The sequence below is a fragment of the Pecten maximus genome, chromosome 6 (assembly GCF_902652985.1).
Source record: "Pecten maximus chromosome 6, xPecMax1.1, whole genome shotgun sequence".
NCBI lineage: Eukaryota > Metazoa > Mollusca > Bivalvia > Pectinida > Pectinidae > Pecten > Pecten maximus.
Window position 1 is genome coordinate 12,629,182 of NC_047020.1, and position 72,089 is coordinate 12,701,270.

Consider the following 72,089-nt stretch of genomic DNA (forward strand, 5'->3'; position numbering starts at 1 on the left):
GAAGAACCTATTTCAAAATTACAACAATTCACCACAAATACAGAGTTGACATGGATGCATATTCTAACTGTATGAACAGCAAATATTTGGCCTCCTCTAGGTTTTTAGAAAATCGGGTAAACCGAAAATCGCCGCATAGAATGGCTGGGTCATAAAATGTTGCAAAACATCATAATATCAAAGCTTTTTCGGTAGGATCTTAATTGTGCGAATTTCTATATGTTTACTTTCGACTGAAATACAAAAACCGGTAATTACTACGACACTTACAACTCGGTTCTTCCCGATTTTTCCCATGCTTTGCAGTGTTGAGCTACCGCCATTTTTCTTTAGGCACACTTGCTTCAATGACGTCACATACAAATAGTCTCTAATAAAAATATACTTTATTGTTATGTAAGCTATTTTATTTCTTTTGTTGATATTTGTCCTTTCTAATATTTGTTTTTCTTTTTATTATATAAAAAGAAATAATACATGAATACGTCTACAGAAATTTTAATAAGAATCTCTTAGAGATTATTAAACATGGCAGCCTCCATGGTGGAAGTCCAAAACATGACGAAATTATCAAAATCGGAGAGAAAGTTACGGAAAAAGCAATCAAAGTCTCAGCATACGTTGTTAAAGCATGACGGAATACAGGCTTCCGATACTCCTACAAAAGTAAGCAGTATGGGTCGCTGTCATTGGATTATCAACATTTTTAGTAAGAACTAAGTACAGGGGACGAGTAGCCTCAGTAGGCCTAATTAAAAATAGATCTACCTTGTCCGTGTAGGGGCTCTAATTAGAGACCTCTCGCTGTCAAGGCAAACATCCTAACACAAGGCTAAAGAGAAATTCTTGCTAGTCTGATCCAGTAAGTTGACCTTATACTCTCTACTTTTACACTAGCTACCTCCTTCAGAAAACCTAAGACAACTATAACCAAGGTTCTTTAGCTCTAAGGAAGCCTCTCAATCTCCCACAGCTTTCACTTGAAGTGGTTAACGGCACCAAATCTGTAATGGGAAGGAGTAATGAAAAATACCATGCCAGGCTTTGAACTAGCGACCTTTCGCTCTCAAGGCAAACATCCTACCACTAGGCTAAAGGGAGATTCCCGCTAGTCTGAGCTAGTAAGGTGACCGTATACTCTTTTCTTCTACACTACTTCCCTTCACAAAGTCTTTAGTTTAAATCAATTTTATTGCATAATGGCAAATGGATTGGACAAAATTTATGCAACTTACCAACGTCCTTTCCGTAACAAATGTGTATATACAATGTTTCACGTGACATAATTATTAAACTTTTTTTAAACAAAAGGTTGGAAAATGTAAAGCAGCGAAATAGATTGTGAACACCAAGTATGATATAATGTTTATCGTTTATACATGCAAGAGGTTTCAGTGGCCCTGACGGCGCAAGTAAAACACTACTGTTCATACACTCCGGTCCTTCTACTTTCAAAGTCTTTGCCCCTGAAGACAACCACAACCCAGGTTCTATAGCTCCAGGGATGCCTCTCAGTCTCCTATAGCTTTCACTTGGAGTGGTCTGTCAATGCTACCAAATCTGTAATAGGAAGGAGTAATGAAATATAAAGTAAAATGCCTGAGTATGTCAGTATTACCCAAAGGTATTGATCCCAACAGGACCCAGTGTATGTAGTTGGTGTATCCAGTGGTATTCCCTGTCTTGTCTAATTTTAGTGGATGAAGGAGAACCAATATCAAATTTTACAACCTCGATAATTTGACACTGGACACATTTGATGTCATGGTTTGGTAGGTAGAAGTGGTTTGCAACCGGTGTGTCTCTTATGCTTATCATTGTCTTTAGTATGTTCTTTGATTCGGATTTGGAATTGGCCTTTGTTTTCGCCAATATTATTTACATATTGCTTGTTGCATGTTTGGCAGGTAATGAGGTATATTACATTCCAAGTAGTACAGTGTCCTCAGAGCTCGAGGCAAGCACGGTATCATCAGCCCATGTAGGTACCCCAAGACCTTAGATTTGGTCATCCGGTTACAGATTTTGCAGTTAGGTTGTGTGCAGTCTGTAACTGGGTTGATGTATTGCTGTCATGGCACTCTCAATGGTCGAGTCGGAAATAGGCTCTGATTAAAAAGTTGGCAAGTTTTTTGCTGTATCTGATTGCAAAAATAGGCGAGTCATCATGAGGGGCAATTTGGAGAACAGGTCACATTTGAGTGTGAGTACCATTGGTATTCTAGGTTGGTCCTTTTGCGGACAGTTGGGGGGGTTTAAGGAGGTCTTTGCGACTTTTACTGTTTGCTTTTAAGAGTTTTTTAAGCAGTAAGTTGAGTGGCTAACCACATCTGGTGTAGTATTTTACTACATTGTCGGCATGTTTCTCGAAGTCCTCGGTTCTAGAGCAGATTTGTTTGATCCTGATTCTGGGTAAAAGGACCAGATTGCTTGCAATGCCTCAGGTGGTGAGATGTGTAGTGGAGGTACCCATGTTTATTTGTGGGCTTGGTGTATAGATCGAAAAGGATTTGATTGCCACTACGGAATGTGATGGATTCCATTGAGTATTCCATTGTAAACTTGATACTCTAGTAGAAGGCATTACAGTATTCATAGAATAGAGTGAGTTCTCTTTATGTTCCTGTCCAGATAATGTAGATATTACAATGAATCTGTAGTAGGTATAGGGTTGGAATGGCACAGATGCTAGCCATTTTGCTCTCAAGTTCGCCATGAAGATGTTAGGAGGGAGCTGCTTTCGTTCCCCTGCTGGTGCCCCCTATTTAAACTGTAGGTAATTTTCCCTGTCAAATGTAAAGTTGTTGGAATGTAGTATATGTTTTAACAGGAGTAATATACTTTGGTTGGAGAGTTTGTATTTACAGACCTGCCAACTACTACTATTTTATAGTAATCTTTACTATTTTGTGGTGGTCGTTACTCTTTTTTCTCTCGAAATAGTAGCAAATTACTCTTTTTGATGCAATAGATTTGGCAAGAATTGTTAAGAATTACTCTTTTTTTGCTCAAAAATGGGCCAAATTACTATTTTTGAATTTGAAAGGTTGGCAGGTCTGTATTTAGCGGTGTGTCTAGAGAGAGTGCAGCTACCAATCCCTTTTAATCTTTACATTTGGCACTGCAGTCTCCCATTACTCTAATGTAATTTGGGCTGCATCTATGATCACATATATCCAGTCTAGGTCACGTGATATGATTGTTACATCATTTTGATCAATATCATGTAAATGCTTTGCAATGCACTATCGATAAATCAAACACGGCAAGGATTCTAATTCATAACAATTGCATTACTATGACACCAATTTGACGCTATATTGATCATCGTCACGGCAAGGCTTTGTACTGTCTGGGACTAGTAATCTTTACATATAACTAATCCTTTGGATTGATATACAGTACTTCCTTTGTTACTAATTAACCTGTAACAGGAGCTGTACTGTCATCTTTAACTGTTCTTTCATGAAGCCTGTCACCCCGATCACAAGAACCCTGGTTCCTACTATATATCCAATAAAGCCTTTCAATGTTCAATAGCTTACATTTGGAAAGGTCATTGGTACCATACAACCTACCAATAGCTAAAGGGAAAAAGTCACCAGGCCAAGGCCGCACCAAATCTGTAGTCGATAAAAGTTTATCCTGCCCTGAAATAGTGACTTCTCACTTTGTAAGAGCATACAACCTACAAATAGCTTATTCCAGACCAATGTTCAAATGTCTGTTTTGGGTTATATGTATTATAAAATAAATGGGTTATGCCTTGTGAATTTAAGGAGGGACCCTATATGCCCTCTTTATTTATGCTATGAATGTGCCATACATCAAGTCATGTTTATGGAATTTTACATGTTGTATCATTACTATCATTGGTAACATCACTGTTACAATCAGATCATTAGAATAAACAGTTGTTTTAATATGATGTTTCAGTTAGACATATTGACATTGATCAGGTCATCACATTAGGTGGTGGCCTAAATTGTCGCTCTTGAAAAGGATCATATTCTCAATTTCTGGTATTGCACTAGCTCTCTGCATGGGTCTATACTCGGTAAAATATGGTATAGTATTCTGATTTAAGTCTCTTGCATGTCACAGCTGAATCCTTGACATAGGTGCTGTTCCTTTTACTTACCTGGCTGGAATAGAAGCCATATTGAATCTTTGTCCACTTGAATATTCATATTCAGTTTATTCTCAGTATAACACATAAGGCCAAGTTTGAAACAAACAAATTAGCGCATAATAATAGAAGTTTTACCAAACATTTTTCTGATACAGACATGTTACTGGAATTCACTGTATTAATAATTTTTTTCTATTTTCAGATACTTTGTGTTAACAATGCAGGGCTTGGTAGCGGTGTGTCTAGGGATGAAGTGAATGAATTATTTTCAGCTGTTGGCAGAGTAGAGGATGTGATTATGATGCCTCAGAAACCTTATGCTTTTGTGTGTTATGACAATGAGAAGGAAGCTGAGGCTGCATATGGAAACCTAAACGGCCATACATTGCTGGAAAACAAGGATAGGAAGTGGTCTGTGACATTATACATATCTTATGTCAGTCAAGGTAACAGGATGACTTAGAGTTTTATGTAGAATTATAATCGAATTATTTCCTCCAAATTATACTCATTGTAAGTAAGACAGGCCAAATATGATAATTATATGGTATAGATACAGATATAGATATTGTGTTATACCGGTACTCACCCAATTTATTTCACATATGACCATTAAATACCAATGGGGCTGAGTAATTAGATAATCAGTTTGCCTAACGATTGTCAATGTATTTTTCCCAAAGTTCCTCCAAGCCTTTCACCCTCTGATGAGCTCCCTCCTGGCCTCATCCTTCTCAAGGACTTTATCTCACAAGACTATGCAGACAAAATGCTGGAATCCATTAAATGGCATGAAGAGGAATCACCCGGTAACTATATATTTTGTAACAAATTCAACAGATGTACTCCAAATACACATGAAGTTGTAAATTGTAAACTGTTTTCTGTCATACCTGTTGTGTTTTTAAAGCCTTAGTTAGATTGATAGATAGTGGTTGTACCAATTATAGTTGACAGAATATAAAAAGAAGAAACAGAATTTTTTTTTAAATAGGCTGGTTTAGGTTTAGGTTTATTTTGTTGAATGTCCAATTAACAGCTAGGGTCAAGATAGGCTGTGTGTATGGACTGTATTAGTCAACACAGCATTAAGATGTTATAACTTGGGGCACCATTTCCCTGTAAATCTCTAAAGCATGCTACATTACACTTGATCTAAACACCGACTCCGTGTGTTAGGGATATCAATGACAACACTTTGTTGAATATCCTGGGTACTGTACAAGTCTGAATATCAGAATATTATTTCCTCAGGTCTGCAGAAAGAACTCAAGCACAGAGAAGTCAAGCATTATGGGTATGAATTTAAATATGGAATCAATGATGTAGATGTTGATGATCCTCTGCCTCAAGGAGTTCCAGCCATCTGTCAGGAGTTTCTGGACAGGGTGTTAAAAACAGGCCATGTGAAACACTTTCCTGACCAAGTCACAGTTAACAAATATCAGCCAGGACAAGGTACAAACTAGTCATTAATGGGTGAACTTTTCTGTGAAGAAAAGAGGAAATTTGTTTCTTTAACGAGAAAGAGATGATTTTCCTAATCCTTGCTGCGCCAGACTTATGATAATCAGGGATTTTGTTTTACAGTATTTTTGTCACGGTGATATCAGGTTAACTTGATGAAGTAGATGTAAACAACAATTTTATCATATTTTGATATAAAGTGTATACACGTATCTGTTGGTGAAGTTTTTCATATTCAGATGTCTTGCCTACATTGTTTCAAACACCTTGCTTTTGAAAGTCAAAAACAAAATAACAAAGTCCTGGGAAGCTATTGCTGTATTTGTTCCTTGTGTCACAAGACCTTTCTCTTGGTACTACATTTGCGGACCTGCTGACATTGGCCATGACCTTTAACCTACCTTTAAAAAGCTAAAGACACGTAAATTTTATGAATTTTAACCGACTCAGCGGACTATGTTGTCTTCTGACAACACTTGTTTATATATGTTGCAGGTATACCTCCCCATGTAGATACCCCTTCTGCGTTTGAGGATGGAATCATGTCACTTAGTCTTGGTTCACAGGTACATGATATTATATTATTGTAACCCTGGTAAATACTAGCCGCAATATACCGCTCGGCTAGAGAGATCTTCTCTTTAGCTTGATCGGTTGAGCGTAAGACTAGTAAGCCAGAGGTCCCGGGTTCGATCCCTAGCGGAGGCAGTGATTTAAATATAATTAATCCTGCACTCTGTTACATTATATTCATCGATTCAATTTAACATAAATAAGACACAAAACTGATCTTTTCCTGTACATATGCACCATTGCCTTTCCTCCCCACTTCCACTTATTTTAAATAGAAATTCAGTTTTACAGACTGTTTATATTGGCAGAATTTAAGATACTGTTCTGATCCCGTCACATTTGATTTGTAGGTATATTTTGACTCTGTGACTAAATAATGCAACCATTGTTTGGTGATCTGTCAAAATGGCACCTTCTGGGGGTGCTTCTGATTGGTCAAAATTTAGATATTGTTTGATTCCTTTGAAGATTTATGCTTGGTTTTATCATACTACAAATATATTTTCATTAATTAAGTATCAAATATATGTATGGAAGTAGTATAGGGAACATGAAGTGGTCCACATTAAAATTTGTAGCACATCGTGTATGTACACTACTGTACTTGATTTACAAATGGTTATTCTGATAAACACAACAAAATATCCATATTGTACTGTAGCCCAATTATATTTTATCATAGCTCATGTCTACCACTAATTACCACTACGGATTGACAACCTTTAAATAAGTCCATGGGGAGATAGCACATGTTTACAGTGATTTTTTTAGGGTCGATTTGGGGCCGAATTTCGGCCCCTTCCCCTAGAGAAATTTTGTTGTATTTTCCCAATTTCTTGCTCATATTTTCCCATTCAGAAAATATCCCTTCATATTAATTGGTATAAAGAAATGCCGACCAAAATGTATTTCACAAGAAATTTTCAACGCCGGTGTTCTCGTTCTATGTTGGTCGCGTTCGATAACGCAAATTCCCGTGCTTTCTGTTTCCGTGTCTGAAATGATGTCGTTTTCCTCAATGTTTCAAATCGAGTGCACCGCCAAAGATTGGTGGTAGAGAATTTGTGTATCCCGAGCCGAGCCCGAGCCGAAGACCCGAGCCCGAGCTTTGGATATTTTCGTTTTTCTCCTTCATTACTGAATGGATTAAAGTGATTTTTTCTACAAAGATTTGATTTCAGGTTTTAAATCAATCCGTGTAAGTGGATTTTCTTAAAATGTATTTTAACGTCCTAAATCGACGATTTTCATTTTCTAGGGGGAGAATTTGTGTAGCCCGCAATCAAGCGTGACTATTCATGTTTTTTGCTAATTATTTCCGATACATGCTATTATTGAGAAACATTACTAGATACAAACAACAAGTAAATATAGCTGATTCTAAAAATATAAATTTCAACATATATCTAATGTGACTTGGTGTCAAATTTTGACATTTTTGTAACCGCGCCGACGATCAATGAACTCGCCGTGTTTACCGAGCTTTCACCGAGCCCGTGCTAAGGGCAGATAACTCTACCGATCTCGAGCTTTGTGACTGTACATTAGTAAAGCCTTTAGTGATATATGTGAATTGATTGTGATTAAAACATAAAAAATTGGCTTGAGATTAAACTTAATTCCAATTGAGTGTTATTGTTAAGACAAAAAAATTAAATATGTATATTTATCGCACATTTAAAGTTATTAACTGAAATATCAAATTACACAAATCATCAAAAGAAAAACAATATTCAAAGTAGAGTGATGAAAACAAAGTATAATGTGATTTGACCATTAATTAGCCATTACAAATTCTTTAGAGGAAGTTTTTCCAAATATCAAGTTGGTTTTTTGTTGGAATCATATTCGGAGAGATATCAGGTTTTGGATGAATCAACATAAGGGGAGTAGCGATATATCTATTTACATGGAAGATATTCTTCAACTTTTGAGATGTGATAGTGAAAGTGATTTTTTGACTATGCTAGATAAGGTCTCTGAGAAATGGAGCGAACCTTTTGTAGACTATTTCAATTCTAGTGTTAAGGGAGATATAGAGAAATATTCAGGTTGGTGGGTACTATCGGAGCTAGGTGTAGGTAACAAGTATATGGGTATTACAAATAACATTGTGGAGGGGACTAATAGCTTAATTAAATCTTTAAATAATTGGAAAGAATTACCGTTAGATAGTACAGTTTTGTCTTTTTATTATCTCCAGAATTACTATTGTAACGAAATCAAGAGGGGGTTAATAGGAGTAGGTCCATACAAACTTAAAGCTATACATAAGAGCGCACAGTTAGATCCAGATGATGTAGTATTTTCAAAGAAGGTTTGTAATCCCGATGGTATATTAGATTTAATTCAGAGTAATATCAATGATATAGAGCCATATGTACACGACGAGATAACCGACGAAGAGGTAAGTGATGACAATGTTAACGCCACAACAGACTCTAATATTCCGCAAGCAGGTAATTATATATATAAGTATAATTCACAAAAGTCGTTGGCAGTAGCCATTTTAAAGAAACAATTTCCTAATATAAACGGTATGCAAGATACAGGCTACGCTCCAGTTTTGAGAAACGGTAAGTGGGATTATGCTTTACGAATGAAACCGACGACAGCATCAGCAGCACAAATCCATCATACAGGTGAGGACCATTGGGTAGTATCAGTACAGGAGGTTAGTGGTAACGAAGTTTATGTTCTTGATAGTTTGATAGGTATAACTAAGCAGAAAGATCATTTGTCAGCGTCCTTAGAAATGCAGGTAAGTTCATCATACGGGGAAAATAGGAAAATCTTAAAAACAATTTTACCTTGCATACAACAGCAAACAAATGGGGTTGACTGTGGGGTTTTTGCCATCGCTAATTTAGTAGAGTTTTGTTTTAATGGGTTTAAAGGTAGTGAAGAAATAGAATTCGACATAGATTATATGAGACAGCATCTAGTAAATTGTATTTCAAATGGTAGGTTTTCTAAATTTCCAAAGAAAAAACTTAGTAAATACAGAAAAAAGAAAGTTTCTCAAGCCTTAACTTATGATATTTTTATCGATTGTGAGTCAGATGGATGTCATATTTCTAATGTTTTTGATGATATGGTAAGTTGTGACGCTGCTTGCGATAGGTGGTTTCACAATAGATGTGTTTGTGATCAGTCAGAGTTTCATTTTTCAAGAGACAGTTTCGTTTGGCATTGTACTAAATGTTCGAAAATTCAAACTAGAATACAATAAGAAAATAGTACTGTAGTTGTATTAAAATCATGCATTGATGAAAATATTTTTTTTACTAAAAGAAATAGCTTTAGTAACAGAAAAAAAGTAAACCAGTGAATTGGTTTATACCACAAATGAAAACTTTATTTTCTACGTAAAAAAATACAAAAGTACATATGTTGATAAAAATAATTTAATGTGATAAACAATAATGAAAAGATGGGTAAATATATTTAAAATCATTAAAATGATATGGGCTCTTTGTAGAACTGCGTCCTCGTCGCAGAGCCCGGAAACATTCTTATACCAGAATGGCTAAAAGTTCTACAAAGCTCGGGATCGGTAGAGTTATCTGCCCTTAGCACGGGCTCGATGAAAGCTCGGTAAACACGGCGAGTTCATTGATCGTCGGCGCGGTTACAAAAATGTCAAAATTTGACACCAAGTCACATTAGATATATGTTGAAATTTATATTTTTAGAATCAGCTATATTTACTTGTTGTTTGTATCTAGTAATATTTCTCAATAATAGCATGTATCGGAAATAATCAGCAAAAAACATGAATAGTCACGCTTGATTGCGGGCTACACAAATTCTCCCCTAAAAAATGAAAATCGTCGATTTAGGACGTTAAAATACATTTTAAGAAAATCCACTTACACGGATTGATTTAAAACCTGAAATCAAATCTTTGTAGAAAAAATCACTTTAATCCATTCAGTAATGAAGGAGAAAAACGAAAATATCCAAAGCTCGGGCTCGGGTCTTCGGCTCGGGCTCGGCTCGGGATACACAAATTCTCTACCACCCCAAAGTCTGTGTCGATCGAGTGTTTTAATCGCACACGTGTCTCACATATGCTATGACAAGCGCTTGAAAGTTTAAGATCATGTAAACAAGAGTCGCACAACACGAAGTATTATGTCAGACTGACAAAAAAGATAGGAAAGGCCTTACGAAAGTGAGTGACTTCTTCAAAAAGTCTTCCGGCGGCGATATACCAAACAACCCGTCAACCAATGAATCATCATCCAACATTGAATCTGTTTTATCAACCGTCCAGATGGAATGTTTACCCGTAGCAAACGTCAATGTACATGTAACCCGCGACGAAAATCTGGTATTAACTTTATCGGGAAAAAAGAGGAGCAGCGTCGATAGATGAACATTTAATGCTGCCAAATATGGATCTTCCTTCTCTTGTCTTTATCACAGTAGTGTGACATGTGGCTACATGTGCAAGTACTGAGAATTGTTTGAGAATTGTTTATTTTTTGGTGCACATTTGAGTTGTAAGCCATTTGTTACAAAAGGGTATAAAACTTGGGACACATCCTTCAAGAAAATTGAAAAAACATGACAACCGGCCTGGACTCTTTGGTGGACATGTTCAAGGGGCAAAAAACAAGGAAAATGGCCCTTTAGATAGCTATTAAGAATCATTAGGCCAGATGAATGTTGAAAATTTAACAGATAAATAAATATATGGACGTGTTATTGACTGGTTTTTTTCATTTAAAACCAACACCAAATTTTCCCAATTGGGGAAAAATGCTGCTGTATTTTCCCAATTGAAAAGGTACAGGCCCCTGTAAAATAAGGATGAAAAAATCACTGGTTTAAGATTTCAACCCACTGAAAAGAACATTAATAGCCCACCTGATAAAAAGCATTTACCTTAAAACCACATATTTTAAGCTACTCTTTCCAATAGATTTTGAAATAAATAGGAAAAGTAAAGATGATAATATAGCCATACATTCTAGTAGGATAAAAAGTCCAAAGCCTTCCTCCTTAATAGGGAGAGCTGGCAAGTATAATATAGCATTTGTATGAAAGTACAAAAACTGTCAAGCACTTAAACAATTATATCCATGTCTCGATTGAACATTCCCTATCTTTAGTTTTGATGAAATACAAAGAAATATATTAAATGTACTGCTAAAAGACTGATATTCCAGTAAAAGTAATGTTCTATTGAAGGTGTTGATGGATTTCCGACATCCTACTGGTAAACACTTGTCTGTGTTGTTGCCTGCTCAAAGTCTGCTGATAATGACGGGGGAGTCACGCTACGTCTGGTCACACGGAATCACACCACGTAAATCGGACATTGTCCACACACCTGATGGCAGACTGACCCTCGTACACCGGGGTACTCGTATCTCATATACATTCAGAAAAATCATCCCGCCAAAGGACAGAATTAATCGTCCTGTACCCTTTGCTATGGAGAATAGGTAAATGGTGTATTCCTAACTTGATCTGTCCATTTGACATCAGTTGTATATTCTCTTACAATGTTTTTGATGTTAAGAACCCTTACAATTGAAGAAAACTAAGAAACTAACCCATGATTAGAAGAAACAGGTAAAAAATTGCTGTACTGACAGAGGAAATGACAATACATTTAAGGTCATTTACATGTATTTGGATGTAATTGGATATCCTTGAGGGGGGCCCTTTATGTGATTTGGTTAGGGATATGTGAGCAAACTCAAATATGTTATACTATTATTGTGCCAATGTGGTGTTACCCAATTAGTGTGAAGCATTAAGATTGGAGATCATGATAAAGTAATTGCTTCATTAAAAAGTCTTTGGATTCTATTATTCTTTTCGAGTAGAGCTTTATAATTTCAGTTGAATATTTTTTAGGCAATCCAACCCGACAAAACTTCCACAATCAACATCTGATGCTGCAACCCTGGAGGAGACGCATGTTCATAAGGTACAAACTTTACCAACTTATTCTCAAGTTTCACAGTGCAATTCAGCTCAAAATTGCCTGAAATGATCCTAACCAAGTCTCATTATTCAGGTGGTTTTGAAATCCAAGATTGCCCCCATTTTGAAAACACTACAATATTGCACAATTGTTCTCAGCACCATTATATTGTACTGAGGATGTTTACTATTACTACAATAACAAGGGTCTGAGGCCCATACCATGCGACTCTTGTTCATATGCCACAAACTTTAGTGAAATTTTTTTTAGGTACAATACTTTTATGATCTAGTTAGTTTTACAGTAAGTTTCATGTACAGTATAACAATTTAGAGTAAATCATAAAAAGGAAAAATAGTTCTCACTTTATTGATCAATATGATTCATTACTACTATAAAATCGTACATACCGGTACATATATACAGATATAGTATATTTTTGTAAGGTATATGAAGAAATAGCAGACCACTTCAGTGGGACCCGGCATAGTCCATGGCCACGGATAGCAGATTTTATCAGGGCACAACCAATGGGGTCTATTCTGGCTGACATTGGATGTGGCAACGGCAAGTACCTCGGTATCAACAAGGACATATTTGAGGTAGAAAACAATTTATTTTGTTTTCAATAACCTTGTATTGTATAATATATTAAACTAGTCTTTTGTCTGCTTCATGTTTAACGGTCCTCTGAAGAATCTTTTTCTCATCACATGAAAAAAGTCGTTCAATGCATGTGATAGCTGATATGAATACTTTTAGCCTGTCTGGCTATACTTAGCTGATAAGAATACTTTTTAGTCTGTCTGGCTATACTTAGCTGATAAGAATACTTTTTAGTCTGTCTGGCTATGAATACTTTTTAGCCTGTCTGGCTATACTTAGCTGGTAAGAATACTTTTAGCCTGTCTGGCTATACTTAGCTGGTAAGAATACTTTTTAGTCTGTCTGGCTATACTTAGCTGGTAAGAATACTTTTTTAGCCTGTCTGGCTATACTTAGCTGATAAGAATACTTTTTAGCCTGTCTGGCTATACTTAGCTGGTAAGAATACTTTTTAGTCTGTCTGGCTATACTTAGCTGGTAAGAATACTTTTTAGTCTGTCTGGCTATACTTAGCTGGTAAGAATACTTTTTAGTCTGTCTGGCTATACTTAGCTGATAAGAATACTTTTTAGCCTGTCTGGCTATACTTAGCTGGTAAGCATACTTTTTAGTCTGTCTGGCTATACTTAGCTGGTAAGAATACTTTTTAGTCTGTCTGGCTATACTTAGCTGGTAAGCATACTTTTTAGTCTGTCTGGCTATACTTAGCTGGTAAGAATACATTTTAGCCTGTCTGGCTATACTTAGCTGGTAAGAATACTTTTTAGCCTGTCTGGCTATACTTAGCTGGTAAGAATACTTTTTAGCCTGTCTGGCTATACTTAGCTGGTAAGAATACTTTTAGCCTGTCTGGCTATACTTAGCTGGTAAGAATACTTTTTAGTCTGTCTGGCTATACTTAGCTGGTAAGAATACTTTTAGCCTGTCTGGCTACACTTAGCTGGTAAGAATACTTTTTAGTCTGTCTGGCTATACTTAGCTGGTAAGAATACTTTTTAGCCTGTCTGGCTATACTTAGCTGGTAAGAATACTTTTAGCCTGTCTGGCTTTACTTCGCTGGTAAGAATACTTTTTAGTCTGTCTGGCTATACTTAGCTGGTAAGAATACTTTTTAGCCTGTCTGGCTATACTTAGCTGGTAAGAATACTTTTTAGCCTGTCTGGCTATACTTAGCTGGTAAGAATACATTTTAGCCTGTCTGGCTATACTTCTGATAAGAATACTTTTTAGTCTGTCTGGCTATGAATACTTTTTAGCCTGTCTGGCTATACTTAGCTGATAAGAATACCTTTTAGCCTGTCTGGCTATACTTAGCTGGTAAGAATACTTTTTAGTCTGTCTGGCTATACTTAGCTGATAAGAATACTTTTTAGCCTGTCTGGCTATACTTAGCTGGTAAGAATACTTTTTAGCCTGTCTGGCTATACTTAGCTGGTAAGAATACTTTTTAGTCTGTCTGGCTATACTTAGCTGGTAAGAATACTTTTTAGCCTGTCTGGCTATACTTAGCTGGTAAGAATACTTTTTAGTCTGTCTGGCTATACTTAGCTGGTAAGAATACTTTTTAGCCTGTCTGGCTATACTTAGCTGGTAAGAATACTTTTTAGCCTGTCTGGCTATACTTAGCTGGTAAGAATACTTTTTAGTCTGTCTGGCTATACTTAGCTGGTAAGAATACTTTTTAGCCTGTCTGGCTATACTTAGCTGGTAAGAATACTTTTTAGTCTGTCTGGCTATACTTAGCTGGTAAGAATACTTTTTAGTCTGTCTGGCTATACTTAGCTGGTAAGAATACTTTTTAGTCTGTCTGGCTATACTTAGCTGGTAAGAATACTTTTTAGCCTGTCTGGCTATACTTAGCTGGTAAGAATACTTTTTAGTCTGTCTGGCTATACTTAGCTGGTAAGAATACTTTTTAGTCTGTCTGGCTATACTTAGCTGGTATGAATACTTTTTAGTCTGTCTGGCTATACTTAGCTGGTAAGAATACTTTTTAGCCTGTCTAGCTATACTTAGCTGGTAAGAATACTTTTTAGTCTGTCTGGCTATACTTAGCTAATAAGAATACTTTTTAGCCTGTCTGGCTATACTTAGCTGGTAAGAATACTTTTTAGTCTGTCTGGCTATACTTAGCTGGTAAGAATACTTTTTTAGTCTGTCTGGCTATACTTAGCTGGTAAGAATACGTTTTAGTCTGTCTGGCTATACTTAGCTGGTAAGAATACTTTTTAGCCAGTGTGGCTATACTTAGCTGATAAGCATACTTTTTAGTCTTTCTGGCTATACTTCTGATATGGTACAACACATCTATCATATGTTTGTCATCTGACTACTTGTCTAGAATTAATTAAATTATTTTTATTATCAATTTATTCAATAAAGAGAACCCCTGGGGCTATCATACAAAGGTGTTTGGGAGGAGTAGATTCTTAATTGTGAAGTAAGCAGTAGATTCTTTGTTGTTAATGATGTTTTTGCATTTCTCAGGGAATATTGTTACCTAACAGAACTCAGATCTTTGTGAAAAAAATCTTGGACACATTGAAGAACTCCTTGATTGAATTTAGATATATTACTGTGACAACATGGTTTTCTGAACATCTCCACATGAAGATGTCTTTTTTGTTTAGGTTGGGTCCGATAGAAGCTTGAATCTGGCGAAGATCTGTCGAAATCGAGAGTTCCCTGTGTTTGTCAGTGACGTCATGTCTATACCTATCAGATCGGGTGTCTGTGACATTTGTCTCTGTATCGCTGTGCTGCACCATCTCTCTACAGAGGTAAGTTCTGAACTTTTAACAGGTAGTGTCATTTAAGTGTGATCTCCTTGTAGTAGTTGGTAGCTACCTCATTGATCAGCATATAGCACTTTGTCAGTCTCAATGTACATATAGTTTCTTTATTTCTTTTATCTGTGTTTTTTTTTTCTTTTTTTTCCAGGAGAGAAGATTGCATGGAATATCGGAACTGCTTCGTATCCTACATCCAGGAGGGAAAGCTCTAATCTATGTGTGGGCAATGGAACAGGAACTTCATAAAATTAAATCGAAATATTTGAAAGAGGTTAAAGTCACAGATTCTACAAATAGAAATGAACAGGACAATGCCACAGAAATTGATGAGGTAAAGACGAACGATTCACCAGTAGACATGTTACCGTCAGATAAAGCTGTATCTACTCAAATTAATCAATTATCCTTGTCAAAAGGAGAATTGGAAAATGAGGATAATTACACTAGTCAGAATGAATATGTTGATGGACAGGAGGTGAATATACCACCACCTTCTTGTGATAGGCTAGTAACACCAGAATTAACACTAACAGGGAAATGTGGACACGTATCCGAACCACAGTGTAGTAGTAAGGTATTAGAGGTGCACAAAAACAGGACTAAATTTAAACAACAGGACATGTTAGTCCCCTGGCAGTTAAAGAAGAAGGAGAAGGTCGAAGCCAGCGTGAAGGACCTAGGGGAGCCAGTGTTCCATCGGTATTACCATGTGTTCCGACAGGGAGAGCTTGAGGCTCTGTGTGGGAAACTGGACAATTGTCGAGTACAGGAGAGTTACTATGACCAGGGAAACTGGGTTGTCATACTGCAGAAGTTATAGTGTGAATTAATGAATTAAAAGAAATAGAAAATCATTTGAAAACATTATGATTTGCATTTCTTAATGAAACATGAAGGATGTCTGTATCACCGCGAGTTGTAGTGTGCAATGTATTTCAATCTGGACAGTGGCAGTTCAAAGATAAAAATTATTTCAAAATCCTCAATAAAATTTGTCTACACTAAATATTTTAAACCATTGAAGATGTCTTGATGAATCGCATTTATTCCTGCTCTAATTTATATTGTTTAAAAAAAAACTGGAAACTTTTCAAAAAGAGGAAGTTTCAAGTGTGTATTATTAAAGAATTATACCAACAGGATACTTTTTTTTTTAGTGGTGAATGTTCCATTCTACTACATTACATGTAAAATTTGTGTTCACTGAATTCAATAGGAACAGTGGCAAGGCATGTATAAAAGTGGAGTATAGGGTCATCTGACCAGCTCAGGCTAGTAGAATTTCCATTTAGCAGAGTAGTAGGATTAGGATGTACCTGTCCTACTTTTGATACATGATACACTGCCTCACAGAGATCAACCCATGAAACTAGTCTAATCCCTGTGGAAAATAGGGCAAGAAATGGGGCCAAGACAAACATCCTTTTTGAAGTAGGTCAAAGTGACCAATGTTTGGTACATGCCATGCTGCCTCACCTAGGTGAACCTATGCCCTAAGTATGACGTTCCAGTGACAAGTAGTGCAGGATAGAGTGCAGGACAAAATAAAAAGGACAAGTGTAGACACTATGCTGTAGACCCTCTGAATCTGGTTGAATTTTTAAGACATAACAAAACAACAATTATTTATGCAGATTATTTTATTCAAGGCTATTCACAAGCTGTGCATAATAATTACAAGTGGTAGGTACTACTTCAGTATAAATACAGATTGTATGTACAGGTGTGTGATCACTGAAACACTTACAGGCAGATTGGACAGGTAACAAATTAACAGGTAACACAAAAAACGACAGTTTTCAATCACACGAAAAAAAACTTTTGGCTGTTTTTTTCTTTTAATTCACAAACAGTACATGTTTCATGATGCTGATACACTGGTGTAATTTTGTGTCATCAATTAACTGTATACATGTACATCTTGTTGATTATTAAAACTTCTTAATCACAATGATAATCATACAATGAACATACAAGTTAAAGCAAGAAATTTTCATTCGTATAAAAGCATCAACTCTTTGCAGGATTTGTCTGCAAATATCAAACACTATCAAGGTTATTCATTTTTCCAGTGTGAAAAATCATTTTTCCAGAGTGAAAATTCATTTTTTTTCCAGTGTTAAACAGCAGTCTGTTCAAAACACTAGGATGTGATGTCTTAGCCAGACAAGGACATGATCTTCTGGAGAGCAGCAAGATTACATACTAGGAGTACTGGCTCTTTATAAATATTAATTTTATCCACACAAATACTTTCTGTTTTTAGAATACATAGGATTAAGAACAGTTTTACTTAGTGTGAAAATGTGTTACAATATACAGCCACCAGCGTTTCATTTTAGCATGCAAGTGCTTATCAATGTTCATGGTGTTTCGAGTTGGGAAACTTTCTGGTGGTCTTAATAAGCCTTGTGGTTCCATGTACAGTCGCTCACAGAAGTTAACATATTCAAGTGATGTACAGTATATCACATTTGACCATTTTTATCACATCTCATGATCTGACCCAAGACAATGTAGAAGTGATGGCATGTAACAATGTATTCATCTGATCGAGCTTCACAGCTACTAATTTAACAAAGTGTGAAACACTTGTTCTGTAAAAACGGAGAGTATAGGTCACTTTACAATCTCAGACTTCCCTTTAGCCTAGTGGTAGGATCTTGCCTTGAGAGGGAGAAGTCACTTGTTAAAGGATCAGCACAGACAGGTTATTTTTCATTACTCCTTCCTATTACAGTTTTATGACCTTGTAAATCAGTAAATGTGATTTATACAGACCTTCACCTCCAGAAAGCTACAGAAACAAGCATACTGAGTATGTCTCCTACCGACCACTGTTGGCTATTATGCTATAATGATTTATAAAGATGGTGCCCTTTGGTGTTAATTTGGAAAAACGAAAAAGTATACAATTTGCTTATAAGTTATTTTAATGTAATAATACAAGAAATTGTAATGTATTCTGACCAGGGAATTCTATAAAATGGAACTGGAATTTTCTAAAAATGGTAATTATATAAATAGTAACCTTGACCTTACAACCATGAAACTTGGGACTTGTCCGAGGTATTAGTACCATAAAATACCTGTAATGTACGCATCAATGTAGTTTACACACCCTTAAAATCGACTAAAAATTGCAGGAAAAAAGGTCTATACCAATGCAATTTACACAAATAAATGAACAAAATCATACTAATTTTGTGTCCAAAATTCATCAGTGTAGACCGACCAGTCAGGTGTGAAATTATCAATGACCAATTAAAAGAAAATTTCAGATTCCCTGCAAGTGGGTAGTCTTGTATTAACAAGAATGTGAAATTTGATGAAAATCACATTTGTCCAAGATATTAAGATTCTAAATAAGAGTCTGAAGTTTGATGAAAATCCCTTACATAAAGCCAAACAACCCTGAAACTTATCCCCGATATTATGGACCTTTATGATCAATTAAAGTTTGATCAAATATCTCACAGAATAAAGCCACTAGGTTACTGACAAACTTTTGTGTATTAACCTACATACATACGGACGTTCTCAACCTCGGGGTTCACCCGTAGAGGACTAAAAGATATTGTATATGATTAACCTACATACATACGGACGCTCTCAACCTCTGGGTTCACCCGTAGAGGACTAAAACATATTGTATATGATTGGTCGCTGATTAGATTGTAACTGTTATATATCTATGTAAAGAGAAAGAGGATTACAGGACTACGGCTTATCCATCACATTGCTTGAAAAATATCACTATCTCAATTCATGTATATAAATCTGTAAAGCATTCTGTTCTGTCATCCCACTACATGCAGAGTTATGGCCCTTTGCTTGCAATGTACATGATGTACAAAAGGACATCACTGGATGGCAGTGTTTCAAATAGAAATATGGCCCTTTTTCAATTTTGATTGAAGATTTCTCGGAATATTTATCCTGATAGAGCAGCACAACATAAACTCATCATAGCATGGTACAGGATAGCAGAATGATTTAGCTTTATGGTTCTGTAGAAGAAATGATTCAAAATAAAAACTTGTGATAGAAGCCGCAATGATTGTATTTAAAACTAGTTAAGCTAATGAATTCTTTACTGCAACAAAGACAAAATTCCATAAACATAAGTTCATAACCATGAAATAAGTTGCAGCTAAGTATTTCATGATTAACTGGATATGTTCAAGTCCTAGCCATGATAGGTAATGAAATGTAAGACCACAAGTAAAACATGACCAAAAACAATAGCAGGGTAACATAACCGCTCACTCTGAATAATTGTATTATCATATTAGTATACATGTACTACCAATTAGCTTAAGCAGAATTAACTGTCCTCATTAATTTACTGTATTTCAGATAATCACATCCATCTGATTACAATTACATGTATATGCGACTAAAGTGCTTTGTATTACATGTATATCTAAAATCAATCAAGGATTTAACTTAGTAAGCTTTCATAAAGAGTTCCTTCCATTTACTAAGTGTCCATGAATGGAAGGAACCTTTTATTTACAATGGTACATCACATTCTGTCAGGATTAACAACTCCTTTAGTTTCAAACTTTAGTAAAATTAGCATTTTTTACAAATTCAAACTGGATTTCAGGCTTTATAACATGCACATAGCTAACATTTTATGAAAATCAGTATTTTGATAATTATGATTAATGATTTGAAATTAAAATATCATATTGCAGTTTTGGTTTCAGACTTTTAGAAATTTGACTGCAACAGTTTCACATTCCATGGTAGTTGATAAGTAAATCTGGCTAGAGCTATGACCTTGTTTGTGAGACTGAAATTATAAAAAAAAAAACAAGCAACAAAAAGCACAATAATCAGAAACATGAACATAAAATACACTCATATCGAATAACAAAACAACTTTTCATCAAAAAACAGTATTTTTACATTACCTTGCATAAATTGATTTATTTCTTTTTAATGAAAATTACTGTTATCTGATGTCAAATTTCCAGTTATAACCATCTAAAACTTAACACTGTTATCATGCAGAGGCTGTTTCTTCAAGAACTCTTCAGGAATTAAAAATCAGAATTGTATTCAATAGAATTTGTTCATTTTTTCATATGTATATAATAATTACACTTCACAGTATTAAAATGAGATTCTAAATATTATATGATGTATTCCCAAACATTTTAAAACGAAATCAAAACAAAAAAATATACAAGTACATAATGATGTAAATAATTTCTTTTCCATTATCAAATGTTAACTATATGGTATAATTTAAAGAAGTTTTTCTTGTAGCAGGAATTCTATCAGATGATCAGCACCAAATTCTCACCCATGATAAAATATATGTAGACATTTGGAAGGTTTAATGATCAGTTGTATAGTAAAGTACTTTTGATAAATTTTTTAACAATTTACAAAAATGTTTTATTTATATTCATAGATACATTTTGTATAACAAAATAGTTGTTTTTGTCACCTATCAAAAACGAGATATTTATTATTAGTGCTTGCATTTGGATGAAAGAATTTCTAAAAAAAATTCATTTAAGCTACATTTTTACATGTAGAAATTGTAAAATAACCTTTTTATTGCACTGGTCAATGATACAAATCAAAACTTGTACATTTATAATTTATCATGCATCAACTGTAACAATATACATGTACACAATAAGGTATGGAAAAATAGCAGGAAAAAATCAACTACTAATTGGACTTACGTAAACACAGGAAACTAATTTCTGTTGCCATCTTCATTGCATACTAGGTATTTACCATTGAAGTAGGATTTTCTTAATGTCTTGTTTATTTTACTAATATAACTACAAGCCATTTCATAATTATAATGCCAAAATAATTAACAAAAGCTTGCATATCAATACATCAGAGCAACTGGCATCTAATTTTAATAAAATTTTGTAACTTGCCATCATAAAATTATGTTTTGTGAATATGGCAAAACATGGTATAGATTGTTTTCAAATGGCACTCCATGGCAGACAGGTCTAGACGTTGAATATAAAATCTACTTTATGTTAATTATTCCTCCAAACAAATCATCTTTTCTAGTGTTTTTTTTAGCTTACCCCATATGTAAATTGATTGCATAATGACATGATTCCACTAAAGCAAAAAGTAATATTCAAACTTCATAAATGACATGGGTCAAAACCAAAATATAACTGAAAATGAGCTTGCAAAATCATATTTTAATCTAAATTTTTCAACTTCGTCTACCAACCTCGAATAAAGGGGTAGAGGGTAACATCACAATATCGTTCACAAAATAGAATGTAAAATTTCCCAAAATACATTGTGAAAAACATACAAAATTTCACGAAATAATCCACTTAGATACTCTTCGGGTTGACGAAATGTCTAATACATATGACGTATAAACAAAACTTTCTTAAAATTGAAAAATTGTATTACGGGTATGTGATGTGTGGAGTTTTCATTTTTAATAATACTACCAATAATGTTTCACTCATTATTTTTTCACAGTAAAATATTTGTTTTCGTCGTAAATATAGAACTCATATTCTTTAATTTTTCTTAATTATCCAATTAATGTAGAAATACAAGAGACCCTATCTGAAATTCAATACAAAAATATCAACAATACCATGAACATTGGAAGACCAGACCATACAGATAGCCTAGTAGATTTGACAGTAGAGATTTGTGTTAGGTGAATGACTTAATATATATTTCATTTTATACTACTCACTGACCACAGATTGATAAGTACATTATGTATTTGATATCGAACCAATCATTACTGGTTTGGATTTTGGTACTGAAGCGGGTTATAGTTCTGGTGCATATACAGGTAAGGAAATGGTGGAACAGACCATTGCCCTGGAGTTTTATTGTCGTACTGTCTCTGGTTAGAGTCATGGACTTGTTGCTGCATGTCTGTGAAGGTGTGGTCAGAAGTTTGGCCATCACGACTGTCTTTTCTCCGCAGATCAGAATAACTATCAGGCCCAGCACCAGACATATAAGCCACAGACTGGTGAGACAAATGGGTAACCTGATCAATGCTAGCTGTGGTTGGATCTACTGTATAGGGAAGATGGGGCAGTTGCATTGTTGAATGACTTTGCCCTTGGGACTGTCCTTGATTCTGAGCTTGAACTTGCTCCTGATGATGCATGGTACTGACTGCTTGGAGAAGAGCTTGTTTACGTAGATATTCGGCAGTCGCCGCTGCCATTTGTTCATCTTGTGGGGAAAGGCCATGAGCTGAGGCAGCTGTCACATGATCGAGTGTCCTCGACAAGGGTCGTACTGTAGTCACAGGTGGTAGTGGCTGCTGTTGCTGCTGATCTTGGTGAGACATATAATTGTCAACTGGTTCTGATGTTGAATCAACACTATCTAAATGATGATCTATTTTTTCTGAACTTTGTCCAGTTAGATGTTCACTAGAAGCACCAATGATTCGTTCTACTATGTTACTGAACACTGCCCTGTTGTCAGTCTCGGGACTCGACATTATTTCTGATGTCTGACTTTCCGTATTGTTGGAAATTGTTTGTTCATTAGACAAGTCTTTATCCTGGTTTTCTAAATCTGTTGATGGATCTGGCCCACTAGTCATAATAGGCCTGCCTCCTCTTCTAACTGTACCATCAAAACTCTCAATAAAATAACCTTCCTTTCCCTTCAGATCTGATATAACACCGTCTCTCCATTTCTTTGGATCTCTCTTGTGGACCAAGATCATATGACGTCTAATAATGGAAGTATCACTGAATTTTCTTGCACAGAGGCCACAAGAAAATGGTTTATCACCATTGTGAATTCGTTCATGTCTATACAGAGCCTGCTTTTGTGTGAAACCTTTACCACACACTCCACAGAGATGATCTTTCCCTCCTTTGTGTACTTTCATATGAATGGCAAGGGCTGAAGATTGTCGGAATAGTTTGTCGCATACCTCACATTTAAATCTTTTTACCTCATCATGTGTATATTTGTGTTCTTTTAGAGACTTTTCATAGGCAAATGACTTGTTACACACCTTACAAATATGAGGTCGCAGCCCCATATGTACATTTGCATGTTGAATGTATGAGTTTTTCTGGGTGAAACTTTTGCCACATGTTGGACACAAAAAGCTTTTCCTGATGCCCATGTGTTCAGCTTTGATATGGTAGTTCAATACATATTTAGTACTGAACCTTTTATCACATTGATCACATGGGTATTCAGGCTTTTCATAATCATCTTCGTGAATTTTCTTGTGTTTGATGAATGTCCGAAGAGATTTATACATTTTACCACAGGTGTCACAGCAATGTTGAGGTTCAACATGGGTCATCACATGTCGTTTCAAATCCTTATGAATACCAAATGTTCTATCACAGTGTTCACACTTCCATTTTTTCATTCTGTGGTTCCTTCTGTAGTGTTCACCTAGTTGACTTCTTTTTTTTGCCACATAGGAACAAGAAGGACAAGGATAATCACATGCTTTCCCTACATTTTGGGACCTTTTCCCTCTGGATTTCTTAATTTGTCCTGCTCTAGCTTTCCTTGTTTGTCTCCTACCAGCTTTCCTTTCAAATTTTATTTTTAAACCTTCAGCTTTGTCATTGAAGGTTTTATCAGGAAGCCATTCTTGATCGTTGGCATCCTGCTTTTCCTCATCTTTTTCTTCATCTTCACCATCCTCTTCATCATCTACATCAAATTCAGGCTCCTGCACACCATCTGCCTCATCATCTACTTCTTCAGATATCTCCACCGTTTCTATTGGACCTTCATCCCCTTCCTCTTGTTTGATTTCTACAGATTCTGTACACATTTTTATATCTAATTTTGGACTTGTTTTGAGGAGTTTCACTGGAACACCTTTCCTTTTATGTTTCTTTTTCGGTGGTGATAATTTACTTATTTTCTTTGCTATATTGTCAACACGTAGAGTTTGTTTAGTTTTTGTTCTAGTAACAGTGTGCTCTGGTTGACTAAACTCAGATTTGATGTCTTTGTTTCTATTGACTACTTCACGATTAGCTTGTTGTTTCTTATGCACATAATTTATAGAAGTGTCCTCCTCGTCTAAGTCAAGCATAATATTGTCTTTATCATCCTCCTCACTACTATTTGCGACGTTTTCTGTGGTTGAAATACTGTCATCCTCCCCTTCCTCTTCTTCTGTCTCTCCATCATACATTGGATCTGTATCAGACATCTTCTCGTTGTCTGTATTTCGATCAGACATAAAGTCTTTAGATGAAAATGTTAATACGATTGGTTCTGGAACCTTACTCTTCACTGGGGTAAGTTTCGACGTGAGTTCTCGGTTTTCCTGTTGTTTAGCCATGTATATTGGTGCTGGTTGTTTATTTATGCTGTTTGTATGAACACTTTCGGGAGTGTGATTCGAGAAAGTCGACTGTACAATACTGTCGTCGTAATCTAGAGAAGTGGATACCGGCGGAATACCATAAACGGAATTGAGTAGCTCTATCAAAAGTCTATATGCAGACATCATTGAGTTCCAATCCCCCGCCATGCTAAATTTACCACCGTCTTCATATAGGTCAACGCCTGCTTCCCGACTGATTTCTGTAAGCTGAACATTCGATAATGGAGTAGAAACATCCTCGAAATTCTTCAAGAAATCTGACGAAAGTTCGGCAGATGTATGTGCAAATACTTTCTTCATTACTCTATGCATCGACATATCCATGTTGACTTATATATGCATTATTGTATTACATTGAACAGTTGACTTTTTACACTATTTTCTTTAGAAATTTCGTCCATTTTGCAAACCGGAAGTTGATACCTATGATGCGCTGAAAGAGAGTACCTGTCAAGAGAGATAACTGTGCATACGTCATGACGTCGTTGTGGCTTCAGGAGTTTGACGTTATATCATTTTTTTTTACTGAACAGCCAACTCTTGCCTGTTCGGATTACAAGATTATAATCCTTTGGCATTCAGCTCATAATGCAAAATATGCATCATCATATGATGTTTTTATATTTTATAGCTCTCTTTCTTTGAAAACTTTGGTAAAGTACAAGTGTTCACCTATCTAGAGTTCATACTCAAATTGTTTTACTGTGCAGATTTGTTGATATTAATGTATTAACGTTGCTCTGTATTGGTAATGAATTTCGAAAGTAGCAATCAATCTGAATTAAAATGCTGATTTTAATTAATTCCCAAATAACTTTGCAAAACGTGAGATAAAAAGTGAAAATTAATTTTTGAAAATTTTCGTTTTATACCTGCGTTGAAAAAAGATTGATTAGCAGTTTTCTCAACTTCATGCAACCGGTAAACGTGGTTTCCAATTACTTAGATATCATGATTTCCTATTGGTTAGATCTCAGAGTTTCCAATTAGTTAGATCTCAGGGTTTCCAATTATAGTTAGATCTCATGGTTTCCAATTATAGTTAGATCTCAGGGTTTCCAATTATAGTTAAATCTCATGGTTTCCAATTATAGTTAGATCTCAGGGTTTCCAATTATAGTTATATCTCAGGGTTTCCAATTATAGTTAGATCTCAGGGTTTCCAATTATAGTTAGATCTCAGGGTTTCCAATTAGTTAGATCTCAGGGTTTCTAATTAGTTAAATCTCAGCTACAGGTAAACGGGGGTTCCCAAGAAGTTATACCTCAACTACATGTAACCGGTAAATTGAGTTCCCAAGTAGTTAGACATCTACAGGTAACAGGTAAACGGTGTTCCAAAGTAGTTATAGACATCAACTACATGTAACCAGTAAATGAAGTTCCTAAGTAGTTATATACATCAACTACAGGTAACAGGTAAATGAAGTTCCTTAGTAGTTATATACATCAACTACATGTAACCAGTAAATGAAGTTCCTTAGTAGTTATATACATCAACTACATGTAACAGGTAAACGGATTTCCCAAGTAGTTAGACCTCAGCTATTACCTAGACCTCAGCTACAGGTAATCGATAACCGGGATTCCCAAGTATTTAGACCTCATCTACAGGTAACCCTTTAAAGGAGTTCCCAAGTATCAGGGTCTCAATTAAAGGTAACCGGTAAACGGGAATCCCAGCTCACAAGGCTTTAAATCTTGTAACCCAAGTTCGAATTCCGACATCGGTAAATGTATAGAAGATTAAGGTCAACTGAGACGAAGTAAGTCTCAGTTGACCTATTGGAGACGAAGTAAGTCTCAGTTGACCTATTGCGATCGCCCTTTTTCCGGCATCGTGCGTCGTCCGTCGTAAACAATTTATATTTTCGGCTTCTTCTCTGAAACACATGAACAAATTTTAATGAAATTTTGCAGAAATCTTCCATGGCCCAAGGACAACCAAAATTTTGAGATGATATGGTCCCCACCCCCAAGGGGACTGAGTGCCAAAAAGGGTGAAATTGACTTACTTTTCCAAAATCTTCTTCTCAAGACCCAAATAAGGTAGAACCAAATACTCTTCATATATGGAAGGGTCTTAAGGTGCTTTACCAAAATTTTGAAATTTATTACCCTGGGAAGGGGGGGGGGGGTCAAATTAATTGAAATTTCAAAAATCTTCCTCTCAAGATTAAAATAAGGTAGAAGTAGATACTCTTCATAGAAGGAAAGGTCTGAAGGTGCTTTACCAAAATTGTGAATTTCATGACCCAGGAAATTCACATTTGCCCCTGGGGAGGGAGTAAACTTTACTATAGTTTAAAGAGGGAAACAACATTTTTGAAAATCATTTGTTTGATTTTATATTGGAATTCATTCTAACTTGATTAACAGTATCAGCATGGGATGACAGTTTGATGGTATGCACTTGTTGGCCCTAACTGACCCCCAGGGGCTGATGGGCGGAACCAAAAAGGGTCAAATTAACTGAAATATTTCAAAACTCGATGCCCCAGACCTCATTACGATATGACCACCGCGTGAATTCTCATTTCGTTCATACGGCGATTAATCACAGAAACTTCAATATTTTTACAATCGTTAGGGTGTTCCCCATGGCAAAGATATTTTTAGTTTTACAAAGAAGAACACAAAAAAACCCAGCATGCAGCTAATGTTTGTTTGTTTTTGTTTAACGTCCTATTAACAGCCAGGGTCATTTAAGGACGTGCCAGGTTTTGGAGGTGGAGGAAAGCCGGAGTACCCGGAGAAAAAACCACCGGCCTACGGTCAGTACCTGGCAACTGCCCCACGTAGGTTTCGAACTCGCAACCCAGAGATGGAGGGCTAGTGTTAAAGTGTCGGGACACCTTAACCACTCGGCCACCGCGGCCCCCATGCAGCTAATGAAAATCATTCTTTTTTATATGATTACATAGAACATTGAATCTGTATTTTTAATTTCACAACAAATGCGAAACAAGAGATATCAACTTATATAATTGAAATTAAAATAAGATCTCTCATTACACTATAACGTAGTAATGAGATTTGATTTAAATTAGATGAAACTTATATTTACCTAATATTGTGTCTGTGTATTATCTTGTACATATATCACTCTTGTTTTCTCAGATGGAGGTGCGCTCGAGGTGTATACGTATCGCTGTTTGAAAAAGGCCCAGATAAATCCCACGTGGTCGGGCAGGTGACCCCATATCTGTCCATGTCCGATCGGGGAATCGAACCCCGGTTGCGTTTTTACAATCTCACGTCCTTTTAAGTCAGAGTGAGAATGTGAGACGGTCCTTACCGGTCACCATAGATAGGGTGGTAGTTTTGTTTAGTACAAATGAAATTTGTTAGGTATTCTCCCTTGTTTTAGTAATATAATATAATGTTTTGTTTCTAGCAGAGACTTGTATATCTGATATATATCTGATATACAAGTCTCTATTTCTAGTAATAACGACTAATTACGAGAACGATTGTTTTATTGTATTTCTATTTGGTCCTATCCGGCTTCCGTATAGTGGTACCATATTTTTCAATGGCTTTTAAACTTGGAAGTATATTGATCAGTACATCAGCGAGGGTTGCATGGTTTCTCGTGAGGTTGGGTCGTCATCACGACATCAGGGGTAATTACGGAACTGACGTCACTGTTCCAGCCAGACTTGGTTAGTCCAATCTATCAGAGTCACTTAATTCCCTTCGTTTCACGTAAGATAGAATTAATGGCCTATAGGTGTAGGCGTCACCATTTCCTCTCAAATTTGTAACAGATACAGTGCATACAGTCAAAATGACTTGGTGCAATTTCGTTTTTATAGATATGAGAGATATAGGCCTAAGTAGATAAGTATACATGTGATAATAATGGTTTACACTATATATCAATAAAGTAAACAAAAACAGGTTTATAACAGTTTATTCGACAAAAATATATCAGCATTTTTAAACACCGTAAAAACAAAGAATAAAAGGATGAACAAGCCCGTGAGTTCAATACATTGGCTTTGATAAAAATGGAGTACATGCTATGTGACAATGTCAGCATTTGAAAGGAATTACAAGTATTTTAGATTGGCTGTGAGTTAATATGAAATACTTCTGACTGCTGTATGGCGTTAATGTGCAGGAAGAATTCTGTCACACCTCAAACTGTAGGCATTTGAATGAAAAATAAGTTTGAAATGTTGCACACCGATGATGGAGACATCCGTGAAATCTGTGTTTTAACCGTTTACACAGATATCCATTGGGTGTGTGTTTTAACCGTTGCATTTATTCATCTAGCCTAGCCCGAATTTCCTCCGGGTCCAGTCCATACCAGACTTTCCACATTTAAAAAAAAAAACTAGTCTACATTTGTTCTGAACTGGATTTTATCATCAGTATCAGGGATATCATGGTACAACATTAGGGTGGCATGTTGAGGTAAGTATACCCGTCTCATATAGTATGTACAATACCATATGTGTCTTAGGTATGTACACGTGTAAGGCGTGCCAAAAAAAGTGTGTTGGGTTTTAAACCATACAGATACACGATGTGACGTTGCTGCCTGAAGAACGGACTTCAAATTATAAAAATAATGCATTACCGGACAACAATATTAATCCCGAATTCATCATCTATAAATTACAAATTTCAATAAATAAATCGCAGATTTAATGAATGTGAAAAATACACAAATTTAATTTACAATTACTAAATTAAGTCACTTTCTATTATCAAGATAGTGTAACATGGAATGAGGTTAAATATATAAATACAGCTGCTATTGGTTAATCAATACATCCATATAGTTGAAATATAATAAATTATTTTAAAATTTAGCTAAAAATATATATCAGATTTTATATCCAAAAATATTCCTAGATCTGTATTTCTATATAACACATTTGCCCTTTGAATATAAATTTCCGTATCATAATTTTGATAGATTTTAAAATAAATCATTATACTTCATTCGTCTCTTTAAATTCTAAAATAATTTATTATATTTCATAGACTCATAGTTTCTGATTAAATTAAGTTAAACGGATCAAACAGTCTATTGATCACAGTTCTAAGTAATCAGATTATGACAGGTTTGCATATTGATTCTTAAGACATGAAATGTCTTAATGAAGAGAAGATTGAGAACCTTAAAAAAACAAGGACCCTTCACATCTTATAGTGAATCTCTGTACCTCAACGGGATCACAGCAGGGACAGACAATAAAATAGCATCAACATATCATTTAATATTGTTTGATGCCCAATTACACGAATCAAAAGAAAAAACGTAACTGGGCAGAGTTGTCTCCCCTTGTTTCTTTATCAGTTTTTTTAAAACAGAGTTCGGACTAAGTCTTAAGTACTATAAAAGATTTTCCTGGAGAATGGCTTGATATTAAAACAACATTTGAGGAATTTTTTCTGTCCCTGTCATGATAGGATTCGTTTGCATACCTGAATACACATGTATATAAATACCATAAATTATTGTTTACAACATTTGGAATAAATAACTTTTAAAATCAAATAAAAATACATACATTTACATGCAAGTAAAATATCCGTAGTTAACAAACATAAAGATAACCCTTACTGTCTTTTTACCAGAAAAAAAGTTCAATATGTACACAACGAATGGGTTATAGATGTATTATATACATTAAATTTGCTTCTTAAATAGATATTAAATAATTATAGTTTAAAACTGATACCACATCAAATAAATAATAATTTAAAAATAAAAATCGACCTCCTTTCAGTTCAAAATGATATTTGAGAACTACATTAGTGACGACGTCACGATACATGTAGATATGATAGAACGCAAAATGATGATGATGATGGTGGTGGTGGTGGCGACGACGACGACGACGACGACGACGACGATGATGATGATGATGATGATGATGACGAATTTAGTTATAATATAAATACTGGCAATTATTGCTATCTGCTGCTGTTTGCATATGCGTTTTGCATAGAATAGATGGACCATTGTTTAGTTCTGGTGTAAGGTCAGCTGCTTAAAGAATATTAAAAAATAAATAGTTTTCAAGATATCACTTGTTTACAATATTGACACATGTTTATGCTAGATGAGTTTTATTTCTATGTGATACAAATAACATAGTATCTGATAAAATCCATATAAACATATTTTGAATGAAATAATTTAAATTTGATTTGTGAAAAATCAAAGGCTGTATAAAACATATATTTAACTCGTCTTGGTTAAGTATCTTATGTTCCTAATCAATCTGTAGGTCTAGATACTGCTTCATTACAGAAGGGACAGGCAGGCTGGAAATAGCCACAGGATTGTGACCAATACTCTCCCGAATGGTCAATCGACAGAGATGTTGTAAATTTCTCACACCCGAGAATTTCTCTGTGTCGATCATTGCCGCGAGACGTGGATGAAGATTATACACTTTCTTTTTCTCTGTCAGCTCCTCGTCTATTTGTGTTTCAAAGTGTTTATTGTGTGAAAATGAAATATTTTTGACAGCCCTGAAAATCAAATGTAAACAAAGCATGCCCTTTGATTCCTCTGCCGTTAGTGCTGCCCGTGTTTCTACGTCTACGGAACTGTTTTTGAACAAGATCACACTATTCAGACCGGAGATGAGAGTGTCGATGGGGTCCAAGGGAGGATCTTTATCAATGGTTGCGCAAAAAGGGTCAGCGCCATATCTCAGTAGTACCAGTATGAGGGACGGTTCTCTCCTCATACAGGCAGCGATAAGGGGTGTAAAACTGTCGCAGTTGTCAAATTCAGTGTTAATTACACGTTTGCCATTTTTCGTTAGGTATTCCAACTCACAGACATTGTGCAAATAAAACTCAAAAGCATCTGTCGCTTCTTTATGAAAGATTCTTGTTGAAAATCGTGGATACAACGTGTGAATGTTGATGTTTACGTTTGACTTAATCACGTGACCAGGAAGAAGAATGCTAAAAATAGGTTGAAGGCCACCCTCACAGTGCAGAATTTCGTTCAGTATATCTGCTGCAGCACATCGAAGAGCTTGCCTGTTTTCAAAACAAAGCCGCAGAGCAGAATAAAGACAATGGTGCTCGACACACAGGTGTTCTCGCTCTCGTTTTGTCTTGTGAGAACATACAACTTCAGTGATCGACAAGCGCAGTCGGAACAAGGCCTTTTGTGATCGCAAGGGTTTCCCCGGTTTCCACAGTAAAATAAATTTCTCGGCTGTCACTTGCGAGGCTGACTTGTGATTGGATCTTCGAGATACTAAGTCAACGAGACCCATTTTAAAAGGAAAGATCAGGATTTTAGCAATAAAACATTATTTTCGCCTGGAGGAATGGAAATTTCTACAGTACACAGCGTCCTTGATTCTAAATATGGCAACAAACTCGACTGCCGTCTGCTGTCGTTCCTTTTTCGCTCTATCACACAACATAGGAAATATTTATTTATGGTCATCGGTCTGTCCAAAAATAGTTGTCGTGTACTCACTTCTGAAGTTTTTCTTATTTCTTCGTGTCTCCTATCATTGGATATATAGTTTTTGTCCGGACGATGGACTCTCAGATGACGTTTGTTTTGATACGTTACACGCTCAAGCATGTTGTCTGCGCATGCTCAAGGGGAATCCCGAACTACAGGAAATAGACTTACACAAGTCCATGTGTACAAATATACGTAACAGTAATTGATTAATTACCAACTATGTTCAACCTCCATACAATCAGAGACTTGTATATCACATGTGATATACAAGTCTCTGATACAATCAATATTTGAGTGATAGTTGGACATTGAGAGAGGACACAATAAAAAACAACTAAATCTTAAATCAGACTTAATATAGTTTAGCCGAAATTCGCTGAGTCTTGGTAACTGCATGGAAAGTATTTTTATGAACATTTTCCCATAGTTATCGAAATGACATGCTAATTAAGCAAATTATCAATATATATTTTTAAAGCTGTTGTTGTAATTTGTTTCAATTACTATTTGCTTTGAATTATGACAATAAAAATGTGTTTAAATCAACTAAAATGTATTCGGTGTTTTACGTAGGTTTTAATTTATGCAAACAGAGTTAATGGAATGATGTTAGCTGCCTTTTAATTAAGTTTTCTTCTGAAACTGTAGGGTTTGTTCATACATCGATCTATTTTCAAGCAATGAAGCTATTAAAGAGATATAAACGAAGTGGTTTTATTTATACGAGGTTTAGGGTTTGATAAAACATGTTATAATTAATCCTAAATGCGTCGTTTTGTACTTTTATGAAATAAATTATTTTAGGTAGGGCTAGGGTTAAAGGTTATGGTAAGTGTGCAATATTCATTACTTAATTAATTGTGTGTAGATCTTGATTAATTCCATAGGATGTATTATACCTATCCCTAGTCAGATATCCTTCGACTCTCCACTGCATATTAACGTAGTCAGACCTTCCTCTGACTCTCCACTTTAATGTTATTATACAATGTTCAGTGTTTGATACATACATTAATAGTATTTTATGATATGCAAGTGAAATATGGGGGCATCATAAAGCTCCTGTTGTAGAAAAAGTGCATACAAATTTCTGCAAAAGAATACTAGGGGTAAATAAAACGACAGTTAATGATTTTGTATATTTTGAATTAGGCAGGTTTCCATTATTCGTAACTAGAACATTAAAAATTTTGAAGTATTGGTTAAAATTGAAAAATACTTCAAATTGTATACTAAAAGCTTGTGTAGAACAAAGAATGGAAATGAATGATGAATGGATAATAAGTATTAAAACTGAGCTAGAAAAAATAGGTTTAGCTTATCTATGGCATGAATCTGTCGTTGATTGTTATACTTACAGTATTATTGAGAATAGGATTAAAGATGTTTATAAACAAGAAATTATTAACAGAATTAAAGATATGTCAAGGGGATCATTATACCAACATTTAGTTGATAACTTTTGTCTGCAATTTTATCTTACTAGGCCTATCGATGTATAAAAAAGGTATTTCAAGAATAAGACTTTCTTCACATAATTTAAATATAGAATATGGCAGAAAACGAAATATACCAAGGTTAAATAGATTATGTTCTTGTTGCCATTTACAAGAAATTGAAGACGAATTTCATTTTTTACTACAGTGTCCATTTTATGCAGAAATTCGTGCAAAATATATTAAGAAGTATTATTATACAAAACCAAGTGTTTTTAAATTGATAAAATTGTTAAGCGTTAAATACTGTAAAAGAACTGAATAAAATTGGAAAATTTATTCAGTTAGCTTTCAGGAAAACGGCAGAAAAACTAAAAGGTTGATTGTATATTATTAAAGTTAGTAACTTATTTTCCATATACAATATGTCTGAATTGTCCTGAAAATACCATTATTATTATGATCACTCTCCGTCTGTCATATAGTCATCTAATTGTACGTCCTTGTATGCATTTATATCTACACACATGTTGTAATTTTCTCTTATGGGCTGAAAGGCCTAAGGAATAAACTTGAATTGAAAAAAAAGGCTCTCCACCGCCTATTGATGTAGCCCGACTTTCCTCCGATTCTCCACCGTTTAATGGCTTAGTCAGGCTTTTCCCAGGCTTTCCGCCTGTTGACGTAGTCAGACTTTTCTCCTACTCTTAACCACCTATTGGCGCGTAGACTCTTTTTTTTTTAATTTTTTTATTCATTTTCGAAATTATTTACACAAGACATACAATACATAAAATCAACACTAAAGGCAAGCAATTCGATTTAAACATATTTTATTGTATCTTAATATATACATGGGAATTGGGCACAAGTTATCAAACAAGCAATACATCATAAATATTCAGAAATGCAATATACATTGTACTTGAAAATTAAATTAAGACATAAGCATGGACCAAAAACAGAAACTCACACACAGAACAAGAAAAAAACAAAAACAAAAACAAGAAAAAAAAAAAAAACAAAAACAAACAAACAGAAATAACACTTACAAAAGAGAAAAGTTTTACATTTATGCACAGAAAAACCATCAAAAGAAAGCACAGACATAAAATGCACTTAAACGAAGAAAAAAATACATACAAAAAATATATTGTGTAATCCTAGATCAACACTATTTTTATTTTAGTATACTGAGGAGTTCATACAAAAGACGAATGAAAAAAATCCATTAGTAAAAGGGAAACAGAATTTATCGTATTACAGTATTGTTTTACGAGGAGATTGTTAGAATTCTAACCATTGCAATATTTGTGTGTTTATCTGTTCTTTATTTTTGTCTTCACTTTTCAAAATAAGGATTTTATGTGCTTTTAGTTCGAATTTAATATGGTTTTTCAGACTATTCCGATTTAGTTCTAATCCTAAACATTTATTTTTGTAAATGTATTGCTTTTTAATCAGTAATATCAAGTTATCTAAGTTAAAATTGGCGTAGACTTTACCGACCGACTCTCCGGCGCCTATTGTCATTGCCATACTTTCTCCGACTCGCCACCGCCTATTGACGTAGTCAGACTTTCCTTGACTCGCCACCGTCTATTGACGTAGTCAGACGTTCTTCCGACTAACCAACGCCTATTGAGTTAGACTTTCGTAGTCACACTTTCCTTGACTCGCCACCGCCTATTGACGTAGTCACACTTTCCTTGACTCGCCACCGCCTATTGACGTAGTCAGACTTTCCTTCGACTCGCCACCGCCTATTGACGTAGTCAGACTTTCCTTCGACTATCCACCGTTAATCGACAAAGTCAGACTTTCATCTTACTCTACAGCGTCTATTGATGCAGTCCGACTTTCCTCCGACTCTTCATCACTTAATGACGTAAGCACGCTTTTCCTTGGCTTTCCGCCTATTGACTTAATCAGACTGACGGAGTCAGACTTTCCTCCGACTCTCCACCGCCTATTGACGGAACATATGTCGGCTTGAAGAAAGGAGAGACCAGAAGTAAGCTATATTATCCATAATGTATGTATATCGGTGATATTTATCTACCCGGCCACCCACTGCATTTCCTTTTTCAAAGGGGTTGATATCCCCCCCCCCCCCCCCCCCCCCCCCCCCCCACCATATACACACACAAGATAAAAACAAAAACAAAACAAAAACAAACAACGAAAATAGAAAAAAACAACAACAACAAAACAATACCGAATGTGTATTGATACAGTAACGAGCTTGAGTCTGACGTTCCAGACCCGATTTTCAGGACATTGTATCGATCTTTTAGCAAAATGTTTTACTTTTCTATTTCCCGTTAATGCATTTAAAATAAAATAAGTTTGCTGTCATTCAGAAAATGATACGAATTTAAAGATCATCTTTTCGTTGTTGTGAACAAACCTACCGAATACATTAAACATCGAATCGATATTTTTTTAAAGTCTATATATCGGTATTCGAATTGTTAGAATTATTACTCACTTTGTTAGATTTTTTTCTTTGTTGAATTATCTCCCCTCTACCATGGTATGCCTTAGAAAACATTAATTTTATTAAAATGATTTTCTAAATGCTTCTATTAATATGACTCGTTGACTGGTGTGGTGTGTGAATGCATAGTTAATTTGTAGTCTGGTTTAAGCCAGACATATTTATTACTCAAAATTTCGGTAAAGTGATCAGGCACACTTTAAACCAGCGTATCCTTAAACAGTAACAATGACAAGAATTACAAAACATAATCCAAACAGAATTAGTGCATTCCTTAATCAAAGGTCTTAATACCTCGAACGCGACGACCGTAAACGCGAAGACCGAAAGCGACGACCGAAACGCGGACGACGGAAACGGCTACGAACGAATAGCGACTACCGAACGCGCGACTGAAAACTCGACCGAACTACAGCGACGACCGAAACGTCGGACGACCGAAACGCGACGGACCGAAACGCGAGACCGAGACGACATAAACGCGACGACCGAAACGCGACGACCGAAACGCGACGGCCTAAAGGACTACCGAAAGCGACGACATAAACTCTACTACATAAACTCTACTACCTAAACTCTACTACCTAAATCTACTACCTAAACTCTACTACCTAAATCTACTACCTAAACTCTACTACCTAAACTCTACTAACTAAATCTACTACCTAAACTCTATTACCTAAATCTACTACCTAAAGTCTACTACCTAAACTCTCGAGGAACTGAACAGGTGTACGTTGGAGCAGCACAACCCTTAGGGTCAGCTCCTTTCCAGGATGACGTGGTCGAAATTCTTAATAAAGGCTTAACTATTTTTATGCAACCTTTGTTGCTAACGACATTATTTAATAAAATCGTATGATTTATTCATAGAAAATTCAACACAACCACTCTTTTCAACTGATAAATAATTTCACAACTGGTTGGGTATTTTCATGTTCATTACGCCATGAAAATCACGTCCAAAAGTTGTCTGACCAGAAGTTTCGAATTGTCTACTAATCATTCACTGACAATGCCTACACACATTCAGATGATATTTTAAGGAAGAGATTTTAAGAGAGTTATCTAACTTTGAACACGTTTCACGTTGAATGCCCTCCTACAGATGCACACTATCCCCTAGTATCATAGGACGAACATTTTGGTATTTTCGAAACGTTATAATAAGACCAGATAAAAAATATACGTAGTTTCAAAATATTCGATTCTCTTAGAACTCTACTACATAAACTCTACTACATAAACTCTACTACCTAAACTCTACTACCTCTACTACATAAACTCTACTACATAAAATCCACTACCTAAACTCTACTACCTGAACTCTACTACCTAAACTCTAAACTCCACTACCTGAACTCTACTACCTAAACTCTACCTAAACTCTACTACCTAAACTCTAAACTCTACTACCTAAGTTCTACTACCTAAGCTCTACTACCTAAACTCTACTACCTAAACTCGACTACATAAACTCTACTACCTAAACTCTACTACCTAAACTCTACTACCTAAACTCTAAACTCTACTACATAAACTCTACTACCTAAACTCTAAACTCTACTACTTAAATCTACTACCTAAACTCTACTACCTGAACTCTACTACCTAAACTCTACCTAAACTCTACTACCTAAACTCCACTACCTAAACTCTACTACCTAAACTCTAAACTCTACTACCTAAACTCGACTACATAAACTCTACTACCTAAACTCTACTACCTAAACTATACTACCTAAACTCTACTTCCTAAACTCTAAACTCTACTACCTAAACTCTACTACCTAAACTCTACTACCTAAACTCTAAATCTAACTAAAAATTACTACCAAACTTAAACTTACTACCAAAATCTGTACCAAATCAAACTCTACACAAACTACTACCAAACTCGACACATAAAACTTACACTAAACTCACACCTAAAATCTACACCCAAAAAAACAAAAAAAAACCAAAACCAAACCAACAAAACACCAAAACCCACCGGGAACCAAAACCGAACCACCAAAAAACCAAAACCACACCAAACCAGAAAACCTAAAACCAACAAAACCCACACAAAACCACGACCAAACCAACCAAACAGACACCAAACAGGCCAAAAAAAACCAACCAAAAACCACACCAAAAAAGAAAACGCGAAACGCAGCCGAAAAGACAAACGGAAACAACCTAAAACCACACCAAAACCACACCAAACCAAACCAACCAAACCGGGGGACCAAACCAAACCCACACGAAAAAAACCAAACCGACGACAAAAGGACACCAAAAGCGACCGAAAAAGCACACCGAAAACCCCCACCAAACCTAAATAAACCTAAACTCTACTACCAAACCCCCGGAAACAAAACCACACCAAACCACACCAAACTAACTACCAAAAAAACCAAAGGAAACGGACACCGAAACGCAAAAATCGACAACCGAAAATCACACCAAACGCACACAAAACCCCGAAAAAATGAGACCAAGCCACACCCAAACCACACCTAAACGGCGACAAAACGTAACAAAAATTTAACAAAACCGACGACCCCCAAAAACCCACCCAAAAGGGAAAAGCGACGAAGAAAACGAACCGAAAAAGCAAAACCACACGGGAAAAAACAAAAACCACACCGGAAGGGCGACCAAAACCCACCAAACCGGGCACCAAAACCCCCACCAAAAACCAACAAAAACCAACAACCGAAAACCCACACAGAAAACCAGACCAAACCACGACCAAACAAGAAAACCAGACCCAAACCAAACCACACCAAAAAAAACGGACACCAAACCGAACCAAACCCAACCCAAACGCTAAACGCGACGACCGAAACGCGACGACCGAAACGAGACGACCGAAACGCGAAACGCGACGACCGAAACGCGACGACCTAAACGAGACTACCGAAACGCGAAAACGCTACTACCGAAACGCTACGACCGAAACTAGACTACCGAAACGCGAAACGCGACTACCTAAACGCTACGACCGAAACTAGACGACCGAAACGCGACTACCTAAACTCTACTACCTAAACTATACTACCTAAACTCTAAACTCTACTACCTAAACTCTACTACCTAAACTATACTACCTAAACTCTAAACTCTACTACCTAAACTCTACTACCTAAACTATACTACCTAAACTCTACTACCTAAACTCTACTACCTAAACTCTACTACCTAAACTCTCGAGGAACTGAACAAGTGTCTCAAGAGTCTGTAATCAGCGTGTACATTCGATTTTCCGTTTGTCAACCTCTTGAGTTTATTTAAATTTGTTTGTAATTGTAGAAAAACTATCATCTCTCGGATCTAGATAACATGCTTTTGACAATCCAATAATATTATTCAACCATTTAATCCAGGACTGCTTGTTAAATATTTTTAGTTTAGTAGGTTACATTCAGTGTAACTATAGCACGCTCATTAGTCAAAGGTGGATAATGATAAAACCATGTCGTTGGAGCAGCACACCTCTTAGGGAAGTTTCGAATTGTCTACTAATCATTCACTGACAATGCCTACATACATTCAGATGATACTTCTGTTAGACATTTTAAGGAAGGGATTTTAAGAGAGTTATCTAACTTTGAACACGTTTCACGTTGTCATCGATTGCCCTCCTACAGATGCACTCTATCCCCTAGTATCATAGGACGAACATTTTGATATTTTCGAAACGTTATAATAAGACCAGATAAAAAAATATACGTAGTTTCAAAATATTCGATTCTCTTAGAACACCCAAAATATTTAATATGTGTTTAAAAACAGTATTATAAGTCATTATTGTAATGAAATAGTTACACATTCAATCAAGAGAGTTTAGAGAGGGAACCAGATATAGACTGATACTAAATTGTATTTGATAAGATGGATATGATAAAAATAATTGATGAAAAATGAGACAGTAACATACCTAAAGGAAGATAATTACCAAAGACGACCTTTTTCGGGATGGACAATTACCAAAACGGCAGACAACACAATGGACAGGTTATATGTAACGAATCAAGGAGACAACACAATGGACAGGTCAGAGGTCATGAACCAAGGAGACAACACAATGGACAGGTCAGAGGTCATGAAACAAGGAGACAACACAATGGACAGGTCAGAGGTCATGAAACAACGAGACAACACAATGAACAGGTCAGAGGTCATGAACCAAGGAGACAACACAATGAACAGGTCAGAGGTCATGAACCAAGGTGACAACACAATGGACAGGTCAGAGGTAATGAAACAACGAGACAACACAATGGACAGGTTATATGTAATGAAACAATGAGACAATACAATGGACAGATCAGAGGTCATGAAACAAAGTTAAGAACCAAGGAGACAACAAAATGGACAAGTCAGGCATAATTAACCAAGGAGACAACAAAATGGAAAAGTCAGACATAATCAACCATGGAGACAAGACAATGGGCAGGTCAGAGGTTAAGAACCAAGGAGAAAACACAATGTACAGGTCAGATGTAGCTAATAAAACAGACATTGTAAAATCTAATGGAGTAAATAATTCAGTTTCGTGAAACATGGACACCAGTAATACCACGTAGAGATTAGGAATAGATGTTGGTAGGAAACATGAACTATCAGGTCAGGAACCGAATCTATACCACCTATAAGTTATAAAATTATATGTGGAGACGTGAATTCTACATTGTAGAGACATGCATTTTACAATGAAGATACATGCATTCAACATTGCAGAGACGTGAATTCTATGGTGTAGAGACCAGAATTCTACAATGTAGAGACAGGCATTCTACAATTAGAGACAAAAAACCAATATCAATACAAATTGTTTTATTATTGTTGCATCGGCTAGCCACAAAAGTTTGGACCTATGAACTAATTTAAAAGATCCAAACAACACTCGAACATTTCATGTTACAGTAGTTTTTTTAAATGCATTTTAAAGGAATTTTCCTCTCGGATGTTTCAGTTTTTGGAGTTTCATTACATGTTTGAAGCTTAAAAGATGTACTTTTTGGTAAAATATGAAACGGGAAACACTTTCCTGTATCAATTTTATTTTCTAGGTACATATTTATTCGATATTTGAATCTATACTCGAAAATGGTAATATATATAGAGCCCTCTGAAATAAAGCCCTTACAATATCAGCTGATTTGTGTTTGTCTTTGTCAAGATTTACTTTGGTGACCATAATGTCAAAGGCTTATAGTTGTCACTGACATTTTGTTTCACGCATCTATACCGGCATGTAGAGCCGAGAGCCGATATGAGATAACAACGGAATTAGTTACACAACGCGACAAAAGAAGAGGAATTTAAACATGGAGATTTGGGTTTAAAAAACAACAGAATATCACCGTTTGATCAGAATTCTAAACTTAGTCATTTATAAAGGGGGGGGGGGGGGGGGGGTATGATCAGAAAAATATTAACACGGAGAACACTGAAAAACTGAGGAGACCAGAAGATTCGGTAGGGTAAGCGTCTTCCACAGCACGCGCCATACAAATAGAGGTACGGGTTCGCTTCCTGATCCTCTCTCAGCTAACAGTTAGGATGTCACCTGTATTTTATCTCCTATGACTGATTTCAGGTGAGTTGTTATTTATCCTCCTCCCATCTCATTTCTAAATGCTTCTTCTACTTAACAGTGGTGATTGGATGTTTTTTCTACAGAGTGATTACACACTCACATGAGAAAATAATTCACAATTACTGTAAAGCTTCTAGCAACTCATTAACAGTGGAAATTAGAAAGAAATGTGAGTTGTTTATAACAACACTACATCATTACAATCGTAAATATTAAGAGGTGGAACATGAAGAATGTCCTTGACAAGTGACCCCCGACCGTGTTTTCTATTTGAATTTCGTTATCATATCAAGCATGTGAATTATACCTCCTCACACAACAGAGAGTAAAATTGTATTTAAATATCGTTACAACTATTTGCAGATGCTAATACAGATCAATTTATGGCTTTCCATTAAATTCCTATTATCGATAATTAATGTATAAATGGACCATTTGATTAAAATATGTAATTGGTTTTCTCTGTGTGTTAACATAATTTGGTTTTAACATGATGCCGGTTGAAAGCGCTTACAAACCTTGTACCGTATTTCATCAATTTACGTCATCCGCTGGCGTGTTACTTACACACATAACAGGTACATTGTGGGACTTTCCATTTGAACATTGATTTTTTATTGTTTTAATTCCCCCGTTTGAAGTATATAAGTTTTACAGAAACTCTCTTTTGCCTTCAATGTTTACCAAAATTCAAATTATCGATTTGAAGAAATAACAACAGTCTTCGTTTTCAGAGCGATGTTTGGAACTTAATTTAATATATTATTGATGTGTTAGGAAACTAAATTTCACAATTTAATTGATATTTATTTAGAATCTTTTTATCATCCTATATTCTAAATGCCTCATAAATGTACATTTTTATATATATTTTTGATGAATACTACCTTAGAAGTCAATATATATAATTGTTTACCATACATTAGAAAGTAGACCTTCATTCGAGTAAAAATGACAACTGTGAAAAAGTATTGACTAGACAGTTAAACAATTACGAGTTTTTATCGAACATGTTTCAGGAGTAGAAATCAGAACAAATCTGATGCGGTTATACAAAAACAAGCCAAAACAGCAGAAGAAAAGGTAAGGCATCAAGGACTAGGACGGTATATATATATGTATCTAGTGTTAACATGATCGGTGATCTCATAACAGTCATTACGGTAATTATACGGTACAAGTTGAGGATTGCACTGGCTCACCCGTCATCTAAAGAGAGCAGACAGCAAAGCGCCCATGTTTTCCCATCACAAAATGTCCGCCATGTAGCAATTGTAAGTTTATTGGTTCGAAATCAGAAAAGTTTGACAAGCTGTTTCTACTTATGTAAGAAATATTCTGTATGTTAACGAGATTTTCAGCTCTCAAAAGGATTTGCTCAATTGAATCTGGGTTTTACGACTAGGATAGAAACAGTGGGAGACAGAAGTGTGTTTCCCATGTAGTACTTGAGGGAGATAGAAACCAGCGATTTATTGAAAGAAAACTTAATATTTTACTGTTAAAGAAGATTACCCGTGAACTTGTAATACAACTTTAACTGACTATAAGTTCACATCTCCTGTCATCGCAGGAAATGGTTTGTCCAGAACTAGGCCCATAGTATTATAATACATTACTCCTACTGTCAAATCTACAATGCTACATTGGTTAGCAAATGTGTTCTATTGTATCTCTGGTTGTGCCCGCCATCGTAGCGGAAACATATATAATGTTTTATTTAAATTGCACACCAAACTTATCGTTTATTGCCTTCCTTTCCATTCTGCCATCTGGACGAAATGAGGATGTCTACCATTTGTTTGTATCCCTGACTGTTTCTGGAGAAAATGAGGATGTCTACCACATGCTTGTATCCTTGGCTGTTGCTGGAGAAAATGAGGATGTATTCCATTGGTTTGTATCCCAGGTTCTTTCTAGACGAAATGAGGATGTCTTCCATTTGTTTGTATCCCTGGCTGTTTCTGGAGAAAATGAGGATGTATTCCATTGGTTTGTATCCCAGGTTCTTTCTAGACGAAATGAGGATGTCTTCCATTTGTTTTTATTCTTTGCTGTTTCTGGAGAAAATGAGAATGTATTCCATTGGTTTGTATCCCAGGTTCTTTCTAGACGAAATGAGTATGTCTTCCATTTGTTTATATATCTAGCTGTTTCTGAACGAAATGAGTGTCTTCCAATTCTTAATATCCCTGGCTATTTCTAAACGAAATGAGGATGTATTCCATTTGTTTGTATCCTTAGCTGTTTCTGGAGAAAATGAGGATGTATTCCATTTGTTTGTATTCTAAGCTGTTTCTGGAGAAAATGAGGATGTCTACCATTTATTTTTATTCTTTGTTGTTTAAAGAAAATGAGAAAGTTTTTCATTGGTTTGTATCCCTGGTTCTTTCTAGACGAAATGAGGATGTCTTCCATATGTTTGTATCCTTGTCTGTTTCTGGACGAAATTAGGATGTCTTCCATTTGTTTGTACCCTTGTCTGTTTCTGGACGAAATGATTATGTCTTCTATTATTTTATATCCCCGGCTGTTTCTGGACCAAAATGAGGATGTCCTCCATTTGTCTGTATCCCTGGCTGTTTCTGGACGAAATGAGGATGTCTTTGGTTTTTATCCCTGGCTGATTTTGTGTGTTCATAAGTTGTTTAGTGTGTAGTTTCTTTTGGAATTTGATTGCATGATAGACAATTAACCCAATCCGGTATATCTGGTAGTACTTATACTAATTGATTAATGGTTCAGTCGTATAGAGCCCTGTCATTACATAATAACAAACCAGTAGTAGATTTCTTGATTTCTCCCCTCAGAATATCAGCCATACGAAGTTTATTTTTTGTCAATTATCGTTTTTATGACATTTTTATGGTTTTGTAGACAACTTCCGTGAACGTTTAGTGTTTCATTAACTAACAAAGGACATGTAGACAAACCATGCAATGATGTGATAACAACAACCATACCACAAACAAAGTCAGTGTTTCATCCAACGTTCAGCCGGATCCTGTCTGCCAGCATATTTCTATAGAAAAAAAAATGAAATTTTATTTAGCCTTTATTTATTTGTAAATTTAATATAACAACAAAAACCAAACTTTTGATTTAATAAAAAGACAATTGTATTGAAGTTAAAGTTGTTTTTAACCTGTGTTCACGATTTCTTCGCCTCTCCGATTATATAATAAGCAAACTGAGGTTAGCCAAATAAACATCACTGAACTTGGCCTCTTTTGTTTCTTTGTTTTCAGCGAAATCGAAATAATCTTGTGCGGGACTAGTGTTTATTAAGTCAGGGTCAGAGATCATGGCACGTGATCCATGTGGTTCCCGTCGGGTGGTCAGTATGATTGATTTATGAAAATGAAGCATTTAATTCAATTTCGTTTCAAGATAAAGATGACACCTTTTTTCCTCAATTCTGTGCCACTTTTATTAGTATGTGTATATAATTTACATCAAAACTACGGTAAAGGAAATCAAACAAAAGGCCGTTACATTGGCCGATCGTCTTGCACTGGGAAACACTGAACGGCTGTGTGAAACTTATCCGTTTCACTTTTCACAGTTTTCGAGATATGCTTTGAACATCCTTTTGTGTTGTGTATGCTAAGAAACAGACCGATGATTTTATAGCTGTCGGGAATCAGACCGCTCTTATCACTGTCCGACTCTACAACCAATTAATAGGAATTGAGAATACCTCGGGTCAGGGGTTAAGTGCCCGCATGCCACGGTTCCGGAGCGAAGTGCCAATTCGGCCTATGTACCGAGTTAGCCTGAACGGGTCAACACTAACGGCCTATCACCTCTCTTGTTTTTAGTGTAAGGGGTCATTTCAAAACTATACAAGGACATTAAAATAAAGGAAAGAAAACAAAACCCCGCCGTCTCTATATAGAAAATATATCGCAATATATAGATATTTCTTTTAGATATTTCAATTCAAATGTTATTGCACAATTCGAATTACACAAGTAATTTGATAGCAATATATGATGAATATAGACACAATCATTCCGTACATAACGATTCAACAATATAAGTATTTAGATTATACCGGATGAATGCCCAGTCTCCTCAGCTTTAATAATTGATATACGGTTTCCAACTTGTGTCTACATATCGTTAAACGAAGCATTTGTTCTCAAACATAAAAGCATTAAAATTTCTATTATTTACCTTACCAAAAGTTAAAAAAAACTAAACCAAAAAAACAAAAACAAAAACACACAAAAAAAGTTCTGTTCAAAAATATCCGGCATGCAATGTGTACGTATGGCAACTTTACGCATGGTCCATATGAGAACCATCCCTGTTTTCTGACGGGATCGAGAAACAACAGGATTAAAAAGAAAACAATTTGTGGTAGTTATGAGAAATGATGTTATATTTATGTGCGGACGTTAATTGTATACAGACACAGAGATATAAATCGTCAAAAATGATTGATTGATTAAATTAACATTATAACCATGACAGTAATTTGGCTGTTTCCCGTACAGATACGGTTCAGCTCGATATTAAATCCACTCCGACATGTGATTATAGTCATATAAATATTCCACAGGATGTATAATATCACTGGATGTCGATTTCACTGCAGTTTAGTGCTAACGCGTGTCAAAATGGGTGTTTCTTATATCGGCTTGAAGTCTGGCGCCTTCTATAAGTAGATAGCTCCTAATTTTTACATTAGTATTTCATTATGTCCGGAATTAAACAAACCCTTTAACGATGACTGACTATTCCACGAAATACTGACGTTCCGTGATAAACGCGAGTGATGAAAATGAGTAATGATTTTAACGACCAGAGGTGAGATATATTATTTTTTGCCCCGATTTGACCGTTCTGCCTACTCCTCTCACCTGCATCCGTTCATACAGTGATGAACGCTCCAGGCAGCTGCCTGGTGAAACACATATACACCCTGCTAATGTAATTGGTGATGCGTCCTGTCTGTAACAACGTTTTACCGTTCTCCTATTAAAACAAACACAACATGGCGTATAAAGATACCAACAAAGAAGTTAAATTATCCTCTATGATATATTATGACGACAAATTATTATATTTCTATCAGAATTGTATGTCTATGATTATGTTCAGCTTTAGCAGGCTAAGTTAACATTGACAATTTATGTATTATATTAAAATCTTTGCTTACTAATTCGTTTTCAAAATATTGCACGCCGTCTCTATTGGCAAGTAGCAATGTTCTTTCTTCAAACTTGTGACTAAGCGTTATAAATACTGTCATTATTGGCGAATACACACCTTATTCTCTTCTTTCTTGAGTCTAATGAGGACAGACTGTCTAGGGATATCAGAAGAAAACATCGGTAAGAAAGAGTTACAAGGAAAAAGAAATGTCTCTTCAATGAAAACGAATCCACATTAGTCGCCTCCAACCATCACACGAGTCCAATGCTTGATAGATAAGCTATTCACAAAGAATTCCAAGGGGAGTCGGGGTATATGGGCCGTCTCTGAGGATTGTAGACACCCAACAGTGAATAGCACCTTTATGTTACAGCAAATTCTACTGAATCACGAAGTTACATCATACTGATTCCCCTTCCTTCCTGGGCTCGTCAAAGACACGGGGATTATATTGCATATTTTATTACATTTTATACACATTTGTATATTTGAGAACTGGTTAATGAGAGCGTGAACATGTATCCCTTTTGATAAGCCGATGTGGGGGTACCTTGCCTTTGATGGTATTACTTTGCAGGAATAGCTTTCTTCACTACTGAATAAAGATAACACCCGGATACTTTTGACACATACATGTATTAATAAACGTGAAATCGCAGTTGAAATAATACATTAATTTGCAGCATAAGAACACTAGTTGAAGCAATACCAATTATATCAATACAGCAACCGGAAATATGTGGTTTTACTTAATCTCTAGATGGACATATACATATACATGTATATGTTGAGGCTTGCTAGTTCGTGGTGTTGTAACAGACTTAAACGACTGAAAACCATTTAGTTACTTTAGTTACCCGGATAAGAAAAAAAATACATTATCCCATGCTTCTTGTATTGTATCAGCCATCTTGGAGGTGTTCTGGATGTAAATGAGAAATAACGAGTATAAGCTGCATATTCAGAAGTATTTTTATTTATCTTCATATTATAAATGGACAATCTAATCATTGTTGGTGCAAAGGTAATATTTTCCCGAGCCAAATATACCCTCTCCTAGAATACTTTACAAAATGACCAATTGTGATTTCAGATAAATCTGTCAAAACGTTTACCCCATTGCGTCTGTCAACGTCAATGGCAGAGTGGAAATGTATTTAAATAAAGCTTTTAGGAGCTCTGTTCGGCCTGGGGCCACTTGATGTCACCATCACGTAGGGGTGGGATCAAATGTGTGGACAGAGACATAAAACGAGGAAAAAAGCTTGATAAATCTAATTTCTCAATGTCTTTTTTAACAAATTAAATGAAGTATCCACACATTAGAGATAACAAATCGCCTTCCTAAGCCAGACCCATTGACGATGTATAATGCTCCAAATGCGAGATGACATAAAGCAGCGTAACAGCATCAGTATCCGCACCGCCAGGATAGCTAGCTTTACACGACCGGTTACCACGACGGGTCTTAATGACGTTAATATCATTTTGTGATATTCGAACTTTTAATGCAAATAGCCGTCGTTCAATTTGTCGTATTACGACCGCACATTCCGCTCACGGAAAACAACATCACGAAACCAAGAAAACCATGGAAGATTGAAATGGTTAGACTTACGAACACCAGGAAGACAATTATATTCTATCAAACCGTCATCTCTATTGCTAATTTATAACTACATAATTGTAAAGTACTGCAGAAGCAAAATTATATTCATATACTATGTTGACTACGAGGCTGTTTAGCGTTTTTAGTTAAACCATCCAATAATAAATACAGCTGGAAGTAAATACAGTTGAGAGTTCTATCTATTCGTGTTTAGATGTTATTGAAACAGACTCACAGATGTGTATCCTCAAAAACAGCGAGGAAATGCGATACAGTATCTTAGATTTTAGCACCAGCCATTAAGATATTTTTTAAAAGAAAAAGGCTTTTTTTTTTTTAAAGCGCACCTCTATCAATAAGAAAGAAACAAATTACCTTACATTTTGAGGTGTATGGACTCTCGAAAACGTAGAATACTGTGAATTTCTGACCACTAAATTCAAAGCTACAATACTTTTTCGATGACAGTAAATAGAAAAACGAAAGAATATAAATATCAAGACTGACTATCTTGTGTGTGTATTAAATGTTATAATGCCTGGAGGTCATCACCACAATGATTCTTTTTTCTCTTAACAAGGTGACATTACTTAGAGTTAACTTTATTTCCAAAAGATGGATTGTTTCATGTTATCTGTCCTGGGTACCGAATTGTTCATATGGAGAAGTATAACGAGATACAATTCCTACATCCGAAGCAAATCTAATGTTTACGGGAATTGAATGGAAAAAAGGAAAATCTTTGAAAAATCAGTGTTTAGTTGAGAGAGAAACAGATTGTACAGGTTTTCAAGGAAAGTGTAAGAATGCAGACTGTGGTCACCGTGGAGTAGATCAGACACGTGTTGTGGTAGGATCAGGTTCCATTTGGCGATTCATATACTATAGTCACAGACATGCGAATATCCTTTTTCATCCTTGTTTATCGTTATCCGCCAAAGTACATTCAACATTCATAGAATGTACTTGCATCTTAAAACAAGTTCATATGTCCCATTTCTTCTACCAAACGAGACGTGTTCTAAACAGAGTCTGAGTACACATTCAATTGTTTTATCGCACGGAGTATAAATAATTCAAATCTGGAGTCGATGTCGTAAAACGGCATTATATCGGAATCATTCAGGCTTAGTTCTTATAGATCTTACACAATAAAATGGTGTATCTGCCTTGATTTATGAATGGATAATTCCAGAGCATAAGTAACCAAAATAAAGCACTTCATATTCAACCAGGGCTAGCAGTAAACATGTGAACGTATGTTTTGGACTCCACAACACAAAACAAAAAACAAAAAACATATCACATGAATATATAGATAGATGGAGGGGAACATTCAAATTTATGAGGAGATCTTTGAGAAATTACAACAGAGAGACCAGCTGCTCACGAAGGGTAAGCAAGGAAGTCCTCTGCTGTATCTACGAAAACATGAGATTAAACGCGAGAGGTTTTATAGGGACATTCCTATTTCTCATAGTGGTGCGGCCTTCTAAGAAATGCTTATGTCACTTGCATATCGAGATCAAGTGAAAGTCGTGCTGCAAAGAATGCAAAATGATTTTCTTTGGTTCCTTAAATGGTAAAGAGTTACAAAACAAAAACCGTAAAGCATAAATTAAGAACATAGTTGTATATATTATGAATAAAACACAAAAGGTTAAAATAACACATATCAAGCAACAAACAATGATAGCCTTGGCGTTCTAGATGCATTTTACCAACATATTCTTTATAGTTTCAACGTAATGACTTACAATGTACTTTATATAAAAATTTAATGTTTGTTGTTTGTTAACTCGTTAGACATAAAGTACACCTTCTAATGACGCACTGTGGCGGCAGGTATTAACAAAAACCAAATTCCAACATTCAAAAAATCATTAAGCATCATGTCAAGTACAACTTTAGAGAGAAAATCCACTTGATATTAAAAATCAGTGTTGTTATTAGTTTTTTTTCGGGATGAAATATTTATAAACTTCTCATCATATCAGGACAAGCCACCTTTATCAAGCGTCGCTCCTGACTTTGTCTCACCAGGTTTTTGGGTGAACTTTTTTTAATGTTCCTCGTATGAATAAAATGAAATGGTCGTGTTGTGTTTTTGAATGATTAATTGCTAAAACTGTCGTTTGTATCATGTTCGTACGGTCGTATCGTCTGACGACGATCACAGCCATTAGTTAATTATTCCGTCCGATACATGCTGACTGCAAGGATTCATCGTGTGACCGGAAGCGGAAACACCGGGCAGGAATTAATACGAAAAAGAGAAACGGATACCGGTAAAATTTACTCGGATGTATGTATTTGATATGTTGTGTTTAATCTCCCATTAGACAAGGATGAGCAATCTGCCAATGAGCGCTTTCTTTTTGCCTATCGTGACACGATATCACTGGCAATGACTAAGTCTTAAAAAGGCCCACAGTTTATTGTACACTTTGTCACAATACGCTCGTAAATTGATTTGGATCTAATGGGGTTAACGATGGGGATCCATGAATCAACACAGGTAAAATAACGGATTGGGGACTACTCAACACCTTATGTGCATACTGTGGACATTCTAATTGACAGGCATATTGAAAATAACACGAAACAAGTTTTAAAAGCACAAGTAATATTTTTGTTTTACAACAGAACGGAGACCTATAGTTTATCAGTTAATGGAGATATTGACCTCGAATACGTTCGAGTTTTCTTTATTTTGTAATCGCCTTTATGGCATAAAAGACATTTTACAATTTAAACTTGACATTTCAAGAACGAAAACAACATATTTCCAATAAAATGTCATGTACTCGCACGAGAGAAGTAGAATTACAAACACAATGGCCGCCCCTTGTTTATGGGCCTCCGCTAATGTCGGTTGCTTTAGATGTGGATTATTATTTCTATACCTTCTTGGCTTCTGTATTCTTTATGATTTTTGCTGAAGCAATAACCACTAGATCGTAAAACAGAAACTTTTTTCATGTATATCCAGATTTAGCCAGACTTGTATTCTTGTTCGCCTCGTGTTATAGCCTCCAATCACGACAGCAATGATTAAAGATAAATTAATGGTTAGTGGTGTGCTACGTTGGAGAGAGTCTTAACGTTTTTCAGGTCAGTTCCTATGGCTTTAAAACACAGGAAGGATCCATGTTTTAGTGTATCTCTCCCGATACTTGAGTATGACACCGGACGCCCGTTACTTACCGTTTAGATGGACAATCGATTGATATTCAGTCAGTATCCGGAAATCAGATTCCAAGGTCATAAAAGGCCAACACCAAATCGACATTAAGGAATCACTTATTGTTTCAGATTTTGTAATAATTCGACACGATATATGGACATTTTACCGTGGGAATAAAGGAATCCTATTAAGGTTCTCTAACCCCCACCCTCCCACCCCAAATATCCATTGGTCACTCACCATGCCAACTGTCAGATTTTCAATTGTGTATTGAATTAGTACCCTGGTATTAGTACTAAAATGATCCAAATTCATTTTGATTATTAAGGCGTTCAGAATTCCATTAAATTATTAAAGAAGGTCGACATTGTTATGTCAGTCTGTTTTGCACCCAATGCATTCATTCAATGTAAAACCGGTGATGTAAATTTTGTATCTTTGTCATACAAAGCTTAATTTTGGTATACTGTCCTCATATTGTAAATGTGACAAAATTATTTACTGTGTATTGAGTTTAAATAACTCCATAAGCAAGTTCAATATTTTCATATTACCGGGTATATCAAACCTTTAAGACATTATCACTATTGCCATATTTGGAGTAAGAAAGCTTATGAGAAAAATACTAGATCTGACTTGTACCTGAGAACGAGATTACTCAACGGCAGTCACATGTTATGTAGGGCTAAATGAAAAATAGTTTTGCTATGAATGTATACGTTTATAGTTTTTTTCTGAATACATCACGCATCAAGTTGTCTAGGCCATTTATGTAGTTTATATTTCAATAACAGAATTCACAATCCAGTATTTAATTCACAATCAAATGATTAATTTCACGACAAGGGGTTTCCTGTCAAGGGAATGTGTTAAGTGTGAAGGTATTCGATAACAAAGAAATTGTCTCTTTTACAAGCCCTTACATAGCTGTGTCCCTAGCAGCATTTTCACCTGTAGCGATGCCGGATAATTGTACAATAAATTCCATTTTCTCGGACGTAACCGTCGATTTGACCAGGTAGTATTTCACACTCGCTACACAATGAATTCAATTATACTCTTTGATAATTTGTCAAAATTAAGTTTTATAATGTATATCTCCTACTCAATCAATAGTCTGTTGCTAATATAGTTACTCATAAATATCCCCGTGTACCTCAGACAGGAGGAAGCATTGGACAGTGTTATTGGGCTACGATACACGCTAGTTGTCCACCTAGATATTACTTTGCAATTAAACATCATGATCTCCATTTTATTTACACACCTTTAATTAACCGATCGAGTTTCTGTCAGGTATCACGACCATAGTGTCGTCTGCCCAGGTCTTTATGACAACACCCATTCCGCAGGTCGTGAAACATAAAAACAGAAATAGACAGATTTAAGTGAAACGAATAACACTTTTATTACCGAAATTGTACCTCAACGAATTTATATAAAGTTGCCCGGAATTCAAACTTCTTTGTTTCCGATAAAGTTCCTTTGATGTACGAATTACGACTTTCTCTGCCATATCGTTCAATCGAATGTATTGTGTATTTATGGCGGGAAAGATGTCGTCTGCTCCATCTCTATCATTTACCAACAATAAAAAGAACGGAAAACGGTTCTCCTTATTCACTGTGCAAATACTATTTAAATGACACGAATTGGAGGAGAAGATAGCCGTGTAAACGGTGTGGTTTATCGAAGCTGTTTCTGTTATTTATTAGTCGTCTTATCTGCGGGTAGCTCGAGTGTATCCTCAGATGGCCTTTGATCGTCTCGGGACAATTCGTAAGGTATCACACCTGTGTTTAAGGAAGCCCACATCAGCAGTGCAAGGTGGGAGGAGTCCATAAGGCAATCCAAGTGAGCTCTTCTTTCATACTGACAACGTTTTACTATAATGCTATAGCAAGTCCTGATAATTCTCCAAAGACCCAAATGTGCTTAATATAGTTATGATATTCTACGCATTAGTGTTACATCGCAATGTGTGCTGTGGATATTTATTATTAAATACCAGCACATTTCAATATGAATTGAGACTTAGATAAAAGAGAGCAAAACATTAATTAAGCTGAATCATACAATTTGTCGTCCTTTTGGGACTCCAGTGATGCTTAAGGTCTAAAAGTCATACGTAGGAGGCGGCCGACGAAATTCAGAATCTGGAGGGGAGTTGAACTTGCCTCATGTTTCAATAAATTTTGGTAATTTTCAGTATTGTAATTTTTAGTGCTCTGTATGTTATATCGATACTGTATTGTGTATGTTAAATCGATACTGTATTGTGTATGTTATATCGATACTGTATTGTGTATGTTATATCGATACTGTATTGTGTGTTATATCGATACTGTATTGTGTATGTTATATCGATACTGAATTGTGTGTGTTATATCGATACTGTATTGTGTATGTTATATCGATACTGTATTGTGTATGTTATATCGATACTGTATTGTTTATGTTATATCGATACTGTATTGTGTGTGTTATATCGATACTGTATTGTATGTTATATCGATACTGTATTGTATGTTATATCGATACTGTATTGTGTATGTTATATCGATATTGTATTGTGTATGTTATATCGATACTGTATTGTGTATGTTATATCGATACTGTATTGTGTATGTTATATCGATACTGTATTGTGTATGTTATATCGATACTGTATTGTGTATGTTATATCGATACTGTATTGTGTATGTTATATCGATACTGTATTGTGTATGTTATATCGATACTGTATTGTATGTTATATCGATACTGTATTGTGTATGTTATATCGATACTGTATTGTGTATGTTATATCGATAATGTATTCTGTATACAAAACAAATACAAAGTAGATTGTAGAACTAACAATGACGTCAGCCATACATCTGTTTCGTCACTGACGCTAAGGTTTTGTGTTACTATCAAGCAACTCAAGTATACCAGATAAATCATTGCTTGATATTTGTTTTATTGGAAAGAAACACGATTCTTTTATAATCTCCTTGTTTCCAAACGAAAATAAATTAAATATTACAGTGTGATCAATAAAAAGACTCATTGTCACCTAACGGGCCTCCATAGTGTCATCCTATCCTCGTGTGACTCTTAATCTCCTCGAAATATATTAATAAAATACACAGTATACGGTCAAGTGACACGAACCACAATAGAAAGCTCGGACATGGTCATCGTGTTGTCAGGTTTGAAAAGTCCAATCTTGAAGTAACTAAAGAAATCTATTTCAGTGTCCGGGCTGACGGGATATGATATACTGAACAAAATATCTGAAGTGGAAGGGGGGGTTGGGGGGGGGGGGGGGGGGGGGGGGGGGGGGGGGGGGGCATGATTGGTATTCCTGATGCACTTTTCCCAGACCTAGACAGCACGTATTCTTCTTAAGTTGATTGGGCATAATGCCACACTGTCGTTAACTTACGGTTATGTAACGCTGGAATATCAAATCAAAAACATAATACCTCGGTAATTCTTATCAATATTTCGACTATGTGCAATTTTTTGCGTTCATATTCTTTTTATTGACATACACGGTTTTTAATCTCCTGAAGCATCAATATACTACACATTCGCCCAGTTTTTAGTAATCTGTCACCGCCTTGTCACATTTCACAACATTAGCACGCGCAGACGTTCTGGTGACCCGTCACTGAAATGACAGGTTCCCTGCCATTTTGAATTATTATGGTTTCTCAAAACATATTAGAGGTGCATGCCAGGCTCCTTTACAGAATTGGTCTCAGTCTTCGTCATCAATTATTTGTTAGCTAAATCCCACAAAATAGATAACAGACAGTTTTACTGAAGTGATTGCAAACCTCTCAAAAACAAGTCTAGGAATTGCAGAAAGTTTACTGAGAAACCAAGAACTACACGCAACACGAGTATCTCAAAGGCACGCCGACTGTTAGACGGAAATGATTGGAGAGCGACATTTACTGTGCTTGTTTTAAAGCTGACAAGTCTGTGAAGAAAATCTAGCTTGATAGCTCGGCAATTGGAATGTGTATGTCTTCAGGAGTTAATGCCATTTGTCCCATTCGATGTGAATTCATCAAAAACAGATATAGGCGTGTTAGAACCAACACCAAATTATATCAGAAGAATAACTTACTGAGCCGACGAATGGACTAGCAGAAGGCTTTGTAATTCTACTGTTTGATCGTTAATGAGTATTATAGATAACTAGATATCAACATTATTGTAGCCTGAATTATTATTTCAGCAAACAATTGGACATGTATTGGATTTGGGTATTAAAGGTGTAAAACGTGTTAATACATTTCTTTTTAATTGTCAAATAATCTGTTCCGGATTGTGTCCCATTATCTGTAGGGTCGTCTTCCCACGACGTCGAATTTAACACTAACCATCATGCAATGTGAGCTACCATAAAGCATTTCAGGAGAAATGTCTGAAACTCTGTGAAAGCTCTCGCCATTTTCTCCTCATTTCTTCATCTCACACCCACAATCACAGAAACGCCACCTCCCTGCCATCTCCCCGTATCATTGCCCGGAGGTATCCCGGAGATGCTCCACTCAAACAGTATCAATTATCACACTGCAACACTGTTAGATATCACAAAGGAATTTGTCGGAAATTTAATAGGCCTAAATCTCAAAATTCAAATGTACCTGACGACATCGGGCATGAATACCACATGAATCGATGTAAAAGATACTTTTTGTCTAAATAAAGAGAAACAATATCCGGATAAAGGCAGTCCTTGTCTCCCGTGACTGAGGTATACAGGGGAAGTGTAAATGATAACAAAATATAAAGCTGTCATTTCAGTTTCCTCTGAGATTTAGGAGTAGCCAATCACACGCTAGGAGCTTATATATAGGCAAGGACGAAATTCATGGATCTCAAAATGAGGTTACTTTGAAATAGAATAGGGATTAGTGAGTTTACGAATCAGAATTGCTGAACAGATTTTCATATTCCTTAGTTAAGCCTATACTAAAGTTTTATTGTATAAATGTCGTGTAGAACACATCGTGACGTCACTATGTTTCTTAGTGAAGTGTCGTGAAGAACACCTGGTGACGTCACTTTTACGTGATATCCATGTTGCTTTCTGTATTGTTTTGCTTTATCATATTATATTGCTGTCTTTCCAAGCTCTCTATCCCTGATCGTATTAGCGTGATTTCGTGTATTCTCGGATTCTATCGGTATCACTAGTACTTTCTCTTGTAATGTTAGTGTCATTTCGTGTATTCTCGGATTCTATCGGTATCACTAGTACTTTCTCTTGTAATGTTAGTGTCATTTCGTGTATTCTCGGATTCTATCGGTATCACTAGTACTTTCTCTTGTAATGTTAGTGTCATTTCGTGTATTCTCGGATTCTACCGGTACCACATAGTACTTTCTCTTGTAATGTTAGTGTCATTTCGTGTATTCTCGGATTCTATCGGTATCACATAGTAGTTTCTCTGGTCGTATTTGTTCAGTTCCCTGTCGGACCTCATTCTTTTTTGTGTTTATTTTTCTAACATTTTATCTTTGCTGTCGTGTTTGTTCGTGTATATAGACGTTGTGATCTAACTGTGTTTTTTTAACGATTTTATCATGACCACGCCACGGTGTATGTTGTTTTCTGGAGCTCCTTCTCTCTGACACCATGTCACAAATACTACTTAAATATTACACTGCTTTTCAACACAAATATAACTATCATTAGTACAAAGTCATTTGCACCGAATTATTATTGGGATTTGGTGGCCGACATGAGATGCTCCGAACCTTCTTTTCCAGCTGATCCCTATCATGGCTACTAATATGAGAGTATCCTCATTGTCTATGTTGTTGTTGCGAGTTTTACTTCCGAAATAATCGGAATGAATTATGCATGATGGTACATATGTAGATAAACTTCATTGTCCCTGTAAATCATTGCTCTAATAGAGAAACTCCATTTCCCCTGTAAACCATTGCTCTAATAGAGAAACTTCACTGTCCCTGTAAACCATTGTCCCTGTAAACCATTGTCCCTGTAAACCATTGCTCTAATAGAGAAATTCCATTTTCCCTGTAAACCATTGCTCTAATAGAGAAACTCCATTGACCCTGTAAACCATTGTCCCTGTAAACCATTGTCCCTGTAAACCATTGCTCTAATAGAGAAAGGTCATAGCTCTATATCTCGGGAAATTTTTTAAGTTCGCTTAGGAACAGGAAAAATATATTTCATCACTTATTTATCATTGCAATATCATTTTTAAGTTTATAGTCATATTTCTTTATTTAAGAATACATGTTATATCTCAAAGCATATTTTTCAAATTTAATTGATTTTCTTTTATTTAAAAAGTAATATAAATCGGGATGTAGCATACATTGTACCTATACCCACACTCTTTATACTTTAATATTGTATGTTAACTCATTATTTCAATCACAATATGTAAAAAAACAATATTTTCAAAACGAAATCTTGTTAACATTACCTTACACGTGTTATAAATAAACACCATGTGACCACTCTCAGTATAAACACAATACTATGTAAATCCGATCTTGTGAACATTGAATTTAAAATTAAATAAAATTTAAAAGGGAAATTAAAAAGCATGTAGACGGAGACAAAAGGTAAGACAATGAACATACCGCCATTGAAAATATCTTCCGTGCATAAATTGAAAATTTTCCATTTAGATTTATCTATATCAGGCGAACCGTTCATGTCATAATCATGATAATTGATTACAGTGAGAACTTTTGAAGAACAAATTGGAATAACTTCGGAACAGCGGTGATGAATGTTTAACTACTTGTACGCTAAAATGAAGTCTAGTTGAAACGCCACAAAATGACGTCATGCAGAGTTTCAAAATGGCGATAACTGTTTGGAACACAAATCAGTTTTCAAACATTATTGATTTGGTATATGGAAAACGCCTTATCCTAATATCGTGTCTAAGCGGTGCTTGTATGACAAACGGAAAACACATTTAACAAAAATCTGACCAACTTTCAATCCACACACGCGCGTATATATATATACATAAATTATATATATAAATATAGCAATAGTATATTCTCTTATCAAAAGTGAATTAAAAACTGAAAGACAGTCGGATAGAATTGCGCCTCTCCGACACTCCCTGTATCTACAAAAGCGGGCGAGACCGAGAACATAAACTTCTCCGTCTGTTTTGTTAACGTTTTTCTCACTTCGGTGCTAGACCATGATGTATCAGAAAGTTTTACTACATCTCATTAAATCATTGTGTTTTTAAGATTCACCGATTTATGACTGTTGTATCAACATGTAAATGATTTCGCTGTAGGTTTTTTTTATATTTAACTGAGATTTTGAGTTCTAGATGATGTCGTGTCGCGTCAGCTCCATCATCAAATTACTGGCAATTTTCTTGCTTTTATTGTTTTGCTGTCAACGTTTCAAACCGAATAAGCTTTTAGCAATATATTCCCAACCCTGCTATAACAACTACAAAAAACAACAATTCTGTAGTAATATATATCCCTTTATCACATTAAAATAAGTGTTTTAAGATCAAAATCCTATCAAGAAAAATCTCATTAAGAAAAAATTAATATACTAACGAACAAATTGGATATATCATTAAAGAACGAAAGTTCATGTATGAGCACGAAACTATAGGAAATGTTTATCAAACCCACATCTGTATACCTGTGCTCAGGTAACCGGCTGTCAACAGGGAGATTGGTTCAGCGAATAAGCATGAGATTGGGCTACAGATCTGGAGCCACACGGAAGAAAGACATGAGATTGGGCTACAGATCTGGAGCCACACGAAAGGAAGACATGAGATTGGGCTATAGATCTGGAGCCACACGGAAGAAAGACATGAGATTGGGCTACAGATCTGGAGCCACACGGAAGGAAGACATGATATTGGGCTATAGATCTGGAGCCACACGGAAGGAAGACATGATATTGGGCTACAGACCTGGAGCCACACGGAAGGAAGACATGAGATTGGGCTACAGACCTGGAGCCACATGAAAGGAAGACATGAGATTGGGCTACAAACCTGGAGCCACACGATAGGAAGACATGATATTGGGCTATAGATCTGGAGCCACACGGAAGGAAGACATTAGATTGGGCTACAGATCTGGAGCCACACGGAAGGAAGACATGAGATTGGGCTTCATATCTGGAGCCACACGAAAGGAAGACATGAGGTTAGACTACAGATGTGGAGCCACACGAAAGAAAGACAAGACATGGCATTGGGCTACAGATCTGGAGCCACACGAAAGGAAGACATGAGGTTAGACTACAGATCTGGAGCTAGATGCTGTAGTCCTAGGTTTTACAAACATAAACAACGGAATTAGAGATATAATTATAACAGACAGAGCTGCATCATATGTAGTTGTTTAAGCTAATATATAGTTAGTAAAAGGCATACATTTGTTTCGTCCTCCTAGTAGTGAAAACAGAAAGAGGAGGTCACCTTTCTACATAAGTTAATCTGTTAACCATACTTATGGCCCAACATTTACAGTGAATCAGTCGTAGGGATCTCTAATAATTTCCGGACGCTGTATGATATAGTTTAGATAGTTTTAAATGTCTCTCAAATATTGACTTGGATAACAAGATTTTACCCAGTACTTCTGAATATAGCGGTAGTCAATTAATCTATAAAGGTTTAATTATTTCCGCATGTATACATATAGAAAGGAAATGCAGGTTTTTGTATAGTTTGTACATAGATGAATGAGAAAAAAATACTGTAAAATAAAACAGTAGGATCCAGAAAATAATCGAAAAGAAAAATATTTCTTGTCTTCTTTTATGATAAATATCACTTCTTGTCAATACTTCTACAAATATTTAAAATAATTACAAACGTCTGATAAAACACTTCCATCACAAGATCACTTATCAAAGCAATGTTTGGCAAACATTACAGAATGAACGACGCCCTTTTCTACATTTCTCGCTGTTCGACTTTTATCAAAGACATAACAGTGTTTCCAAAGACTTGTTCGCTGCCTATGTAGAAATCTTGATAAACAGAGCAAGCACTATCTTAGATAAAGTTGGCATAGCATGGTGAGTGAATAGGTTTTTCGCCATAGTCTTCCCCGCACGTTGGAGTGTGACAAAGTCACCGAATGCCTGTATATCTAATACCAATAATTCAAGCGATTTTATTTCTTTCCTGAGTAAAAAAACCATAAAAACGGCACTTGAAAATTTACACTCAAGTATTTTTATTGTAAATTTGGTCGAGATTTTACGAGATCATAAACAAATATATTCATATCGTCTAGATTTAATCATTCAAATTGTATTATCTCGACCCAAAATAAACCATTCCATGAACATAAAATTGATATATTTCATTTGAATGCCTAAGGTTGAACGTGTCGTGTTTAAAAATACATTTGCGAAGTTTCTTCTTTGTAAACTAAAATGTTATATTTCATACAGACATGAATTATCCATCTACATTTACAAATTTATATAGTTGGGTACATTTCAGCAGTTTATTCGCCTATATGGTTTTATTGGTCGATGACTCTGATAACTCCTCAGATGCTGATGGAGAGATATATACAGATGTAAAAATCCATTAACTCGATCTCCGGCGTGAAATACGACACTTTATTTACCCATGCGTATCTAGAAATGACAAAGACTCGCCTTTTTATTCTCTTATCGTAACAATCGTATTTTAATTTTCAAAATTCAAAATTATGATTTTTTAACTGCATACTATAAACCACCATTGTACAGTTTCATTAACATGCCCGTCACTTTTGACAAGTAGTGACCAATATGTTTGAAATAACGCCGCGTCTAATCTAAGCTAAATAATTGATGCTGTTTTTCTACAAACTTAAACGATATTAAAAAAAAAGACAGTATATTCATGGTGTATAATAAACACCTTATCTACCATTAGTATATCTATTATCAAAATGATATCTAGAGTTGCCATGTGTCCTGTGTACAACAAGCATGTACAGCATTACGTATACTGATGACCAACGTAATTTTTACCACATAACGACGGTATCTAGGGATATTGCACGTGTCAATAAACCTGGTATTTACTACGTCTTTTACGACCTACTGACATGTTATGTGGTGTTGGTAATAATGTAGATACAGACACAGAAAATAATTATAACAACACAAAGAGAAAACAACAGAAAAAAGGGAGATATCTAAGGGAAGTAATCACCGAAAGGTGGTGCCCTGTAAAATAAGCGATCCACAGACACATAGATATGGCTCATGTAGCAGCGACAGAGGTATGTCTTTATACACAGAGGAAACTGGTATGTTACTGCCAAGAAAAGGTGATAGAAATAATCACATGTTCTATTTGATTCTGTTGCTGAACATTGTTTTCATAATGTCATGCATTATATTTGTATATAATTTGTGGTTCTGCAGATAGATGCAAGTAATTATTGGACCATTTATCAATGGATAAAAACATGAAAATCAAGATAAGAAAAATATGATCTTAATGGACCTTCTATCAATCTAAACTGTTCAGTTAGGATAGAGTCGGTTTACACCTGCTATTGTAATATAGATAAACTGTTTCCCTATCAAATGTGGTCCACTACATTAATGGTTACTCGTTACAATTAAAGAGACACATACACTAATATGGAGACATTCAGTGATTATTCGGAGGAATAGAGTTCAAGTGCCCCCTGTTCAATCTCAAGCGACGAAAAGCTATTTTTTCTAGCATTGGGGGCTTATATACTTGTATACTTGTTACCCTATAAACCTACTGTATATATACTTGTTATCCTATAATTCTACTGTAAACTTGTTACCCTATAAACCTACTGTATATATACATGTTACCCTATAAACCTACTGTATATATACTTGTTACCCTATAAACCTACTGTATACTTGTTACCCTATAAATCTACTGTATACTTGTTACCCTATAAACCTACTGTATACTTGTTACCCTATAAATCTACTGTATACTTGTTACCCTATAAACCTACTGTATACTTGTTACCCTATAAACCTACTGTATACTTGTTACCCTATAAACCTACTGTATACTTGTTACCCTATAAACCTACTGTATATATACTTGTTACCCTATAAACCTACTGTATATATACTTGTTACCCTATAAATCTACTGTATATATACTTGTTACCCTATAAATCTACTGTATATATACTTGTTACCCTATAAACCTACTGTATATATACTTGTTACCCTATAAATCTACTGTATATATACTTGTTACCCTATAAACCTACTGTATATATACTTGTTACCCTATAAATCTACTGTATATATACTTGTTACCCTATAAACCTACTGTATACTTGTTACCCTATAAACCTACTGTATATATACTTGTTACCCTATAAATCTACTGTATACTTGTTACCCTATAAACCTACTGTATATATACTTGTTACCCTATAAACCTACTGTATATATATACTTGTTACCCTATAAACCTACTGTATACTTGTTACCCTATAAACCTACTGTATATATACTTGTTACCCTATAAACCTACTGTATACTTGTTACCCTATAAACCTACTGTAAACTTGTTACCCTATAAATCTACTGTATACTTGTTACCCTATAAACCTACTGTATATATACTTGTTACCCTATAAACCTACTGTATACTTGTTACCCTATAAACCTACTGTATACTTGTTACCCTATAAACCTACTGTATACTTGTTACCCTATAAACCTACTGTATACTTGTTACCCTATAAACCTACTGTATATATACTTGTTACCCTATAAACCTACTGTATACTTGTTACCCTATAAACCTACTGTATACTTGTTACCCTATAAACCTACTGTATACTTGTTACCCTATAAACCTACTGTATATATACTTGTTACCCTATAAACCTACTGTATACTTGTAACCCTATAAACCTACTGTATACTTGTTACCCTATAAACCTACTGTATACTTGTTACCCTATAAACCTACTGTATATATACTTGTTACCCTATACACCTACTGTATACTTGTTACCCTATAAACCTAATGTATACTTTCAAACGAGTATACATTATGTTTATAGGTGCTACATCATTAAATTCAGTAAATACACTGTGTTTTTTCCATAACATCAAACATTATTCATGTTGAATAATGATATATTGTTGACTCGCAAGAGTTCATCAGTCATTCAATAAATGACCTTTTAACAACAATATAATTTTTGTTGTCATTGCGAGTCAACTTTTTGCAACAAACAAGCTTCAGTCTTTGAACATGATCCAGGCTTACACAATATGCATTATGTTTATAGGGTACCAAATATACAGAGTGTTTATAGGGTATCAAGTATATAGAGGGTTTATAGGGTACCAACTGTATAACTGTGTGAGATGACTAGTGACGTGTGAGATGACTAGTGACGTGTGAGATGACTAGTGTCGTGTGAGATGACTAGTGACGTGTGAGATGACTAGTGACGTGTGAGATGACTAGTGACGTGTGAGATGACTAGTGACGTGTGAGATGACTAGTGTCGTGTGAGATGACTAGTGTCGTGTGAGATGACTAGTGTCGTGTGAGATGACTAGGTCATCATACACGTCACACTGGTCATCATACACGTCACAGTGGTCATCATACACGTCACACTGGTCATCATACACGTCACACTGGTCATCATACACGTCACACTGGTCATCATACACGTCACACTGGTCATCATACACGTCACACTGGTCATCACACACGACACTAATCATCTCACACGTCACTAGTCATCTCACACGACACTAATCATCTCACACGTCACTAGTCATCTCACACGTCACTAGTCATCTCACACGACACTAGTCATCTCACACGTCACACTGGTCATCATACACGTCACACTAGTCATCACACACGTCACTAGTCATCTCACACGGCACTAGTCATCTTACACGTCACTAGTCATCACATACGTCACTAGTCATCTCACACGACACTAGTCATCTCACACGAAACTAGTATTCTCACACGACACTAATCATCTCACACGTCACTAGTCATCTCACACGTCACTAGTCATCTCACACGACACTAGTCATCTCACACGTCACACTGGTCATCATACACGTCACACTAGTCATCACACACGTCACTAGTCATCTCACACGAAACTAGTCGTCTCACACGTCACTAGTCATCTCACACGTCACTAGTCATCTCCCACGTCACTAGTCATCTCACACGACACTAGTCATCTCACACGTCACTAGTCATCTCCCACGTCACTAGTCATCTCACACGAAACTAGTCGTCTCACACGTCACTAGTCATCTCACACGTCACTAGTCATCTCCCACGTCACTAGTCATCTCACACGACACTAGTCATCTCACACGTCACTAGTCATCTCACACGACACTAGTCATCTCACACGACACTAGTCATCTCACACGCCACTAGTCATCTCACACGTCACTAGTCATCTCACACGTCACTAGTCATCTCACACGACACTAGTCATCTCACACGACACTAGTCATCTCACACGTCACTAGTCATCTCACACGTCACTAGTCATCTCACACGTCACTAGTCATCTCACACGTCACTAGTCATCTCACACGACACTAGTCATCTCACACGTCACTAGTCATCTCACACGTCACTAGTCATCTCACACGTCACTAGTCATCTCACACGTCACTAGTCATCTCACACGTCACTAGTCATCTCACACGACACTAGTCATCTCACACGTCACTAGTCATCTCACACGACACTAGTCATCTCACACGACACTAGTCATCTCACACGACACTAGTCATCTCACACGTCACTAGTCATCTCACACGACACTAGTCATCTCACACGTCACACTGGTCATCATACACGTCACACTAGTCATCCTCACACGTCACTAGTCATCTCACACGTCACTAGTCATCTCACACGTCACTAGTCATCTCACACGTCACTAGTCATCTCACACGACACTAGTCATCTCACACGACACTAGTCATCTCACGCGTCACTAGTCATCTCCCACGTCACTAGTCATCCCACACGTCACTAATCATCTCACACGACACTAGTCATCTCACACGACACTAGTCATCTCACACGTCACTAGTCATCTCACACGTCACTAGTCATCTCACACGACACTAGTCATCTCACACGTCACACTGGTCATCATACACGTCACACTGGTCATCACACACGTCACTCTAGTCATCATACACGTCACACTGTTCATCACACACGTTACTCTAGTCATCACACACGTCACTCTAGTCATCACACACGTCACACTGGTCATCTCACACGTCACTCTAGTCATCATACACGTCACACTGGTCATCACACACGTCACTCTTGTCATCACACACGTCACTCTAGTCACCACACACGTCACACTGGTCATCACACACGTCACACTGGTCATCACACACGGAACTTTAGCCATCATACACGTCACTCTGGTCATCACACACGTCACTCTAGTCATCATACACGTCACACTGGTCATCACACACGTCACACTGGTCATCACACACGTCACACTGGTCATCATACACGTCACTCTGGTTATCACACACGTCACTCTAGTCATCATACACGTCACTCTAGTCATCTCACACGTCACACTGGTCATCACACACATCACACTCGTCATCACACAAGTCACACTAGTCATCACACACGTCACAATGGTCATCACACACGTCACACTGGTCATCACACACGTCACTCTAGTCATCACACACGTCACTCTAGTCATCACACACGTCACACTGGTCATCTCACACGTCACTCTAGTCATCATACACGTCACACTGGTCATCTCACACGTCACTCTAGTCATCACACACGTCACTCTAGTCATCACACACGTCACACTGGTCATCTCACACGTCACTCTAGTCATCATACACGTCACACTGGTCATCACACACGTCACACTGATCACCATACACGTCATACTGGTCATCACACACGTCACACTGGTCATCTCACACGTCACACTGATCTTCTCCTTTGTTCATGACGGCATCTAAAGAATGGCAATGGTAATCTAAGAAGATACGATATAATGAAGGGAGTATCTACCAAAGGATTTTTTTTGGATATTTTTCTTAAAAAGATTGCAATAACTGCAAATATACGGACTAAAAGTATGGTTCGGCTCAGTTCGAAATAGAAATATGTTACGTGTCATAGTCAGGCATGCGGTCTGAAGAACAACCTTTTCAGCTAAACATAAACTGAATGGAACATTTTCGTTCAAAGCAGTTTAATACCTGGGAACAATACATATGACAGTGATCTATTTTGGTGGCTATTATCTAAAATTCACACATCTGATATGTTAATTCGGGCCCACCGCAAAATGACACAAAACAATCAAATGGAACACGTGAAATTGTAAAAACTGTCTTTATTTGGACGGGACAGTACGTTTTTTCGTCACGTGCTTGTAAAACGGGACAATAGCAAAATTGACGATTATGAGACGATAGTTTGCAAATAATGATAAAATTGACATGAATTTCATGATTTATTTTGTACCGCCTGAATCCATAATACATTAAATTATTGTAATTTCTAAATTTTTCTACATATATAACCGTATAAAAATCAGAGAATGGCGATGATCGTATCGCCCTGACAGATGGACGGTAAAATGATGCCTTTTCATGTTACAGCGAACTGTAACTCAATATTAGTAATATTAACCAAATATTGAGATCCCGTATCTCACTACAGGCACTTGTTAGATACCCTGGCGCGATATAAAGGTGCGGTATAATTCGCCATGGAGGGGAAGCATGGTGACCTTCATTTACATTAGGGGTCACAGCTCAGCAGCACTCACACATTTAAATGTGCCATTTCATTTTCAAATTCCCATACGTAATAGATATTTGTAATATAGCAATGTAATGCTTAACTATTTGACGTTAATACACATAGTACCAAATGTTTAGGTTGTACAGCTAGTACTAGTATAGTTTCTTTAAATGTTTCGGGAACATAGCAATTCACCACCATCTTCCTTCAGAATGTCCAAACTTTGTTGTTATATATACAAAGACGGTTTTCAATTGCCATTTAAGGTTTTTGGGTTTTGATTCTGTAGTTAAAAAAAATGAATACGGGTTTCTTTAAATGCTTACATATTTAGCCTCTGACCAAGAATATGTATTCCCATTTTTGGCACAGAAAAGTTTTTTTTTTTAGAAAAATAACTCGTTTAAATACTACTAAAATCTCTCTCTCAATCTAGACAACCAATTCTTTAAGTCAGTGTTGATCCAAGGAAATCTTCGCACACATTTTGTTTGCTTGTGAACTTCAGAACTATCAATACAATATCATTGTAAGCAATAAAACGATATTTTAAGTATGTTTGGTAAACCATATTTGGATTTTTCAAAATCTATAATTATTTTAATCAAAATCAATCCGTGAAAGCTGATCATAATGAATTGTTCATAACACAAAAATAAATATCGCATTTAAAATAGATTGTTTTTAAAAATAAGAATAAAATCTAATTATCAATGTATAATTATTCAAAATCTAGGGTTGCCAAGCGGACAAAAAGTCACCGTACCCATAAAAATCATAGGTTACCAAACAATTTTAGATTTCTAGTTTAAAGAACGCCGATCTAATCTTTGAGTGTCATTTAAATATGAAAACGTCGACTAGACGGAGGAAAGATAGCAGCACTGCGATTCTACGCTAGGCCATTAGGATAGCACCAAGATCGCGAACACGAAACGCTTTTGTGTGTGTTATCAACACATTATGTGGTTTACACCAACATGAAAAAAGTATTATCAAATAATTTGTTCCGATAAAAGAAAAGTAAAGAGCGTATCATTTCCAGATATGCGTCGTTCTCTTTTCAGGCGAATTTTTGTCTTCGGTATGTGTTATTTACGTATGTCTGGCGATTGGTTTACTGTATACCTGCCGATCTTAGACTGACCTAAATGAATCACTTTTAAACCGTATCATCTGTCGATTTGCCTAACTTATCTACTCGCAAAGGAAGGAATACTTTGATTTGTATAATTAATTAATACAAAGCATCAGTATATGTGTTGAAATCATCTAAGATGTTTAATTCTAGATTTATAATTCGGCGTGTATGTTGGCTGTTTACGTAGCTAGTTAGAATACCATTAATCATCTTAATGACATTGATATCAGACATGGCTAATGGTGTACGGTTCAGAAATCACAGTATTTACGCTGTGTTTTGTTATGTCGAAACTTAACTTCTCACAGTAACATGTTTATTAAATTTACCAAATCATTTATCGTTTAATGCATGTGTATTCTTTCAACAGACATATTTGATTTGATTGAATAACTAATTACAAATGTACGTTACCTATCAGCAAGACAAAGTACAAAGCAGCCCCTTTGTGTGTAGAAGAGGCAATGCATATTGTTGATCAGAAACTAAACATGTAAGCATGTAAACAAACCCGTTAATTCTAACTAAAATCTATAAAACGTGGGGGAAATATGAACAAACATGCACTTAACGAGTACAATAAGAACACGACCTGGCGTTCCGGAAGGGTACGTTTATGACGAAGATTGTTCGTCGACATCTTTTGACTATATCTTAATACGCATTGCAATGGATATTTCAAAATCTGAATGTAGCGATATCGATAGAAAAGCTTTTAATGAAATGCGTTGATGACTCAACGTTACGAGCCTAAACTCACAATCTACTCGTGATTGTGTGAGCTATTATGTTGAGTCACGGGCCTAAACTCACAATCTACTCGTTATTGAGTGAGCTATTATGTTGAGCCACGAGCCTACACTCACAATCTACTCGTGGTTGTGTGAGCTATTATGTTGAGCCACGAGCCTACACTCACAATCTACTCATGATTGTGTGAGCTATTATGTTGAGTCACGGGCCTAAACTCACAATCTACTCGTGGGTGTGTAAGTTATTATGTTGAGTCACGGGCCTAAACTCACAATCTACTCATGGTTGTGTGAGCTAGTATGTTGAGTCACGGGCCTAAACTCACAATCTACTCGTGGGTGTGTGAGCTATTATGTTGAGTCACGGGCCTAAACTCACAATCTACTCATGGTTGTGTGAGTTATTATGTTGAGTCACAGGCCTAAACTTACAATCTACTCATGGTTGTGTGAGTTATTATGTTGAGTCACAGGCCTAAACTCACAATCTACTCATGGTTGTGTGAGTTATTATGTTGAGTCACAGGCCTAAACTCACAATCTACTCGTGGGTGTGTGAGTTATTATGTTGAGTCACGGGCCTAAACTCACAATCTACTCGTGGGTGTGTGAGCTATTATGTTGAGTCACGAGCCTACACTCACAATCTACTCGTGGTTGTGTGAGCTATTATGTTTAGTCACGAGCCTTAACTCACAATCTACTCGTGGGTGTGTGAGCTATTATGTTGATGACTCAATGTCAATGGGACAGACCGATCCCCTGATGTCAGCATGTTTTACCCGTCCCTTTCCGTCGTACTCTGCTTCAACTGTAAGAGAACTATACGTATTAAATCAATTCCAATTATGTTAACAGTTTAATGAAATATCAGTAATAAAACAATTATTCATTTAATGCCTAAACAATGTGGCAGTACTGACCTACATTGGTGTAGAAACAATGCACAGATGTACGTAACTTAGACCACAAGGAGCACTACAAAACTACAATGTGTGTAGTAAGATGGATTATTGACGAAGGGTCGAGTAGAGTTTAAATCTACCGTGACCGCAATTTATATATTCTCCTGTATGTTTTCTGTCAGGTTCCGTTTCAACAAATACGCGCATGCGCTAACAAGTCAACCCAGAAAAAAAGCATTTAGTATTGCAATTTGTGTTTGTTCGTGAAATGATTGTGTAATTTTCTTTTCATGACACAGTTCTCCACGGGTTATAAAGACATAACATTAAAGATTAAATTAAAAGAGATACCCCAAGATGATAATGTCGTGAGCTGATGCTGTTCTGCCCAATATTTTGTAAGTGTTAACTATAATAGCAGCGGTGAGGAGGCGCCGGTCCTCCCGTGTGATTCCTATCACCACAACCTCTAACTGGTGCAGAAATTGAAATTCATTAAAGACAGATATTAACATATGATGGCTAAGTCTATTTCTACTAATATAATAAAGACAGTTTCTGTTGATATTAATAATATGTTACATTTCACACTCGGCGTGTAAGAACATTTGCGCGAGAGCATTGCCCTTCATCTCAACCATATGCAGTCGAGATGCTATTTTCGAATTATACTAATCACAGCGTGTCCTGTTGTGAAGAGGAGGCTCCCGAACTCTGGGCCAAATTTACACTCTCGGATTCACAATCACAATCCACAGGCTCTCAAACCAAACAGTTATACGTTTCCCCTTCCGTAATAACGGCTATTTCCTGTGAATTTCGACCAGAGAATTTCTGAGGAAACCGGGCACACTTTCTAATCGAGTTTATATGTCGGGAACGGTCTCAAAGAGCGTGAGAAGTCAAAGACAAAGATCCGCTCGTGCGCTGTTATTGTTATAACTATTCCGTTATATATTGGTATAAATAGCTATTATTTCGTTTTACGTTTGTGTGAATAGTTCATTTGATCTTTTAGTTCTGATTTCCTTTATTTCCCTTTTTTCTTCTTGAGAAGATTTTCTGTTAAGTCCAATCACAAATATATGTAGATTATATACAGCGATGGGGCGTTTCATCGTACTGGTTATTAACGCGCCTCTGAACACATTAAGACAACTCCTATATCTTGGAATGTTCATTTGAAAACCATCGCCAGCGAGCGTGTGTTTTAGACCGTGTGTCTCAGTCCATCGTTAATGCAGTAGTATGTTCTACATGTCAAACGATTCAAAAAGATACCTTACATTGCATTGTATCAATGGTATTTGTTTAAAACACAGTAACACACCAGAACAAGCTAATTCACATCTATTTCTCTACCAACAAACGGCAGATCGATAAAAAATCAGGTTTCTGCGTTGCCACTCTTGACGGGACAAATTCCAAAGGAGTATTCAGAATCCGTCTTTTCCGCGTCTGCCGGTGGACTATCCTTGTATATGATGTACAACTTTCATTATTGAGCTTGGCCATACACTTATTGATATCGTTATATTCTCGATTCAGTTTGATATTTTTCTCTATTTATTCAGAAAATGTTTTAATTGGATTTGCTAGTTTGAAGTAGAGTGCTATA

The 72,089-nt window shown here is 36.1% G+C and overlaps 2 protein-coding genes across 2 annotated transcripts; one reads left to right on the top strand and one right to left on the bottom strand.

The window, feature by feature from the left end:
* The first annotated feature begins 529 nt into the window (after window positions 1-529).
* Window positions 530-19,661, top strand: LOC117329000 (alkylated DNA repair protein alkB homolog 8-like). Its single transcript, XM_033886664.1, has 10 exons — window positions 530-666; window positions 4,335-4,578; window positions 4,816-4,941; window positions 5,387-5,590; window positions 6,095-6,165; window positions 11,372-11,628; window positions 12,047-12,119; window positions 12,563-12,718; window positions 15,353-15,502; window positions 15,663-19,661. Exons 1-10 carry the CDS (start codon window positions 541-543, stop codon window positions 16,332-16,334), a joined length of 2,079 nt encoding a protein of 692 aa, XP_033742555.1. The 5' UTR covers window positions 530-540; the 3' UTR covers window positions 16,335-19,661.
* LOC117328999 (zinc finger and BTB domain-containing protein 24-like) lies at window positions 17,137-25,402 on the bottom strand. Its single transcript, XM_033886663.1, has one exon. The coding sequence runs from the start codon at window positions 25,203-25,205 to the stop codon at window positions 22,281-22,283; it is 2,925 nt and encodes a 974-aa protein (XP_033742554.1). The 5' UTR covers window positions 25,206-25,402; the 3' UTR covers window positions 17,137-22,280.
* Window positions 25,403-72,089: the final 46,687 nt, after the last annotated feature.

What these genes read in the sequence shown, in the direction of transcription:
- LOC117329000 (XM_033886664.1), top strand. Translation starts at nt 541, where the DNA reads ATGGTGGAAGTCCAAAACATGACGAAATTATCAAAATCGGAGAGAAAG. An exon ending in CTTCCGATACTCCTACAAAA is followed by an intron (nt 667 to 4,334) that starts GTAAGCAGTATG and finishes TTCTATTTTCAG; the next exon opens with ATACTTTGTGTTAACAATGC. An exon ending in TCAACAAGGACATATTTGAG is followed by an intron (nt 12,719 to 15,352) that starts GTAGAAAACAAT and finishes TTTTTTGTTTAG; the next exon opens with GTTGGGTCCGATAGAAGCTT.
- LOC117328999 (XM_033886663.1), bottom strand. Translation starts at nt 25,205, where the DNA reads ATGGATATGTCGATGCATAGAGTAATGAAGAAAGTATTTGCACATACA.